The 71,730-nt window shown below is 42.5% G+C and overlaps 5 protein-coding genes and 1 long non-coding RNA gene across 6 annotated transcripts in view; 2 read left to right on the top strand and 4 right to left on the bottom strand.

Moving 5' to 3' along the window:
* Positions 1-21,927, top strand: part of plekhh2 (pleckstrin homology domain containing, family H (with MyTH4 domain) member 2) — a 62,031-nt gene extending 40,104 nt beyond the window's left edge. Inside the window, exons 12-30 of the mRNA XM_079511531.1 lie at positions 319-455; positions 1,164-1,277; positions 1,793-1,879; positions 4,445-4,603; positions 5,237-5,317; positions 7,572-7,754; positions 7,964-8,072; positions 9,060-9,172; positions 9,605-9,784; positions 11,080-11,177; positions 14,108-14,285; positions 14,679-14,834; positions 15,341-15,438; positions 16,678-16,819; positions 17,468-17,604; positions 18,041-18,170; positions 18,975-19,061; positions 19,968-20,126; positions 20,559-21,927. Coding sequence (XP_079367657.1) covers positions 319-455; positions 1,164-1,277; positions 1,793-1,879; positions 4,445-4,603; positions 5,237-5,317; positions 7,572-7,754; positions 7,964-8,072; positions 9,060-9,172; positions 9,605-9,784; positions 11,080-11,177; positions 14,108-14,285; positions 14,679-14,834; positions 15,341-15,438; positions 16,678-16,819; positions 17,468-17,604; positions 18,041-18,170; positions 18,975-19,061; positions 19,968-20,126; positions 20,559-20,744 — 2,534 coding nt within the window. The 3' untranslated portion in view covers positions 20,745-21,927. The remainder of the gene's footprint in view (positions 1-318; positions 456-1,163; positions 1,278-1,792; positions 1,880-4,444; positions 4,604-5,236; positions 5,318-7,571; positions 7,755-7,963; positions 8,073-9,059; positions 9,173-9,604; positions 9,785-11,079; positions 11,178-14,107; positions 14,286-14,678; positions 14,835-15,340; positions 15,439-16,677; positions 16,820-17,467; positions 17,605-18,040; positions 18,171-18,974; positions 19,062-19,967; positions 20,127-20,558) is intronic.
* An 18,579-nt stretch (positions 21,928-40,506) lies between these two features.
* Positions 40,507-48,056, bottom strand: LOC306930597 (enoyl-CoA hydratase, mitochondrial-like). Its single transcript, XM_079511650.1, has 8 exons — positions 47,891-48,056; positions 46,288-46,485; positions 44,836-44,963; positions 43,440-43,539; positions 42,948-43,052; positions 42,594-42,713; positions 41,722-41,789; positions 40,507-41,634 (listed from the first exon to the last, which is right to left on the bottom strand). The coding sequence occupies exons 1-8, from the start codon at positions 47,985-47,987 to the stop codon at positions 41,569-41,571; spliced, it is 882 nt and encodes a 293-aa protein (XP_079367776.1). The 5' UTR covers positions 47,988-48,056; the 3' UTR covers positions 40,507-41,568.
* A 734-nt stretch (positions 48,057-48,790) lies between these two features.
* On the top strand, positions 48,791-50,273 carry sprn (shadow of prion protein; the record flags this gene model as incomplete). The annotated part of the gene is made up of 2 exons (XM_079511945.1): positions 48,791-48,824; positions 49,788-50,273. The coding sequence occupies exon 2, from the start codon at positions 49,788-49,790 to the stop codon at positions 50,271-50,273; it is 486 nt and encodes a 161-aa protein (XP_079368071.1). The 5' UTR covers positions 48,791-48,824.
* A 1,752-nt stretch (positions 50,274-52,025) lies between these two features.
* mtg1 (mitochondrial ribosome-associated GTPase 1) lies at positions 52,026-61,847 on the bottom strand. Its single transcript, XM_079512467.1, has 11 exons — positions 61,572-61,847; positions 60,182-60,246; positions 59,498-59,602; positions 58,664-58,750; positions 58,090-58,146; positions 56,038-56,128; positions 55,865-55,926; positions 54,986-55,082; positions 54,218-54,299; positions 54,011-54,123; positions 52,026-53,352 (listed from the first exon to the last, which is right to left on the bottom strand). Exons 1-11 carry the CDS (start codon positions 61,672-61,674, stop codon positions 53,255-53,257), a joined length of 960 nt encoding a protein of 319 aa, XP_079368593.1. The 5' UTR covers positions 61,675-61,847; the 3' UTR covers positions 52,026-53,254.
* A 2,456-nt stretch (positions 61,848-64,303) lies between these two features.
* LOC306930848 (G2/mitotic-specific cyclin-B2-like) lies at positions 64,304-66,157 on the bottom strand (the record flags this gene model as incomplete). Its single annotated transcript, XM_079511944.1, has 3 exons — positions 65,918-66,157; positions 64,649-64,832; positions 64,304-64,386 (listed from the first exon to the last, which is right to left on the bottom strand). Exons 1-3 carry the CDS (start codon positions 66,110-66,112, stop codon positions 64,304-64,306), a joined length of 462 nt encoding a protein of 153 aa, XP_079368070.1. The 5' UTR covers positions 66,113-66,157.
* Positions 66,158-70,928: 4,771 nt separating this feature from the next.
* Positions 70,929-71,730, bottom strand: part of LOC306931060 — a 1,406-nt gene continuing 604 nt past the window's right edge. The window contains exons 3-4 of the long non-coding RNA XR_013790961.1: positions 71,500-71,621; positions 70,929-71,001 (exon numbers count right to left, since the gene is read on the bottom strand). This is a non-coding gene — a long non-coding RNA (uncharacterized lncRNA). The remainder of the gene's footprint in view (positions 71,002-71,499; positions 71,622-71,730) is intronic.

Below are 71,730 nucleotides of genomic sequence, written 5' to 3'. Positions count from 1 at the left end.
TTCGGGGACAGCCTTAGTGTGTGTGTGTGTGTGTGTGTGTTTGTGTGTGTGTGTGTGTGTGTGTGTTTCCCTAAACTTCTTTGCCTTTTTTACTATTTTGCAAAACATTTTTGAATAGTTCAACTAGCCAATCTACATTGACACGTTGTGAGCTTGTAGACTGGCCATTTTAACTATTCAAAAATGTTTAGCAAAATAGTAAAAAATAAAAAGGGAAAGAAGTTTAGGGATAAGGGGTTTAGCAGTGACGAAAATGGAGCCCATTACGTACAATGACTAACCAGTGTAACCACTCGTTTGCACCCCTCTCGCTGGCAGCTGTGTCCATGTCTTCGATGACATCAGAGAGTGACTACGCCATTCCTCCAGACGCCTACTCCACCGACACAGAGTGTTCTGAGCCTGAACAGAAACTCCCCAAGACCTGCTCCTTAAACAGCGACAACGGCAAGAGTGTAAGGAATGGCTTCACCCAGTACACAACTTGACAACTAAACTAAACTAAGAGAGAAACTAACATTATTGATGCATAAGTGGGTTAGAAAGAAAATGGACGCCCAGAACGTCCCCTTAGATTAACCCATTTTGGGCGGGAACCCCTTTTGGTGTTTTAAACATTGTTATAATTTAGCTATTGAAAAATAGCAGATCTACAAGCTCATAGCGCGCCACCGAGTGCCGCGCTACGAGCTTGTAGGTCTGCTATTTTTGAAAAATCGTGAAAAAATGGCACAAATCATTGAATATATATAATCTTTCAGAGCCAACGTTTTTAACTCAAATCTTTGCTTCTGAGGGGTTCCTGGAACAACATATTTTCAGATGGGGGTTGGTGGCCAATTACATATATCATTTTTGGGGTTCTTGACATTGACAATATTGACAATATTGACAATATTGAGCACCACTGATACAGAAACATCTTTCGGAAAACTGTCAGAATTTAGAAGACATTTTTTAAATAAATGGGTTAAGGTCTTATGCACTTTGTTGTACAAAATGAGAATGCAAATCTTATTTTAGTTTTGAGTTTGAGTTTGAGTTTTCACCAGAACTGTCATATTAAAAACATGTACAGTACAGCTGTAGCTGTATAAATCAGGCTTAAATGGCTACGTATTCACTATTCACCTGACACCTGATCTACCTATCGCATGATGTAGGAACCAATGGAGAAGTCTGGCTACTTGCTGAAGATGGTGAAGACCTGGAAGAAAACCTGGAAGAGACGCTGGTTTGTCCTTAAAGATGGAGAGCTGCTCTACTATAAGTCACCAGTGTGTTTATTTCATTGTTTTTTCCATGTCTGTTGTAGCCTATGTATCATAATTTTCTCTTTATCATATTGTTTGAAATTGACACAATACAATTGTGTATAGTCCATTTTTTTTGCACCCATTGGCTGCCGTTTCGTTGAAATGTTGCTTTGTATTGATATTCTGTGCGTTCAATTCTTATTTTAAACTTGGTGTCAGTAAAAAGGAACATCACAGGTGCAGCATGGTGACTGCACATATCGTTTGTTTTTAGCTTTTTCCCCCCAAAAATGATGTTTTAGCGAATTCAACATAAACAAGGCAGAACCAGGTCAGAACAGGGCAGAAAGAGCCTGCCGGTTAGCCAGTCAGGGACCATGAAGTGAAGCTTTGTAGGCTTATAGGGCTATATGTATATCGTGATTGATGCACTGCAAAAAAAACGGATTACGTATGCGTGCTTTTACTGCTGGTATGTCTTTGCCTGCCCTCTAAAACTAAAAAGTAACACTCTCCCTTTGATCTGGTCTCCCTAGAGTGACGTCATCAGAAGACCTCAGGGGCAGATTGAGGTCAACGCCACTAGCAGCATCACCCGTGGAGACGGCAAACAAGTTCTCCAGGTATTGTTTCCTGCTTGAGAGAAGCTCCTCAATTAAGTAAGCTCTGTTAAAACAATGTGACGTCACATAGACAACACAGTTGTTCAGTATTGAATATTGCTGCAGGCCATGAGCATGGTTGCTATGGTTAGTATGTGACGTTACTGACACGTCAGAGTGAATCAATCTCTATATAATCAATCTTTATAGTTATATATAAATAAATGTGTAGTTGCACCACTCAGTTCACACGGGTGTGATTTTTTATTTTAGAGTGGTGCAAACCACTCCAATAACCAGCTTTGTCTGTACCCGTGTACCTGTACGTGTGTACCAGGTGTGTACCTGTACGTGGGGCCATGTACAGGTGAGCATGGTTGCTATGGTTAGTGTGTGACGTCACTGCACCACTCAGTTCACACGGGTGTGATTTTTTGAGTGGTGTAAACCACTCCAACAACTGGCTTTGTACCCGTGTCTGTTCGTACCAATTTTTTTTTACCCGTGTCTGTTCGTACCAAAAAAATCACACCCGTGTGAACTGAGTGGTGTAAGGTTTTATATAGCATGATCAGCTGTGGTCTGACGTAATGTCTAAGGTATTATATAAGGTAAGGTATTATTTAGCCTCACACCCGGATGTGATTTCACAACTGGCTGTTTTTGTGCAGAAAAAATGACCATGGTTGCTACGGTCATCCAGTTCACCCGGGTGTGATTTAATTACGTCAGAAATTATTTTGAACATAGCAACCATGCTCATTTTTTTCTGCACACAAAAGCCAGTTGTAGGAGTGGTTTACACCACTCAAAAAGCCAGTTGTAGGAGTGGTTTACACCACTCAAAAATGAGCATGGTTGCTATGGTCACCCAGTTCACACGGGAGTGATTTCATTACGTCAGACATTACGTCAGACCACAGTTGATCAGTCTATATAAGACCTTACACCACTCAGTTCACACGGGTGTGATCTTTTACAAAAGCGTACCATTGTAGAGAATGGAGTCATATGTTTTCCGCTAATGCAATGACGCAATACATACGGTAGATAACACTTAGAGGCTATACTGTTCCACGCTGAATAGATAACATTGTGAAATGCAATGTTTACCCATGGAATGGCTGGAGGCGGAATTTTAAAACATTTCCAGCTAAATGTACCCTCGCCCTAGGCGCCAGATGGATATCAAATATGTCTTCTCTTGTCATGTCTGCCTTACAAATGCACAAAAATGAGGGTAGAGACTAGAGAGCAACACTGTAGCTCTGTGTACAATATATGTAGAGTATTATTATATTACATTACATTACATTACATTACATTACATTATACCAGTAAAAGCGACCTCACCCCAAGAACAGGTCTGGGAATGCCCATATATGGACCTTGATTTTATTTAATTTTGAGGGGCGCTAGCCCCTTCTATGGACCTTAATTGTATTTAATTTTGAGGGGCGCTAGCCCCTTCTATGGACCTTAATTGTATTTAATTTTGAGGGGCGCTAGCCCCTTCTATGGACCTTAATTGTATTTAATTTTGAGGGGCGCTAGCCCCTTCTATATAGAGCTTTAATGTTTGTGTTGTCTGAACAAACATTAAAATCACAGCAGTGTGAAGTAAGTGGTTGCAACTCAACTCTGTGGGGGTCCCCGGGACTTCCAGACCCGCAGGAACGCGCCCAGGGTGCTGGCCCGGTTCCGGCGAGCCGCCCTGCGTCCGAAGGGGGTCCCTGTACTGTACTGTACTGTACTGTACTGTACTGTACTGTACTGTACTGTACTGTACTGTACTGTACTGTACTGTACTGTACTGATACACCTGAAATCATCATACCGGTATATACAGTTAATATGTATGTGTGTTAGGCTGCACAACAGTGACACTTGGTTTTGAAAACCAACCAAATGCTATTTTCGTGCTCGTACACAGCCAGCCAGCCAGCCAGCCAGCCAGCCAGCCAGCCAGCCAGGGACAGACCCAGCCAGGCAGCCAGGCAGAGGCAGAGACACACAAAGCTCCTTAATGAAATGGTTGCACCACTTAAAAATGCCATTGACAATGAACGGAGAATCTACGTAATATGTGTCTGAGCAAATCGGCATATGTATGTCGGTGGGAACCCAGCTTGGCCAATAAGGGACCACCATTCTTGATGATGATGTACGATGATTAGAGCACCCCTCACTAGGGTGTAAAATGTGTGCTAATTAGTAAGTCCAGGCGGGGCCTCGGGCCAGCCCAGTTAGGGCCCAGGTACGGCCCAGTTATAAAGCCCAGTTAGGGCCCGGGGCCTTAATTTTCGGGTCTGTTGAGAACTCTACTTTTCGCTGGCTGCCGGCAGCACTAATAACTTTGGGACAGGCCCGTCTAGAGAATGGACTGGGTATCAGTCAAAAGGGAGACGTCAACATCGAATAAGAGGAAGGACGGGTGGGGTATAGGATCAACATATGGAGTGTCACCAGTAGTCTACTTAATTAATTTAAAAACACCCGCACTTCATTTCAAAACAAGACTTGTGTGCGTGCGCGTGCGCGTGTGCGTGCGTGTGTGTGTGTGTGTGTGTGTGCGTGTGTGTGTAGATAGTGACAGGGAAGCGTGTGTACTACCTGAAGGCAGACTCTCCCAACCTGCTGGAGGAGTGGCTGAGGGTCCTACAGAGCGTGCTGAGGGTCAAGGCCGCCAGCCCTCTCTTCACCCAGCCCGACATCCGTCCAGCCATGAAGGGACTGCTCATCAAGGTTCTGGAACTTTTGGATTGCCAACTAAACCCGTCCCTTGAAATACAGAACCGTCCATTATTAGCCCATTTAGACCCGAGTTAAAAACATTCACTTTGAAAGAATATATGTTCAGAGATTTGCGCCGCATTTTTACGATTTAAAAAAAATAGCAGATCTACAAGCTCGTAGCGCGCCACTCGGTGGCGCGCTATGAGCTTGTAGATCTGCTATTTTTCAATAGCTAAATTATAACATAATGTTTAAAACACCAAGAGGGGTTCCCGCCCAAAATGGGTTAATAAACTAAAAGACCCAATTATCCCTTATTGAACTGATTTGTTTCCTTATGTTTGGGGATCAATGAATGACACACATCTTACAAGTTTAAACAGCTTATACAGTATATACTAATAATACAGGTTGTTAAAACATATATACAGTGAGTGAGTTTTGGAAATAAGAGACTCTCAGCCAGGCCGTCCCTCATTTGAATTAAATACCATACCAGTATTCAGTATTCAACACATTTAATACTGGTTTATATTTAGTTATCGTGCACTGAAAATAGCTTCGACTGTACATGCTTTATTGCTCACAATATGTTGCATGACATGCTGTGAGCTTAATTAATGTATTTTGTCTCTTTACCAGGTGAAGCATGGCTACTCTAAGCGAGTGTGGTGTGCCCTAATCGGTAAAACGCTGTACTACTTCCGCAGCCAAGAGGACAAGGTAATATAAACCACCACACCAAATATCTCTGGCTTCATATAACGTCATTCATTTAATGTGATTTGCCATTTGTCACGGACAAATTCACGGACAGTGAATCATTATCAGTCTTTTCTAGGCTTTTGGCTAAATATTGCACTCAGCGGTGAAGCACATCAGATACAGTTAATTATATCGAATGCATAAGTGGGCAAAATACCTGACGCCTAAACTCAGGCGTCCGTCACCCTTATTTTATCATATTTCCAAACACCCAAACCGGGAGCATTAAATTAATGTGCCAAATTCATGCACGCACAGCCATTTTCATCAGGGTTGGAGACAATTATTTTCGCTTTAAGTACACCTAATGACTACACCTTCCAAAATAACAGAACATCCTGATAAACGTTTATGTAAAGCGGTAAGCGCTGAAAACAACTATTATTATTGTGGTGAAAACTTATTTTAGTGTTTCACAGATATTTTTTGTTACTTGGGGACACCCAACCCGGGACAGTCCAGACAAGCTTGGGATGTCTAGTCACACGCGCGTTAATTCCATAGAACAGGAAAAAGGGTCTGACTCTGTATGCAATCCTCAATCCAGCAGCCTCAAACACATCCTGTGGTTTCGTTTGCCCACTAACCGGTCGACCAGCTGCCTTCAATTCCCTTGATTAGCCCTCATAGCCCTTTATTAGCACTTTCCCATGATGTCAGTCATGCATCCCAGGTAGCTCACATGACCTGGTCTGATACACCAACCATGATGTCAGTCATGCATCCCAGGTAGCTCACATGACCTGGTCTGATACACCAACCATGATGTCAGTCATGCATCCCAGGTAGCTCACATGACCTGGTCTGATACACCAATTAACCACCGAAGGGAAGACTCTAATTTACCGTGACATAATTCAATATTTCCTATAAACCTGTAGTGACACACGGATTACAACATCACACCAATAAAGACCAATAATCACAATAGACATTTTTTTAAGTGGTGCAACCACTTTCTTAAGTAGCTTTGTGTGTGCCTGGGTAAATGGGTGGGTGCGTCTGAGCACGAAAACAGCATGGTTGTTTTTCACCACCTGTGCGCAACCCAACACACACACACAAACACACACGCACATATTAACTGTATATATGGTGATTTCGGGTGTGCCAGTACAGTACAGTACAGTACAGTACAGTACAGTACAGGGTACAGTAGAGGGACCGCCACACGGTAACTCTGTCATTTCTCAACCGTTTCGGACGCGGGCGGGCACCCCGGGTGCGTTCCTGTGGGTCTGGAACCTCACTTTATTTGACTGTCATAAAACATATACGGGACAATATGCGTGTTAATTTATCCATTTGTAACTTGGAAGGCACAGTCAGGAAGTGCCAGTTCATATTAGTCCGGCTGCATCACAATGTTTTCATACTGAGCATGCGTAATGTTTTTTTTTATTAGTGCATATATTTTCATGTTGCGTGTGTGCATTCCAAACAGCACTATAGTCAAACGAACTACACGTGTGTTGGCAGCACTGCCCACAGCCCTGGAAGATAACACGATGAAATGAAAGTAAATGGATCGACTTGCTTTTAGATGTGCTATTCTGACGCTTAAATGTCTGACCATACCTTGAGTAACCTCGCGTCACCAGGCTTACCACCACAGAGGAATGCCTGGTTTTCATTCCAAAACTGAGTTAGCATAAAAGTTAGCATAAAATATAGATATAGCAAACAAGGGAACTAAACGATTGTGCCAAACTAAACACATTTTAACCCATTTAGGCCTGACGGCAAAATTAAAAAAAATGTCTTCTAAATTCTGAAATACCTCATGTTTCTGTATCAGTGGTGCTCAATATTTCATGTCAAGGACCCCAAAAATGATATGTAATTGGCCTCCGACCCCCATCTAAAAATATGTTGTTCCAGGGACCCCCCAGAAGCAAAGATTTGAGTTAAAAACGTTGTTCTGAAAAAATATATATTCCAAATTTGCAACACATTTTCACGACTTTCACGGCGGTGGCGCGCTATGAGCTTGTAGATCTGCTGTTTTTCAATAGCTAAATTATAACAATGTTTAAAACACCAAAAGGGGTTCCCGCCCAAAATGGGTTAAACTAGACAAATCGTTTTGGAGGTTCCGGGCCGCCTGATGATGACTAGGAGTAATTTCCTGCTCTCTCCAGACCAGATTAGACAAACCGAAAATGGTATTGATGATCCCATGGCTGACACTGAGTGTGTTTTTACTGTGCAGTTCCCGCTCGGTCAGATCAAGCTGTGGGAGGCACGGGTGGAGGAGGTGGACAGGTCGCGTGACTCCGACGAGGACCTGAAAGCGTGTGGGCAGCAAGGCTTACAGTCCACGTCCTTCACCATCGCCATCCACCCGCAGGAGCAAGGCCCCACCTACCTGCTCATCGAATCACGGCACGAAAAGGTCAGTGGGGGCATCAAAACCCCCAACAGCACACATCTATTAGTATTAATAACTAAAAGATTTCAACCTACTGTCAATTATGACACGATGCACACTTGTAGTACATATAGCTAGATTTAAAAAATCATCAGAAATGTAACCAAATGGACCCACAAGTTACTAATTGTGTGAGCTTTTCATTTGACCCTCCCATCCTGATGGGTCTGTAGGAGTCCTGGCTGTACCATCTAGCTGTGGCAGCGGGCACCACGGTGGGGAAAGTCGGTACAGAGTTTGAACGACTGGTGGGAAAACTGTTTCAACTGGACGGGGAGCCAAGTGAGTATCCATTGGAAAGATAACCCCCCCCCCCCCTCTCCGTCTGTCCGTGGGGTTCATACTTAGTTTAGACTATAGTCATTGGTTAGACATGGGTTAAGGTTATAGGTTTAGGTGTGCTGCCCCGTGGGAGGTTAGGTTTAGGGTGAGGGTTTGAGATAGGTTGTAGTTGTAGGACTAATGACTGGTCTAACCAATGACTAGTCTAAACCAAAAACTGTCTAAACTAAGTACTGCACCCCTGTCCGTCTGTCTTACAGTAATACTAACAATCATTTCTTTAAATGTTTTTTTTGTGGCTTTCGCCTTTATTTTATATTTTTTATGGAGGGACAGACAGTAGGCTGACAGGAAATGGGGAGAGAGATGGGGGGGATGACATGCAGTGAAGGCCGTCGGGATCGGGAGTCGAACCCGCGGCACACTGCCAGACTGGATTACCAGCCAAGGTGCCTGGACCGCTGAGCCATGGCCCAGGCCACAAACAATCATTTCAATGAAACACAAATAGTTGCCTAAAGGACAACTTTTTTCAACTTTTTGTTCTAGGTTCTTATTAGAGAAAGTAAAAGTTGAGTGTTGTTGTTTTTTGTTTTTTTTTCATTTACTGCTTTCTTTGGTTTTAGCGATTTTCGTGATTTTTGGACAGGGGGTCAGGGCAGGGGCATTCTAACAGGAGACTAGTAAATATGTATTTTTTTCCCCGACATTTTACGCCGATTCTTAACCCATTCTGGGCGGGAAGCCGGGAACCCCTTTTGGTGTTTTAACTAAGCATTATGTTCTACTTTAGCTATTGAAAAATAGCAGATCTCCAAGCTCATAGCGCGCCACCGAGTGGTGCGCTACGAGCTTGTAGGTCTGCTATTCTTGAAAAATCATAAAAAAGCGGCACAAATCTTTGAATATATATTCTTTCAGAGCGAACATTTTTCAGGCTAGCAAATTAGATTCTTTACAGATTTCTTCTCTCCCTCTCTCTCACAGACTCTCAGATCTGGAGGCATCCAGTGCTGTGCTTCAGTAAAGATGCTCTGTCCTCCCCTCTCACCACGTTGCCCTCACAGGCCCTGCAGACGGAGGCTGTGAAACTCTTCAAGGTGTCTTAATTCAATGTGACCACCCATTGCATGACATCAGTCCTTTGGTGTTTTAAACATTATGTTATAATTTAGCTATTGAAAAATAGCAGATCTACAAGCTCGTAGCGCGCCACCGAGTGGCGCGCTACGAGCTTGTAGGTCTGCTATTTTTGAAAAATCGTGAAAATGTGGCACAAATTCTGAATATATATTCTTTCCGAGCGAACATTTTTAACTCAAATCTTTGCTTCTGGGGAGTCCCTGGAACTGTGGAACAACATATTTTCAGATGGGGGTCGGCAATTTTATAACATTTCTGGGGTCCTTGACATGAAACTGTTTGAGAACCACTGACATAGAAACATATACAACAGAAAACCGTCAGCAACGTTACCTCCCTTTGTATTAATCTCCGTCCCGCCGCCTGCCTGTCATCATCTCTCTCTGCAGACGTGTCAGCTCTTCATAAACGTGGCCATCGACGCTCCGGCCATCGACTACCACGTGTCCCTGGCCCAGAGTGCCTTGCAGGTGTGCCTGACCCACCCCGAGCTCCAGAACGAGTTCTTCTGCCAGCTCATCAAACAGACACGCAAGAGGCAGCCCCAAGGGCAGCCTGGGCCCCTGCAGGTACACACTTCCACCCCTAGGTGGCAACAGACAGACTACTACGTGTTATTATTATGGCATGGCAGCATTGCATGGAGCTTCTCTGTCATTTGAGCAGGAGTAGTTTATTTCATATATTAGCAGTCTTGTTACGGCCCTATAGAAATACAAAAGTAAACGCGCGCATAGCTGGACTCTCATATAGAAACATGGACATTAATGACTTACAGCTAGTAGTCATTGCACACTGAACTTACTTTGACAAACCCATTTTGGGCGGGAACCCCTTTTGGTGTTAGCATTATGTTATGCTTTAGCTATTGAAAAAATCTACAAGCTTGTAGGTCTGCTATTTTTGAAAAATCGAAGAACGACTGACATAGAAACATAGCTTTTTCAGAAAACTGTCAGGATGTAGAAGACATTTTTAGAATCTGATCTCAGGTCAAAATGGGTTAACTTTATAGACTAATTCACATTTATTTTCTATAGAGGTATGGCTGCCTAATACGGTCAATACAGAAGTGAATCAGCGGTAGGGATGGAGCTCGATAACCGATACCAGAAAACAAGCTTATTGAGTACCCGCTATCAATAAGCTTTGGGCTTATCAAGCCTGTTATCAAGCATAGCAGCCCATGACATCATGTTTAAACAATCAAGACAAGAGGCGATCAAGATAATTGCCCACGCTGGCACAAACACATCTAAAAGTGTATTGATACCTGCCAACCAGCACAGTTATTATACCAGTTGTACCAGTCAATTGCCTTCCGTTTGTTAGAAAAGTACTGTAGTTGAAGGCCATAGTAAAATATACTGGTTCTGTTCAGAATTAATTATCTCCCATCTTTCCACAAAATAATACAAAATAGTGGGCTCGATAAGGACCCGGCTCGATAAGCCTGATCGATAAGGTGATCGTTATCAATAAAAAGTAACGAGTTCCATCCCTAATCAGCGGTGTGTGTCTGTTGACTTTGGACAGTGGCGTGCACAGATAGACACTAGGGGTGCTAGAGCACCCCCTGCCCTTTTGGCAATGTGCCCTTTTGAAAAAAAAGGGGAAAAAAAACATTGTTTTTTTTTGTTTGTTTTTTAGCTCATAGCGCGCCACTCGGTGGCGCGCTATGAGCTTGTAGATCTGCTATTTTTCAATAGCTAAAGCATAACATAATGCTAACACCAAAAGGGGTTCCCGCCCACAATGGATTAAGGCAACCGGCCGGTTCCACGCGCTGCACAAGGTGCCCTTTTTTAACTTGAGCACCTGCCCCTCTAAATGTCTGTGCACGCCACTGACTTTGGACCTGTAGGGCTGGCAGTTCCTGGCCTTGTGCGTGGGGCTGTTCCTCCCCCAGCACCCCTTCTTATGGCTGCTGCAGGGACACCTCAAAAGGCACGGAGACTCCAGGTGAGCATACAGCAAGTTTGCATTGTTTCATTACTATATTGTAATATCAGCATATTGTTTCTTTCATTTTTAATTTAGTCATACTATTATTTGATTTGAAAAAACCTCTACGAGAGTCTAAATGTTTGGGCTAAATATTATGTATGCCTAAGCCCTCATAATGTGGATGCATAATGTCACTTCTGTCCATGTGCAGCACACGATCAATAAGCAATATAATAACCGATCAAAGCTTGACCTTACATCGCTTTAAAACACATCCACACATCTTACAAGCCTCGGCTACTGCAGTTTTCTCTCACGCAAATTTAAACTATTTGAGAGTGATCAGCACCACATTGCACGGCTGGCCCACTTCGACAAACTGAAATGTTTATAAGAATTGACAGTTACAAGTACTCACTATACTATCACTATACTACTATTTAAGGGCATGCTAACATCACATTCTTGCAGGCAGTGACACTAACAGTACTGTACTGTAGCCTACCTACCTGTTAATGTTTTTTTGGGGCAGCTTGTCGTTGATGATTTTACCAGTGTGAGCCAGCATGAGACTTATCTACCGGTATCTAATAATTTAGCGATCGCTCGCCCGCTGTCTATTTTGCTCGTCGCTGTCTGTCTGTCCACTTCCGGGTCACCAGTGAAATGCATGTTGGGACGGCTTCCGGGTCACCAGTGAAATGCATGTTGGGACGGACACAGATTAATACTGGGACACACTTTTCCACGTAACTTGAGTTGTTTCGCCCGCTAAATCGCAAAATAGACAGCGGGCGAGCGATCGCTAAATTATTAGATAGATTACCCACACTGAACATCATTTTCTGTTCATATATTCAGAACCGGGTAAGGGTAAGGACTAGTACAATGAACTACTCACCTAATGCCGTGGAGGATCCATGTACTTCCAAAGTGTGTACATTGTTTAAGTAGATGCATGGTTTTCATATGGTAAATATATGAACATTGGCTATAAGCTTGTGTTTAATCCACTGGGTTCGTGTTTATTACTTTGGTTAGACTTTCCAGCATCATAACAAGTTGTCATGGCAGCTTGGCTACAACCAAAACAGACTTCCTCTTCCTCTTCAAAATAAGAGCCACTTATAATGATTAGTCAACACTAGTTTTATTTCTAAGTCTACTTAGAGGACGTAGAATTCAGGGGTGCCCCAAAAGGTAGATCATGATCGGCCTGGGCCGTGGCTCAGCGGTCCAGGCACCTTGGCCGGTAGCCCAAGTCTGGTAGTGTGCCGCGGGCTCGACTCCCGGTCCCGACGGCCCCCACTGTATGTCACTCCCCCGTCTCTCTCCCCCATTTCCTGTCGGCCTACTGTCTGTCCCTCTATAAAAAATATTAAATAAAGACAAGGCAAAACAAAAGGTAGATCATGATCTACCAGTAGATCACAAAGGCTGTGGAGGTAGATCACATGACCCTAAAAATATAATAATAAAATAAATATACAGTAATGTATATTCTTTGGCATCTAGCTGCCACTTGAATTAAGGTGCCACTTGATTGATTGACATGCATCGCAAAGGGCCTGTCAGCTCAAACCCACAATGTAATAGTACAGACATTATAGCATGTAGCATTATAAAGTTATATATATATATATAAAAAAACCTACCAATTCCATTTCCTCCCGTTTATTCCTCAAGAGGAACATTTTGAAACAACTTTCATGATAATACGTTTTTGGTGTAATCTTGTTGAGCTGGTCATTTTTCCAAGTAGCTCGCAAGTCCAAAAAGTGTGGTCACCCCTGACGTAGATAGACATTTATAGCACCCTGATGAGATAACATTGGTGGAAAAAGTACTCAATTGTTTTACTTAAGTAAAAGTACCAATACTGCAATTTAGAACTACTTCGTTACAAGTAAAAGTACGGAATTGAGTAAAAGTACAAAAGTATCGCCATCAAAATGTACTTAAAGTACTAAAAGTAAAAAGTATTCATATTGCAGAATGTCCCATTTCACAAGTTCAAACTGTGTACACAATCTTTTGAAAATAGCAGATCTACAAGCTCACAATGCACCGCGTTGCGACGCATTGTGAGCTTGTAGATCGGCTATTTTCAAATGGCCGAAATGTATAGGGTTGAAGTGGTTCATGTATTGTTTTCTAATCAAAATTTAAATCGCCAAAGTAACTAGTAACTAAAGTTTTCAAATAATTGTAGTGAAGTAAAAGTAAAAAAATTGGCTCTGATATGTAGTGGAGTAGAAGTAAAAGTACTGGAAATTGGAAGTACTCAAGTAAAGTACAAATACCTCAAAATTGTACTTAAGTACAGTACTTAAGTAAAAGTACTTAGTTACTTTCCACCACTGTGAGATAATGCCCTGAGGAAGAGGGGGACGGGGGTTAGGAGAGTGTATGTACAGTATGTTTGTTGTTAAAGGACCACTTCACCACTTTTCAACTTCTCTTCCTATAATTGGTCCTAACTAATGTTCACGATAAAATACCACAATTCTTTCCTACTCAGTCTGTGTCTCATAGGAAGGCTGTGGGCAGTTCAGAAACCCGTCCACCAGTGACATCATCGATGGTGAATCCAAGCTAATAGAAACGGCAGGCTTTCTTTTCCTGAACAGTTGCAATGCAAAAGTTGAAGCCATCGTTCTCACGATAATAAAAATCTAAATATATTTTAAAACAAATCTTGTTTAAAAAATAAACTGCCTAATGATGATGTCACTGGTGGACGGGTGTCCGAACTTCCCAAAGCCCTCCTATGAGACACAGACTGAGTAGGAAAAAATTGTGGTGTTTTATCATGAACATTAGTGAGGACCAATTATATGAAGAGATGTTGAAAAGTGGTGAAGTGGTCCTTTAAGAAAGGGAAAAGATGACGTGACGTGACATGACCTGTGTGTGCCATGGCTCTCCTCCTCGCTGCCATTCAGGACAGAGGTGGGGAAGTACGCCATCTACTGCCAGCGCTCGCTGGAGAGGACGCAGCAGAAAGGGGAGCGCCAGGCCAGGACGTCCCGTATGGAGATCCTGTCCATTCTGCTGAGGAACCCCTGCCACCACTCTCTGCCGTTCAGTGTGCCCGTGCACTTCCTCAATAACACCTACCAGGTCATTAACCCATTTAGACCTGATGACGATTCTACAAATGTCTTCTAAATCCTGACAGTTTTCTGAAAAACCTCATGTTTCTATGTCAGTGATTCTCAGACTATTTCATGTCAAGGACCCCCGAAAATATATGTATTTTGCCGCCGACTGAAAATATGTTGTTAGTACAGTACAGTACAGTACAGTACAGTACAGTACAGGTACACTGTCATTGCTGCAGCTCTCAGAGTTACAAACGGCTAAATTAACACAGGTTATTTACTGTTTATCTTACATATTTATGTATTTATGTGGAATGATGTCCTGTTTTGGTCCTTGGGTGTCTTTGGGTTTTTGGAATTTATCAAATCCCCCCCCCCCCCCCCCCCCCAATTATTGATTGTCTTTCCACAGGTGGTGAGCTTTGATGCCTCCACCACAGTGGAGGAGTTCCAGTGTCGTCTCAACCAGGACACCGGCATAAGGAAAACCGGCCAATCAGGATTCAGTTTGTACACCGACGACCCAACGGGACGCGATCTGGAACACTGCCTGCAGGGACGCATCAAGGTACATTTGTAACCCTGATACAGTAGCGTACCGATGTAAACCAAATGGACCGTTACGGGTCAATTTCATTATACTAGCCCTTACCCGTTGTGAGATATTCCCCCCCCCCCCCCTCACTAATAAATTCATTATTAATTTATAATTTGTTAAATTGGAAAAAAGGGCTTCGTTAAGACCTCCATATTATTATGGTCAATGCCTGTGTGAAAAGTGGGAGCGGTTGGTGCAGGCGGTGAGGAGATACGGCGGTGTTTCTGACAGACAGACACACATTCAGACAGACATTGACTGAATTATAGTATGATATGATGATTATAGTATGATGATGATGATGATGATGATGATGATGATGATGATTAATGTACATTCTCAGAGTTAAACTAACTTTTTTTCACAGGACATGCACTTACGTACATCACGCTTTCTCTGTTTTATGAATTCCCAGCATGCAGTGAACGCTGAACACCACTTCCTTGTTTTGTTTTATGCGTGTGTCATCCACACAGATCTGTGACATCATTTCCAAGTGGGAGCAAGCTTCTAAGGAACAGCAGACGGGCAAGTCTGAGCATACGAGGACCGTCCGACTGACCTACCAGAACAGGTAGAGGGTGGCAGATTGGAGTGTTATTTAACCCATTTTGGGCGGGAACCCCTTTTGGTGTTTTAAACATTATGCTATAATTTAGCTATTGAAAAATAGCAGATCTACAAGCTCATAGGTCTTGTAGGTCTGCTAGAGCTTGTAGGTCTGCTATTTTTTGAAAAATCGTGAAAATGTGGCGCAAATTTGGAATATATATTTTTTACGTTTTTAACTCATATCTTTGCTTCTGGGAGGTCCCTGGAACAACATATTTTCAGATGGGGGTCGGCGGCCAAATACAGATCATTCTGGGGGTCCTTGACATGAAATTGTTGAGCGCCACTGACATAGAAACATGAGGTTTTTCAGAAAACTGTCATAATTTAGAAGACATTTGTAGAATCGTTCCCAGGTCAAAATGGGTTAAGCCATGTCAACTAGTAGTTACTTATCAAGCCCGCCCATTTAACACAACGGATGCGCCAGCATATTTCAAAATATAGGCGCTAGAGTGCCAGCAGATATGTCAGATTTTACTCTGAAAAGCCCCCCCTTCCGTTCCCCCCAAAACCAGGAGACATAATCTTCCATTCTTACCTCGCGCTGGTCACACTAAAGTCTCTCTAGAAGGGTTCATATTCCAAACGAGAGGCTTGTTGAAGTCAGAAATGAAGACAGAACATATTGCCCATCTGGTCAAAACCAAGGAGAGTTCCCTAGGAGATAGGAGCCATTCTTTTAGAGCCGCAAACAAGAACGTGAACGGCAGTGTGCTGCGCGCTCGAGCGAATCAACAAGGAGTACATTGCAGAAGGAGAGGCCAAAAAATCTTTCTTTCAGAGCCAACGTTTTTAACTCAAATCTTTGCTTCTGGGGGGTTCCTGGAATAACATATTTTCAGATGGGGGTCGGTGGCCAATTACATATCATTTTTGGGGTCCTTGACATGAAATATTGAGCACCACTGATACAGAAACATGAGGTATTTCAGAAAACATTTTTTTAAATTTCGACGTCGGGCGGCGGGCCTAAATGGGTTAATGAGCCGACTTGCTCCATTACATGGCCTTGATGAGTAACCTACTTGTGATTATGGGTTGATAGCATTCGAAAGCGGGTGTAGGGGGAGCCCTCCTCTGACACACGCCACATCAATGGTATTTTCATTACTTGTCCCCCCCCCCCCTCCTCTCATCAGTTACGTAATAATTCTTCCATCCATCCCTCCCCTCCTGTCCCGTCTTTCTGTGCCCACAGGCTGTACTTCTCTCTCCAGGTGAGGGGGGAGTCAGAGAGGGAGAGGCTGCTGCTAGGCTACCAGACCAACGAGGCCATCGTGGCGGGTCATTTCCCCGTAAACAAAGAGCTGGCACTGGAGATGGCAGCCCTGCTGGCACAGGTCTGTATCCCATGAACAAAGACTCGTCCAAATTCTGCTCTGACCACTGGGTGGAGAGAGCGTGGTGTTGACACTCTCAGGCACACAGGATTAATTTCTCTGTGTGACATTATGGTGCATGCTGGGTAGGGTTTCCTTTTCCCCCGTGTAGCTCAAAGGGCACTTCTCTATCAGAGTAATTATTTAGCATGTCTATGATACAATAAAATATGACATTGGACCACAATCATTTGCGACACATGCTGTGTTTTCTTATTCTTTTTTGAGTGGTGCAACCACTCCAAGGAACAGCAATGTCTGTGTTAACCTATGTGACTATGTGACTATGAGTAGCAGTAGGGGCAAAAGTGGCGCTGTTGTGCCAGAAACAGAGAGAGAGAGATAGTGCTGCACTGTTGCCTGCTAATGAGAGACAGAGAGAGAGAGAGAGAGACAGAGGGGGGGGTGGGGGGGGGGAGTTGCACTGCTCAGTTCACACGGGTGTGATTTTTTTTATTACATTGAATGATCATGCAACTAAAGGGTGTCACTTGTAAGGCTATAATACTGTACTTTGAATAACCAAATACAGTGACGACATCGCTGTTCTTGGAACCCAACAGGATCCGATGGTCAGGAATAAAAGTCCTTTTTTATCTCTGCGTTCAGGTAGAGTTTGGAGATTTCGAGCGGCCGTTCTCTGCTCCTGGATTGGCCCAGACCAAGTCCAGCCAGACCCTTAAACAGGTTCTGGAGAGGTTCTATCCCAGACACTACCGCAAGTCTGCATCAGAGGATCAACTCAGGTATATGTTTTGTTTTATTTTAACCCATTTTGACCTGAGATCAGATTCTAAAAATGTCTTCTACATCCTGACAGTTTTCTGTTTCTATGTCAGTCGTTCTTCGATTTTTCAAAAATAGCAGACCTACAAGCTCGTAGCACGCCACTCGGTGGCGCGCTATGAGCTTGTAGATCTGCTATTTTTCAATAGCTAAAGCATAACATAATGCTAACACCAAAAGGGGTTCCTGCCCAAAATGGGTTGAAATGGCCATGAATCCCATAATAGGTTTTTGTGTATGTTGTACGTGTTATATCTTTTAACCACTGCACGGAATAAGTGCCGAAAGGAAAATAGAGTACACTTTGAAGTTGATGTTTTTAATAACGGTGCTCTCTTTTCTTTCTTTCACGCACGCACGCACGCACACACACACACACACGCGCGCACACCCCAGGCAACTGCTCCAGCGTCTGTCTGCGCGTTGGGCCTCCCTCAGGGGTCGGAGTTCATCAGAGTGTGTCAGGATCTACCTGACCGTAGCCAGGAAGTGGCCCTTCTTTGGTGCCAAACTATTCGAAGCCGAGGTGAGCATGTGCATGTGTGCATAGATATATATAAACTCTAGATAGCTCACCCAAAATGTTGGCCAATGGAGAGCGACGTCGTTACGTGGCGGCCATCTTACCTCGGGACACATAACATTGTGTCTATGGGGCATGTACTCTTAAATGACCATAACTTGCTCAATTTTCAACCGATTTTCAAACGGTTTGGTTTGTTATAAACGTCAGAGACGTCCGCATACGTATATGATTTTATACGACGTTCATATAAAAAACATAAATTAAGCCGATAAGCGTCCTGAATCATAGCCACGTTGACAACGTTTGTAATAAACCAACCCGTTTGTAAATCCGTCAAGATTTGAGCGAGTTATGACTGTTTCTGTTTGAGCTGCCATTGAACATACTGTACTGTAGCCCCGAAGTAAGATGGCTGCCGGGTGAACGACGTCAGAAACTCCGCCTTGAGCCATCTAGTGTTTATATATATCTATGCATGTGTGTACCAGGTATGTTTGTGTCCATCTGTGTGCGTCCGTGCGAGAGAGGGGGGGGGCTTTCTCAAAAAGCTGTTTAATTTATCAACTTCACAAAGATAAACAAGGGGGGTGTTACGTGTATACCTGCTTTGTCAAATTAATAACTACAAATGATAATAGTTTAATACAGTCATTTACATACCTCCTTAAACCAAACAGCTAATATAGAATAGAATGCCAATATGTATTGGTGGTAACATCAATTTCATATCATAGTAAACAATGTCTCTCTCTTGTTCTCTCTCTCTCTCTCTCTCTCTCTCTCTGTGTGTGTGTGGTCGGTTAGTCCATCACACCCTCTCCAGAGCAGGGTGTACATCTGTGGCTGGCAGTCCATGAAAACGGTATAAGCGTCCTGGAGCACAATTCTATTGTGAGTACTATATTATATATATACTTTACCTCAGTCTCTGCCTCCTCATAGACTCCTCCTGTCTCAAGCTTGATTTATACTTCATTGTATACCGGTGCGCACGTCAAAAATAGAAGATCTACAAGCTGTTGCTGTAGATGTAGTTGCTTGTAGTGTTGTGAGCTTTCTTTTGTATAGGAAGAATACATTAAACATCAGTGTCCATGTTCAGGTGTCCTGCCAGTGTTTAATTTCGTTGACTATTTAATCGACTAAAACTAAACAATTTCAGATGACTAGATAAGGACTAAAACTAATGAACACTGGACATGCTGTGTTTATAAGTCATAGAAGCAGTCTGCCTCGAACATTCCAGATGACTGTGTATTGGCACCCGTTTCAACTGGTATCAATGGACAAGACCGCAGTTATCAGTTAGGATCAGCACGACTTTTTCGGACGAGTATGGGCATGCCTGCCGACTGAGAAAAAAAAAACGACAGGATTAAGGTTGGCGAACATGCGTCAATATTAGGACCGCGCTGCGACATGCTTGCGGTTAAGTTTAGGGGAGGTTATGAGGAGGCTTGTCGTTTTTAGTAGGCAGTAGACCAAAACGACAGGATTAAGGTTGGCGAACATGCGTTAATATTAGGACCGCGCTGCGACATGCTTGCGGTTAAGTTTAGGGGAGGGTATGAGGAGGCTTGTCATTTTCAGTAGGCTCAGTAGACCTGAATAGACCGATAAGACCGGTTAACGTGTCATCAACGCCAATCGCAGCCAGTAGGCTCCAGACGAGCCGATCGGCTAGATAAGATCGGTGTAATAAGTAACCTACTGGGAATTATCGGTTGATTTCCGGTCGAATCGGCTAGTATTGGGCCGTTACATTCATTCATTCATCAAGTCATGTTGTCTGTTCAGAAGCCGCTGGTGTCCCACCCCTACAAGAACCTGATGACGTTCGGTGGCTGCAAGCAGGACTTCATGCTGGTGGTGGCCCTGGTGGGCCAGAGCATTGGTTCAAACACTGCCAAAGACAAGCCCACGGAGAAGCATCTTTTTGCCATGGCCGCCTCAAAGGTTGGTGAGAGTGCCAGACATTTTATCAAACTATAGATTAAAATGTTAATTAACAAATGTCGGATCACCCGGACAGTGTGTTTTACTGATGCAGTAAACACACTTTTCTGGTGCTCCATTGACAGTTAACCCATTTTGAGCGGGAACCCCTTTTGGTGTTACATACATTGTTATAATTTAGCTATTGAAAAATAGCAGATCTACAAGCTCATAGCGCGGCACCGAGTGCCGCGCTATGAACTTGTAGGTCTGCTATATTTGAAAAATCGTTAAAATTAGTTCATTAGTTCATTATTCTCTTTCTATCACTTCAATGACAAAGAAAGCATTTTTTAATACGTGGTAGTAGACCTAAAACGTACACATGCAGCATACAGACACACACGCACATAATTCAGACACTAAAAAAACACTGTTTTGTTCGATTGACAGATCAGGGAGATAACCCTCCTCATCTCCAGTTACATCAACAGTGCCCATCAACAGAAGGCCGCCGCCCACCACCTCTCTGCCCCCGCCCTGATGGTGGCTCAACCTATCAATCTGAAGAGCAAAGAAATGAGGAGCAAATCACCGCCCGCTGTGGGCAGGCCTAGCAAGACACCTACACTGCTGTGAACGCCGGATCGTAGTGAGCTAGAACTATGCTGTGCTATAGCACCATATAGCATTATGCTTAATTGACCTATACAGAGCACAGACTATGGGGGAAATTAAGCTCTGTCTTTGAGGGATATGAGTGATATTTACTTACACTCTTAAGTAACATCCCAGAGTGTAAAATCTTGAGTGTAAAAATGAGCCCAGCTGAGCTCAATGAATGCTCCGGAATTTATATCCGGGCATGTGGAATCAAATACCATGCCTGAGAAGAGAAGTTTAAAGGGACACTTCACCCTTTTTGCAAAAAAATATATGTTACTGACGTTTAGAAGCTTTCGAACGCTTTCCTGGGGGTCTTTATGTGTGTACTAGTGGTTTTAGATATTTTAGATTATAGCAGTGAGCCCGGTGTCTCTGATGTCATGGACACTGGCCTCACTTCCTTCCTGGACTACAATTCCCATAATTCTTTGGTGCACTGCTCCTCCTTGTGTATAGGGGTAGGGCTGTCTTACTGAGACAACATGTAGTCCAGGAAGGAAGTGAGCCCAGTGTCCATGACATCAGAGACACCGGGCTCACTGCTACAATCTAAAATATCTAAAACCACATATTACACACATAAAGACCCCCAGGAAAGTGTTCTAAAGCTTCTAAACGTCATTAACATATTTTTTTGCAAAAAGGGTGAAGTGTCCCTTTAAGTGAAGCCTATATACTGGTTTTATAACGGTACAACAGTAGCAAAAACTGCTTCAGGAGTCAGGACAATGTCCTTCTTTATATACTCTGTGTGTGAGTGTGCGTGTGCGTGCGTGCGTGTGTGTGTGTAACGTATGTGTGTTACACACAGACTCAGTTTAATCTGTGCTGGGTGTGGGAGGTTGAATTTCTTTCTGTCGAGTATCTTTTGATTCTGCTTTTTTTTTTTTTTCAAGCGCCATACATGTGAGTCATGCATTTTTAGTAAAGAGACAGTCAGTATTTATTAACAGAGAGGGGATTTCTTGTTGTTCATTCTTTCCCATATGGGACCCAGCATATGAAGCAGAGTGAAGAAATGCTTATTATTTTATTATGATGACGGCAGTGATGATGATGATGGCGACTGAAGGCAGAATGCATGAACGCTTTGTTTACCGTTAATGACGTAACTAGATTAACAGAAGTTGAAAAACATTTCCTCACTGTGCCTTAATAAAAGTATAAAAACACATGTACTATATAAAATGTGAATTCGTATTTTCAATCCTCAGTGGATGAAATTATAAGAGACTGCAGGGCCCTATTTTTGCGTGTCTTAAGTACCAGGTCTTATGACTTAACTTAAGACCTGGAGGTGTTGACCACTCAAAATAGCCACGTCAATGTTGACAATGTTCTGACAAACGGCAGAACAGGTCAGCTCCATATATGGAGATCTAAGGGTTTGAGGTGAGATGTAGAGTTGCTGGCCAATATTGAGGACATCAGGGATCTCCATATAGGCTTAATATCGATGACATCACGTGATGGGATATGCACGATTTTTCATAGTTAACTGCGAATTGTGGTCGCAATTAACAGTATTAAAAAGTATTACGGTGGTTGACGGTTGTTGTCATTGTCCCACAAAGCCCTCCACCATGGAATTGTTAATCCTGGCTATCATTCATAATGGAGCTGACAATGGCAGTACCATTGGAGATGTAAACAGGAAGGGTGAAACATGGTAAATGCTAAATGCCTAAATTGTACCAACACAGCCAGGTATTTGCACTGAAACACATCTAGTTGCGAGTGGTGAGGATACGAGTTTGAATGCTACTCTCGTCAGCTCTCATACCTATCCGTTCTTCCTGACCTCCTGTTTCCTGTCTCTACACTCTGTCCTATATTAACCCATTTTGGTGTTAGCGTTATGTTATGCTTTAGCTGTTGAAAAATAGCAAATCTATAAGCTCATAGCGCGCCAACCCATTTTGATCTCAGGTCAAAATGGGTTAAAAATCACACTCGTGTGAAGTGACGGGCGCCTTTGGGGGCAGCGCACAAACATGATGTCACAGGGGGCATGCACAAAAGCAAACGTAAAAATTCCATAGACTTGGCTGCCACATGAGGTCACAGGGGGCATACTTCAAGCAGACGTAAAATGTCCATAGACCTGGCTGCCACATGAGGTCACAGGGGGCATACTTCAAGCAGACGTAAAATGTCCATAGACCTGGCTGCCACATGAGGTCACAGGGGGCATACTTCAAGCAGACGTAAAATGTCCATAGACCTGGCTGCCACATGAGGTCACAGGGGGTATACTTCAAGCAGACGTAAAATGTCCATAGACCTGGCTGCCACATGAGGTCACAGGGGGTATACTTCAAGCAGACGTAAAATGTCCATAGACCTGGCTGCCACATGACACCACGGGGGCACACACAAAGCCAGGCGGCTGCGTTGGAGGGGCTGGTGCCCTTCAAAAATCACACCCATGTGAAGTGAGTGGTGCCGCAGCCTTTGTACATCAAACTGCTACCGACAAATAGACACACAAAGTCACATGTTGGAGCGGTTAGCAAAAACTCCTAATGGGTTGATGGTGGACATAACATCTGCATATCCGAGGAGCACCGTTACTCCAATCCGCATCAGACCTGGCAGAAACACTGTCCAGGGGTCTGCCATGAGAACAGTCCCAGGGCCCCCCATTCGACCGGTATCTCTGTATTGAATAGGCAAAATCATCCGTTATTGAGCACCTTCGAATAGGGCCAATATGGCCATACTGGCACACTCACTGTTTCAGTATGTCATCACCTATTGTGACGGGTGATAATGTCACTGATGTCCTGACGGAGGTGCGCCGTGTCTGGTGGCTTTGAGCCACGTGAGGCACCGCCGAGCGAGGCGCTAGCCGAGCGAGTCGCCGTGCCGAGCGTTGTGACGGCCACCAGACCCGACCAGGCATTAACAATACTAGAAAGGTGCAATTCTGGGAAATGGCAACTGTGGTTGCCTCGATCTGACCCACATGACATCACAGGGGGCGGAATAATAAAACCAAAACTTTTATAAATAATAAAGCTAGGCAATTACTATAGTCCCATCCCATCAGATGAAATGGAATAAGATCAGAGATGAGAAAGCTGCTGACTGTTGTTGATGTAAGCCTGACGAGCCATGTGGCCCATAGGAGCGGGCATCTATCTCCTGTTTCTGTAGCGTGAGACATTTTGATGTACACCCCCCTGGCCCTGGACATGAGGCTAGTACATCACAGGGACTTCCAACCCTTGATGCCAAGTACCAAGCAGGGAGTCATTGGGTCCCAGGTTTGTGGTCTTTGGTATGACCTGGCCGGGGATCGAACCCCAACCTCGCAATCTCAAGTCTCTTAACCACAAGGCCACTGAGCTGGTTTAGCTGTTGATGGTGATGGGCATATCGATCCCTTTGCCTGAAGTTCAGGATTTCTCCAATCCGCACCAAACTTGGTCCACACAGTCATACCGTCAAGGGGCCGTAGGCACTGTTTGTCCAATCGGTACCAAACCTGGCAAAAACACTGTTCAGGGGTCTGTCATGAGAATAGTCCCACCAACAAAAAACTAAATTGCACATATACAGTATGGGGCACTACAGCTTTTACAGCAGTGAGATATGACCATTTGAGGCCATATCTCTGTGACCATCGCTCTGATCAGCACAAAGAAAAGGCATAAAAAGATGTATCTAGCTAAATGTTTTGCTGTGTTGTATAATATAAGTTATTCTGTGACTCTCCAGTTTCAGAACAGTGGTCCGGCTTGGCTTCCAATTTGCTGCAGCAGGTCCTGAGTCTTGTCCTCGCCTCTTTCTCTCCTTCCTTCAGAAATGGGATTTCTGATCCCATTATATGTAAAAAATGATTCAAGCTTTGCTATCTTCTAAACTTTACCTTTCAGAAAAAAAACAACCAAATGGAACAAAGTAATGGACTGTGGACCAATCTACCACACAAACTGCCAATAAAAAAAACTAAACTAAAAACTAAACTAATAATCCAAGGGTTTAAGGTTTTATTGGTCATATACATGATCCCCATGAATGCCATTTCAGTGAGATAAAATGTCCCATTATGCATCTTTATCAATCCACACGATGGGAGGAAAAAAGACAACAGATACAAAGATACTAATAATACACCAGTGCGTCCACATGTAGAGACAACTCCAGGTCATCAGAGAGGACGAATCTGAAGCCGTTGGACTTGTTCAATAGCAGCCCTGTTGTTGATGTAATAATGGGCATATATGCACCGCTTTGCCTGAAGTTCAGTATCAATTCTCACACTGAGCAGCGCCACCACGGTGGTATCGTTGGTAATCAAGCCCCAATACCCCAATAGTGTCATAGATTGAAATCAACCAATCCAATCTGGCCGGGGCACTCTGACTCTGCTGGACTTGGAAGAGGGACTCGGAGCGGGATCTACCATGCTGTCGTCGTACCGGCAGAGGGACTGGGTTCCTGGGTAGGATGCCAGGCGTTGGTAGTTCTTAAGCTGCTGTGAGCGTCTTATGTCGGGTGTGGACTTAGCGGACTCCACCCTCTTCAAGACGTGAAGGTTCTCTGTGTCGATGCGCTGATGTGCCCACTTTCGGTTGCGACCGCTGTGGTAGGGCCTGAGTATTGGCTTTGTTTTAATATCGTAAGTAGCGTTCCTATACGCTGAGGGGCCTGGTCTGGGCATATCATTTTTGCGCGAGATCTCTCGAAGCAGCCGCATGTTTTCTTGGTTTATACGACAGACGTCATCATTAGGAAAAGAGTAGTTCTTCCCATTCTTCAGGCCTAAAGTATATATATCAAGAACTGATTGTTGGTCTTCTTCGTATTCTCCATATTCGTCATCAGGTGTGCCAAGTGCACTGTATGAAACGTCCCCTCGCTTGACCATTGACCTCTGGGTCATGTCAGATGATTTATCAAACTCTGGCTGCTGCTTCTGGAGATCATCTTCCTCCTGGACCTTTGATCCCTCGGTCACGTCTGTGGAGCTAACCGTGTCTCCTATAGGTGTGTCGTCTGAACTTCCACCTTTAAACCAATCCACCATGTCGCGAAACTTCTCCTTCACAAATTCAATAAATCCACCTGTATTTTCGCTGCCATCGGTAGTTCCATCTTCCTCCGTAAATGTTCCATCCCCCGTCCGCTTCGCGAATAGCTTCTTATTCTGCTCGTGGAGACGTTTATTCTCTGCCTCCTTGGCTTCAATAAGCCCGCTGCGAGCCAATGACTTGCGTTCAGAAGGATCCCTGTTGGCAAGGGATGCTATCCTCCGACTGGTGTTTCTGCTGCTCTCTGGGAGCTTGTATTTAGCGAGTGAAGGAGTTCCTGGGTAAGCAGCTAGGCGTTGGTAGTCCTCAAGCTGGTCTGAGCACTTTACGAAGCGTGAGGACTTAACGGTCTCCAATCTCTTCAAGGTTTTCAGGTTCTCCGTCTCGATGCGCTGGTTCGCCCGGTGTCTGTTAAGCCCACTGTGGTACAAACCGAGCACTCGAGGTGGTTTACCTGCATGGGCTTAATATCGATGACATCACGTGATGTCACGAGGTATGACGTGTGACCATATATGGGGCTTGACCAACTGACGGGATATGCATGATTTCATAGTTAACTGCGAAGTGTGGTCGCAATTAACAGTATTAAAAAGTATTACGGTGGTTGACGGTTGTTGTCATTGTCCCACAAAGCCCTCCACCAGGGAATTGTTAATCCTGGTTATCATTCATAATGGAGCTGACAATGGCAGTACCATTGGAGAACTTCAGAAGAATACACACTTCTGAGTTGAAGCAGAAGTTGGAGATGTAAACAGGAAGGGTGACAGCATGGTAAATGCTAAATGCCTAAATTGTACCAACACAGGCAGGTATTTGCCCTGAAACACATCTAGTTGCGAGTGGTGAGGATTCGAGTTTGAATGCTACTCTCATCAGCACTCAAATCTATCCGTTCTTCCTGACCTCCTGTTTCCTGTCTCTACACTCTGTCCTATATTAAAAATCACACTCGTAGGAAGTGACGGGCGCCTTTGGGGGCAGCGCACAAACATGATGTCACAGGGGGCATGCACAAAAGCAAACGTAAAGAGTCCATAGACTTGTCTGCCACATGAGGTCACAGGGGGTGTCATGTTATTTATGGATGTGCGAGATGTATTCTCAGAAAATATATTGGATTATGGGGTCTAAGTGTATTTCCAAAGAAGAGAGAATTACTGCTCATTTGTGGGGTAAGGAGAGCCTGGGAGGTCATGAATGCCAGGCCACTTCCTTGCTGGGGGTTGGCTGCTTTATCAGCATTCCAGCTGTGAAAGGTCTATAGTTTATGACACCTTCCAGAGGCGAGTCAACTCACTACTTTAAAGGACATGCAAATGTTAGGATGAAGTAACCAATCTTTAATTCCTCTTCAATTGTGTAATGTGTTCTAATAACCCATCATAAAAAGGGAAAAAGCCTAAATGATAAATATCTGTAATAATCTAACAGTTTAAAACAGCCTAAGGTCAGCAGTGCAGGCAGGAAGCTGACTGCATTAACAAACTGCCTCTCTCAGAGAGAAAGGCAGGAAGCATGGTCTGGGTTCTGATTGGCTGTAAGTGTTAGCATGGAGGTGTGACTTCAGTCAGAGCCTACTGTAACTATTCTGTATGGCCTGGTATCAAGCAGATTCACAAATACCATCGAACATGAAACATGAAGCAGGCAGATGCCAGCGGTGCGTATAAATGCTATATATAATTGTGCATTATTCATAATTTATGTAATATGATGTTTAGATTGTAACCAAGTGTTATTGTGTTTCTTGTCTCCCGATCAATTGATTAATAACAATTAATTAATGATAACGTAGATTTAAAACCACTTAGTGATACACATATCACTGAACTAAGTCTGCATTACAACAAGGAAGCTAAGCTTTACCAAGATCTGATAGTTCCGAGACGGGGCTGATTCTGGGACGGCTTAGAGTGTTTAATAGTAGCTATAATTCCTAACCATCAGAGCAGGGTAGAACCAGACCAATAGGACAAGCTCCAGGGTACTGAATTCATCTTGTGTTGGGGGAAGTGTGAACAGAACGTGTGAATGTATGTTATATGTGTTTGATTAATAATGAATTAATAAAAACCCTATAAAAAGCACGTTTGAGTTCGTCATAGATAAGCTATTATTGGGACATTTAGTTCACAACTGTGCGTATTAGTCTCTAACAATCTGCATGCATCTTAGGCCGGTCGGGGCTCGGCTCAGGGGGTATACTTCAAGCAGACGTAAAATGTCCATAGACCTGGCTGCCACATGACACCACGGGGGCACACACAAAGCCAGGCGGCTGCATTGGAGGGGCTGCTGCCCTTCAAAAATCACACCCATGTGAAGTGAGTGGTGCCTTTGTACATCAAACTGCTACCTACAAATAGACACCCAAACACACAAAGTCACATGTTGGAGCGGTTAGCAAAAACTCCTAATGGGTTGATGGTGGACATAACATCCGCATATCCGAGGAGGAGCACCGTTACTCCAATTGGCATCGAACCTGGCAGAAACACTGTCCTGGGGTCTGCCATGAGAATAGTCCCAGGGCCCCCACCAGGCAGAAACACTGTCCTGGGGTCTGCCATGAGAATAGTCCCAGGGCCCCCACCAGGCAGAAACACTGTCCAGGGGACTGCCATGAGAATAGTCCCAGGGCCCCCACCAGGCAGTGACACTGTCCAGGGGTCTGCCATGAGAATAGTCCCAGGGCCCCCACCTGGCAGAAACACTGTCCAGGGGTCTGTCGTGAGAATAGTCCCAGGGCCCCCACCTGGCAGAAACACTGTCCAGGGGTCTGCCGTGAGAATAGTCCCTGGGCCCCCACCAGGCAGTAACAATGCTAAAAAGGTGCAATTCTGGTTGCCTCGATCTGACCCACATGACATCACAGGGGGCGGAATAATAAAACCAAAACTTGTTGCTCTTTTATAAATAATAAAGCTAGGCAATTACTATAGTCTGCTTGCCCTTAGGGCAACCAGACCCATCCCATCAGATGAAATGGAATAAGATCAGAGATGAGGAATCTCGAATCTGAAGCTGCTGACTTGTTCAATAGCGGTCCTGTTGTTGATGTAATAATGGGCATATATGCACCGCTTTGCCTGAAGTTCAGTATCAATTCAAGTATTCAAGTATCAACCCTGTTGTTGATGTAAGCCTGACGAGCCATGTGGCCCATAGGAGCGGGCATCTATCTCCTGTTTCTGTAGCGTGAGACATTTTGATGTACACCCCCCTGGCCCTGGACATGAGGCTAGTACATCACAGGGACTTCCAACCCTTGATGCCGAGTACCAAGCAGGGAGTCATTGGGTCCCAGGTTTGTGGTCTTTGGTATGACCTGGCCGGGGATCGAACCCCAACCTCACAATCTCAAGTCTCTTAACCACAAGGCCACTGAGCTGGTTTAGCTGTCGATGGTGATGGGCATATCGATCCCTTTGCCTGAAGTTCAGGATTTCTCCAATCCGCACCAAACTTGGTCACCTTGAGTCAATAGTCATACCGTCAAGGGGCCGTAGGGCCATGGGCACTGTGGCACTGCTTGTCCAATCTGTACCAAACCTGGCAAAAACACTGTTCAGGGGTCTGTCATGAGAATAGTCCCCACCAACAAAAAACTAAATTGCACATATACAGTATGGGGCACTACAGCTTTTACAGCAGTGAGATATGGCCATTTGAGGCCATATCTCTGTGACCATCGCTCTGATCAGCACAAAAAAAAGGCATAAAAAGATGTATCTAGCTAAATGTTTTGCTGTGTTGTATAATATAAGTTATTCTGTGACTCTCCAGTTTCAGAACAGTGGTCCGGCTTGGCTTCCAATTGGCTGCAGGTCCTGAGTCTTGTCCTCGCCTCTTTCTCTCCTTCCTTCAGAAATGGGATTTCTGATCCCATTATATATAACATACCAACAAATTATTCAAGCTTTGCTTATCTTCTAAACTTTACCTTTCAGAAAAAAACAGCCAAATGGAACAAAGTAATGGACTGTGGACCAATCTACCACACAAACTGCCAATAAAAAAAACTAAAAAACTAAAAACTAAACTAATAATCCAAGGGTTTAAGGTTGTATTGGTCATATACATGATCCCCATGAATGCCATTTCAGTGAGATAAAATGTCCCATTATGCATCTCTATCAATCCTCACGATAAACATGGGGGAAAAACAGATACATAGATACAAATACCGATAATACACCAGTGCGTCCACATGTAGAGACAACTCCAGGTCATCAGAGAGGACAAATCTGAAGCTGTTGACTTGTTCGATAGCAGCCCTGTTGTTGATGTAATAATGGGCATATATGCACCGCTTTGCCTGAAGTTCAGTATCAATTCTCACACTGAGCAGCGCCACCACCTGCACCGACGTAGACTGCGGTGGTATCGTTGGTAATCAAGCCCCAATACCCCAATAGTGTCATAGATTGAAATCAACCGATCCAATCTGGCCGGGGCACTCTGACTCTGCTGGACTTGGAAGAAGGACTCGGAGCGGGATCTACCATGCTGTCGTCGTACCGGCAGAGGGACTGGGTTCCTGGGTAGGATGCCAGGCGTTGGTAGTTCTTAAGCTGCTGTGAGCGTCTTATGTCGGGTGTGGACTTAGCAGACTCCACCCTCTTCAAGACGTGAAGGTTCTCTGTGTCGATGCGCTGATGTGCCCACTTTCGGTTGCGACCGCTGTGGTAGGGCCTGAGTATTGGCTTTGTTTTAATATCGTAAGTAGCGTTCCTATACGCTGAGGGGCCTGGTCTGGGCATATAATTTGTGCGCGAGATCTCTCGAAGCAGCCGCATGTTTTCTTGGTTTATACGACAGACGTCATCATTAGGAAAAGAGTAGTTCTTCCCATTCTTCAGGCCTAAAGTATATATATCAAGAACTGATTGTTGGTCTTCTTCGTATTCTCCATATTCGTCATCAGGTGTGCCAAGTGCACTGTATGAAACGTCCCCTCGCTTGACCATTGACCTCTGGGTCATGTCAGATGATTTATCAAACTCTGGCTGCTGCTTCTGGAGATCATCTTCCTCCTGGACCTTTGATCCCTCGGTCACGTCTGTGGAGCTAACCGTGTCTCCTGTAGGTGTGTCGTCTGAACTTCCACCTTTAAACCAATCCACCATGTCGCGAAACTTCTCCTTCACAAATTCAATAAATCCACCTGTATTTTCGCTGCCATCGGTAATTCCATCTTCCTCCGTAAATGTTTCAGGTCCGCCGATCTGCTGTCCCGTCCGCTTCGCGAATACCTTCTTATTCTGCTCGTGGAGACGTTTATTCTCTGCCTCCTTGGCTTCAATAAGCCAGCGAGCCAATGACTTGCGTTCAGAAGGATCCCTGCTGGCAAGGGATGCTATCCTCCTGGTGTTTCTGCTGCTCTCTGGGAGCTTGTATTTAGCGAGTGAAGGAGTTCCTGGGTAAGCAGCTAGGCGTTGGTAGTCCACAAGCTGGTCCTGGCACTTTACGAAGCGTGAGGACTTAACGGTCTCCAATCTCTTCAAGGTTTTCAGGTTCTCCGTCTCGATGCGCTGATTCGCCCGGTGTCTGTTAAGCCCACTGTGGTACAAATTGAGCACTCGAGGTGGTTTACCTGCATGGTTCGACCCACAAGCGCGCCACAACTGTCCAAGTAGCCGTTGGTTCTCGCGGTCTATAGTAGAGACGTGATCATTATGAAAGGAGAAGTTTTTCCTGCTCCTCCAACCAGGACATTTGAAGAACTTATCCCGCGGCTTACTCTCCACACCTAGATAATATGAGGCTAGATCTTCACTATCCACAGTTGTTCTAGTGACAGTGGATGACACGTCGTCTTCTGACTGTGGATTCTGTTCCTCGTGAAGACCTGCCTCCTCTCCCTCAGTCATATCTGAAGCTCCGGTATTTGTATTGCGTTGTTCACGCTTACAAACTGGCGTCCTATACCGACTAGGTACCAAAGTACAGTAGAGCACTATTAAAAATAGTGTGTGGAAAATGATTGAATGAAATTGATGTGCTTATATAGCCTTGGGCTTATAGTGTTGGGCATGTCGTAACAGACACGACACTTCCAACTAAGCAGACTTCCCTGTCTTGTTATTAAACTGTTAGTAAGAGAAATCTATGAAAATCTGGGAACTAAATCGTTACCAAGAAATGTCTTCACCAATGTGTTTCTAAAGGTGTCTCATAACATGTACTAAAAGTTTGAAATTCAACTCCCGTGGGAAATTGAGTTATTAGCATAATATGTGACCATACCCATAACATCCTATATAAGGCAAAAAAGTCCAAATTTCATCATTCTTTAAGTAGCATGTGACATATGAAACTAGGGGGTTTTCATGATTCTGAATCCATTCCAAGCATTAGTTTTGCACAAAAAACACTCCTTGGGAGGAAAACGGCCTCACAAACGTGATGAGGTCAGCACATTTGGCCAAGTGGATATGGCCTAATTTAGCCCAAGGAGTGTTTTTTGTGCAAAACTAATGCTTGGAATGGATTCAGAATCATGAAAACCCCCTAGTTTCATATGTCACATGCTACTTAAAGAATGATGAAATTTTGACTTTTTTGCCTTATATAGGATGTTGTGGGTATGGTCACATATTATGCTAATAACTCAATTTCCCACGGGAGTTGAATTTCAAACTTTTAGTATATGTTATTAGACACCTTTAGAAACACATTGGTGAAGAAATTTCTTGGTAACGATTTAGTTCCCAGATTGGTCAAATACCTGATAAAATGCCCTTACTATGTGTAGTAGGCCTACTGTGTAGCGTGTACATTTTCCAAACAGACAAAACCTCTGTTTTTGAGGGACGCTAGCCCTCCAACTTTTGGCTTTTACTCGTGACGTCATGTGGCAGTCAAGTCTATATGGACGTTTAATGTTTGCTTGAATGCTTTACTACTTTGTTTTGATTGAATTGAATGATTACATTTCTTGTTACGAGTTTAGCGCCCTTTAACTAAGTTATTCATGTTGCTTTAATAAACCCTTAAAACACATTTGTTTGGATCCAGCAAATCATTTTGTTTGCGAAGCGCATGCAGACAATATGCAATGGCCCATCTCAGAAGTTTGTCCAAAAATCCGCATTGAGGCAACTCTTTACGATAAACGTGTGTTACGTCACCCCCATAGGCATATATAATGGCATTCAGCAGAGGAAGAAGCATATATAATGAGGTCCAGCATAGGTAGAATCAGTTGTCCATGAGGCCTTATCAGTATTATCCATTTGGGGATACACAGTATTATTCAACAACAGATTGGTCGGACACTGGCTATTCTGCCACTTTTAGACGGAAATTGAAAACCTTCAAGTTTGAAATGTTTAGGTTTCTAAGGCGGATAAAGAGAAGAACACTCGGAAGTCAGCAGCAGTCAGAGAATGACTCCATCTCAGAACTATCGGATATGACCCTGGAACTAAAAGTTAAGGAGGCAGAGGTATCATCCAGTGTAATTAGAATACCTCAGGAAGACAAACATCAGGAAAATAAAGTCTCGGTTATTATGACCCAGGGATCGAAAGTCAAGGAATTTGAGAAAAAAGGTCTTCCAAAGCAGCAGAGGCAGCAACCACACCATGTGCCATTACGTGCCACTAGCAGACCTAAGGAAGCTGAAGGAGCCTCGGATAAGACCCAGGGATCACAAGTCAAGGAGGCAGAGAACAGAGGTTTCCAAAAGCTACAGAAGCAAGAGCCAGAGCATGTACCACCAAGTGCCATTAGTAGACGCGAGCATGATGAAAAGCCCATGACACAGGGATCAAAAGCCAAGGAGGAATATAAGGAAGGTCCCCAAGAGCAACAGAAGCCAGAGTATTTGACATACAGGGAAAGGCCCATGACACTGGGATCAAAAGCCAAGGAGAAATATAAGGAGACCCAAGAGCAACAGAAGCCACAGTATTTGGCATACAGGGAAAAGCCCATGACACTGGGATCAAAAGCCAAGGAGAAATACAAGGAAGGTCCCCAAGAGCAACAGAAGCCAGAGTGTTTGACATACAGGGAAAAGCCCATGACACTGGGATCAAAAGCCAAGGAGGAATATAAGGAAGGTCCCCAAGAGCAACAGAAGCCAGAGTATTTGACATGCATGGTCATTAGCAGACCTGAGGAAGATGAGGATCAAGCCTCCGATATGAACCAGGGATCAAACCAAGAGCCGGAGGAACAGGAGCCCGCGGTTTCGCCATACAGTGACTTGAGCAATTCTGAGGAAGTTGAAGACGTGGAGAGTCAAGTGAAGTCATGTCACGTTGGAACTAGGCTGAGGAAGAACTTCTCCTTTAAAAGAGAGGAAGTCCGTATTATGGAACGTGAAAACATGCGGATGCTTAAAGAGTTGGCACGCAAGCCCAGACAAGATGTCCCAGGGGGTGGGGGGAAGACCGGTAAAGTAGTTCACTCACAAAAAAAAAGTGTCAATTGCCACAGTGCAAAAAACCGACATATGGAGCAGCAGCGTATCCACTGGGACAACGTGGCTTTCCTGAAGCGGTTGGACTCTGTTAAGCCCACACAGTCCGTAAGGCGATCAGAGCAGCTTGAAGACTTCAAACGCCAAGGTAGTTACCCACTCTCCATCAATAGATCCAACACAAAAAAACAATCCTCCAACAAGGTTTGTCCAAGTACCGGTAATGTTTTCAGCTACAACACAGCTGCAGCCTATACCTCAGGTGACCCTACTCTCAGTCCCAAGTCCAGGATCAAACCAGCTTGGATTGATTAAATTAGATTATGTTTTTTTTATTATTATTAATTAGATTATTTCTGGGTTTTTATTTTATTGCCTGTATTTAATGGTTAATGTGGGGGGAGGAGATAGAATGGTCTTCCAAAGGGTAAAGTTTGTGAGGTGGAATCATTTTTGTTACATACAATATAATGGGATCAGATAACGGGGGAAGGGGAGACAAATGTAAGAAATGGAGAGTCACAATAAGGGCAGGATTATAAAACAGCAAAATGTTAAGCTTTTTTGACATGATGGGGAAGTAGGATTCAAACTGGTTCAGTGCAATACCTGGTTGCCAGTGTGTGCGTGTGTGTGTGTGTTGTGCTGGGCCGATCAGCATCAAATGTTTGGTGCCTATAGTTACATTTTAGCCAATAACTCTCAAAACTCTTGATTCCTTGGATCATGACGCAAACCCCCCCATAAAAGCCATGTCCATTATAAGTAGATGATCTGTTATTTAGCGTTTTCTTCAAACCAGTTATGCTACTCCTACAGCTTTTGTCCAAAAGTAAATCACATGGCTACACTTTATTTATGGAGTAGTCATGAGACTAGATCTAGTCACTAGATAATGTGGACCACCATTGGTGATAGTCTGTGTTTGTGAGATTAGCCATGGACAAAACAGACAAACAGATACAAGACTAGACGTTTTTTTGAAAACTTTGAGCTCATAAACCAACGACATGTTGGTGTGGCGTGTTCCGTGAACAACAGCAATACAAGTCTTAAGATAATAGAGGTAACAATGGATCGTAATGAAATAATAACAATAACAGTAAGATAAAGATCAAATGAGTACAGGAAAGACACACTGACCATAGAAATATATATTCATAGTTAGTAGACAGTTATATTTGTCTACTTATTTAACAAAACGTTTTCACACTTTTTGGTACTACAGATTTTGTCAGAACTCACCCAAAATCGTTCCCCATATCTCTGTAGTAATGTGATCAAGAAGTATCTGTCAGATTCTTCAGACGCCATTCTAATTGGCTATGATTGCTTTTCAAGGTTTGTGGGAGGGGCCCGTATTGCACAAAGTGCCAAAAGTCATGAACATAATGAACACAATTCAAGTAGTAGGCCAACCCCAAATGTTTCATATTGGCCCCATGGAGGCGTTATAACAGGTCACAGCACAGCATTGGGTAGGCAACCCAGCCTGGCGGGGATCTGCACTCCGAAGCAGCACACTTTTTGGATGATGTTTTTTTTGCTGTTTTGTTTTTGTTTGTTTTGTTCTCGTCTTCATTCAGGGCTCTGACAGTCTCAGGGGAAATACAAATGAACTCTTATCCTGGAGCCTGAAGATGCTTGCCACTGCCAGTCCACATCGTCAGTCACAAACGGTCTGATTGTTGTTTGCACCACTCAGCACTATCGCTGGCCCTTGTAATCCGTGATCTCTCTTAACCTGTTAAACCACAGCGGGAAAATCCCCAGAATCAACATTGCAATTGCAGATTGCAATTGCAATGTTGGTCTGATTAGATGGTCTAATTGGTCTGATTAGATTTATTGAGTGCTGTTCAGAGGTAAATAGCCATCGCCGACGGGGGCAATGGGGCTTGATTGATTGATTGATTGATTTAACAGTTTGCAGAATTACAGTACATTTCAAGTACAACTCAATACAAAAACTGTTAACAGTGAGTGGACGACACCATAAAGCATTACACTTGTTTACAATAGGGCCCACCATTTTCAATTCATCAAAACATTTAGAGACGTACGAATATACACAACTATATAGTCAAAAAGAAATCATCATAGGAGGTTAAAAGGGAAAAGAAATATATACAGTGAGGGGAAACAGGGGTGGGTGGGGGCCAGTTTCGAAGAATACGAGACATCTCACCCCGGTGAGTTGTCTTCACTTTTTGACATGTCGGGGTGAGTTGTCCGGACAGCTCACCCCGGACAGCTCACCCCGGAAAGTGAAGACAGCTCACCCCGGAAAGTGAAGACATCTCACCCCGGTGAGATGTCTTTACTTTCCGGGGTGAGCTGTCTTCACTTTCTGACATTGCGGGGTGAGTTGTCTGTACTTTCCGTGGCACCCATTACAGTAGGCATAATTCAATTTCGGATCTAACTATCGGTTCCTACAGACGTGCGCAGTCACGGCTAATTATTTATTTATTTAACAGTAAAATCCGGTGAAACACTTGTAAGGAGTAGAGCGTCTCTCTCTCTCTCTCTCTCTCTCTATGCAGCATTGAGGGGGGGGGGGGGGGGGGTCGTTTGTGGATAATGTTTGCGCTTCAAAGGCAGAGTCTGACGGCTGTACAAAGTTGCTAATTAGGTCACATTCTCACCTAATACTTCGGTAGACTCAAATGCGTATGGGCGGAGAATTTGGATTCTTGCATATTTAATTTGATGCGGTTTGCCTTCACACTGGCTGTGTCAGGCGCAGCAAGGAAACGTAGCAGGGAATTTGATCAATGTGTTCAGAAGCCGAAAATAGACTTTTCACGTAAAGTGAGAGTAACGGATGCAGTGTGTCGTCGAAGACTTACTGTGTGTGTGTGTGTGTGTGTGTGTGTGCGCGCGCCACTGTTCTTTTTTTTGGGCACATGAACGAGGCACAGCGGAGACGGGAGCGCAAAATGATCCGAAGTTTACAATAGTATAGATAGCCTACTCCCAGAGTCCCATTGATGATCCGATCACAATTATTATGCATATTCCATGTTAGCTATACAGTTTATAGATCATGCTGAGCTAAACATGTGTTTTAATTTTGAAGTATTTATATTTAAACAAGATGAAGAAAGTCTCCACTCGGATCCCCACACAGTGACAGACAGACACGCACGACAGACAGACAGAATATTCTGTACACTGCAGTGTTTTTTATGTGTTTCCTTAAGCAATAGATTAATGTGCTCGTCCTCATATTTCGATGAGGGCTTAATTCGGTCTCCTTATTTGACCACGTCACATGATAACGGGACATCTTTGCACTGCGTAAAATGAATATCCCTTCTCCGTCTCCAACTGTGTTTAGCTCCTTATCCGCCACATGATAGTTTGCTTCATTTCCTTTATTTGCTACGGATTGCATTCCCACCTGCACCGAATCGAAATCAAGTGCGCTTGGAAGCGAAGTGAAACCCCCGTTTTTGGGAGGAGTAGAATGCGGTTCTTTGCTGCGCATTAGGATTCGAATGAGCCTTCACACCTATGGTGTCAGAGAACAAGCTACGCCGCTACCAGCGAAAGCAGACCAAGGCTACACAGGGCAATCTGGCCCAGTTGTGGAAGGACTTGGAAAGGAACGATCTGACCATCATGGACATGCTAACTCTCGCTTCTGAAGTGAATGCCCCAGTGTGGAGATGAGCACACTGCACTGCACAACTTTTGACCAAAATTTTGACCACATTTTTTTTATTTTTATGACAACTTTTTACTATATTTTTTAGTTTACATTTTTTCTATACTTAACTTTTTTCTATATTTTTTTGTACAAACTGATGTTTTTCTAAACTTTTGATGTTTACCTTTTTTTATATTTTTTGTACAAACTGCTGTTTGAACTTTGTTTACAATGTTTCTATATTTAAATAAACTACATTACATTTGACCGTACATTTGACTCTTGTGTTATATTCTTGTGAAATATTCAGTAAAGTATAGCTCAAAGGCTACATATTCAGTCAGACTTTTGGTGAGTTGTCCTGACAACTCACCCCTAAACGTGAAGACATCTCACCCCGAAAGTGGCCAAAAGTGAAGACATCTCACCCCGGAAAGTGAAGACATCTCACCCCTAAAAAAGCAGGGGTGAGATGTCTTCACGTTTAGGGGTGAGTTGTCTAGACAACTCACCAAAAGTGGCTTTAGGGGTGAGTTGTCTTGTTACCGTTTCGAATTGCAGCCGTCCGTAGGTGCCTTTTGAGAGCCTTAAAAAAGCAGGGGTGAGATGTCTTCACGTTTAGGGGTGAGTTGTCTGGACAACTCACCAAAAGTGGCTTTAGGGGTGAGTTGTCTTGTTACCGTTTCGAATTGCAGCCGTCCGTAGGTGCCTTTTGAGAGCAGTTTTGAAGGAGTCAAGGGATTCGCATGTCTTAATGACTGTTGGTAGGGCGTTCCAAATTTTGGTGGCATAGGAGCGAAATGAATTTAATCCCTTGTTTGTACCGAATCTGGGTTGCACATGGTTTAGTATTTAGACAGGTACATGGGTATCTTGGTGGTGTAGCGAATCTTGTGGACCAGACCCATTGCAAGGTGCTGTACTCTGTCGTCAACCCTAAGCCATTCCAGCCTGTCAAAGTGGGCAGGGGTGAGGTGGGTTCGGGGAGTGAGGCCAAGTAGTAGCCTGACCACTTTGTTTTTGGAAGTCTGGAGCCTTGTTTTCAGGGCCTTAGAGGTGCTGTGGTACCAGGAGGTGCAAGCGTAGTCGAAGAAACCTTGTACGAGGGCTCCTGTTAGGGTCTTCAAGGTGTTTTTGTTGACCAGTGAGGAGATCCTGTATAGGAATCTTGTTATTTGGTTGACTTTTTTGATTACGTTGGTGGCCATTTTATCACCGGAAAGATTTGCCTCCAGGATGGAACCTAGGTAGGTAATTTCATCTTTTCGTGTGATAATATTGTCACCCACTCTAACCAAGAAGCCATCTGCCTTGCTGAGATTACTATTTGATCCAAATAGAATGGATTCAGTTTTTCCCAGGTGTAAAGATAGTTTATCAGCGAGCCAGGTGCAGATTCTACCAAGTTCAGGGCCCACCCTGATACAGACCATGTGTCTCACACTACTGAAACTGAGCTTTCACTTTGTCCAATTTGTCTTCCTTGCGTCTTATATTGTCAGTGTCAGACCTTTACAGCCACTTTATTGCCTTAAATGGTAAATGGTGCATTTATATAGCACCTTTATCCAAGGCGCTTTACATAGATTGTGCATTACATTCACCCATCCACACACATTCATACACCGATGGCGGCGGAAACCATGCAAGGCACCAACCAGCACATCAGGAGCAATTAGTGGTTCAGTCTTGCTCAAGGACACTTTCACACCAACTCTGGGGGAGCCCGGGTTCGAACTGGCAACCTTGCGGTTGCCATCCGGCCACTCTACCCGACTAGTGTCTACTTTCTATATAGCAGTGCACTGCCATCTAGTGGTGTTGACTGATGGCAAAAAATAAATATCCATGTGACAGGCTAATAATTTCAGGATTTCCGAATGCACACTGGGCTGGATATAGTTCCAAGTTGTATGATACTGTTCAATCTAAACTGAATTTGAAAACCCAACTTGCAGGGAACAAATATCACCAAGAATCAAGCTATTCCAGAATCTTAAACCAGTTAATGACTGACATAGCATCACGTATTGTACATCCAATGCAGAACCACCAATTGAGAAAAATGTATACCATGAACTACTGAAGCCATATCACCTACTGAAGCCATATTCATGGGTAGGAACAGCTTATTGTGGACCTGTACATTAGTCTTGTGCTGTGGTGTAAAATAGCCGATCACAATAGCATTGTGAACTTGTAGATCTGTTATTTTCAAAATATTTTTTTACACATTTGAAACTTGAAACGGGGCATTCTGCATAATAGGTACTTTAAGTACATTTTGATACCAATACTTTTACTCAAGTACATTTTGAATTAGTGAGTAGTTATTGCAGTGAGTAGTTATTGCAGTATTGATACTTTTATTTAAGTAAAACATGCGAGTACTTTTTCCACCACTGGTCTTGTGCAAAATGTGCTGCTCTAGGTCTAGCAGTTTGCAAGATTATAGCTCCGATGATACACATACAAACACAAATGGACAGACCCTCTTACAGACAAACAGCTAGCCTCCAACAAAGCCACACGTTAAAAGACAACTGCATTACCCCTCAGGGATTAGACATTCCTTCCTATAACTTCAATTAATTGTCCACTCAGTTACTCAAAACCACGACAAGATTTATTAGCAAAAATGTACATACTGTAGGAAAAGGTATTTGCCTACAATGTAGGCATCAATGTGACAGTGAAAACAAAAGGCAAAAATCACTCGTCGTCATCATGAGCCAATAGCTCCAGTTCTACCACCAGCTATGACAAATATTGCAAACAGTTTGTTAAAGATGGAGTGCCACAATTTTTGTATTTTTCCAGTTTTTCAGGTGTCTATATGAGGTGACAGTACTTCATTAGACACCCTGGAGTCGTTTTTATGTGCAATGGTGTATTAACTTTGTATTTAGGGTTTCTTCCTGGAGGCTGTTTATTTCATTGGCCCGTTTGACTGTCAAGGGACAGTCTAACGGGCCAATGAAATAAACAGTAATATAGTGACATCACACTATCAGCCCCTCCCCTAACCCCTCCCCCTTTATCATACAACTACAGCTGTGGGTGCGGCTTCAGTCCAGGTGGATCACCACCCATCACCGCAAACCAGGCATACTTAATGAACCGGTGGGCGTGTCCACATAAAAGCATGATTTTAACAAATACTGTACACTTTTTGGAAAAAGTTCTTCCTCCTTATATTATAATAATACCTGATGATCATGTCTTAGGGTGGAAAAAAATCGTGGCACTCCATCTTTAAGTAGAAACACAATGTATGCAGACGGCAACTGATCTTTTAGGGTACAAATGCGGGTAGTCTCTTAAGGAGTAGTTCACCGCAAAAATGACGTACTTTCTATCAATTACACACCCCATGAAGCCTTGGAGCCATGGAGATCTTTTTGTTTTTGTCTCTTTCCTATACCACCAATAATTTGATGACCGGGTGTTAGGTCAATAGGGGACTCGGCGAGTCGGCGGGCATCAAATTATTGGTTTAGGAATGTGACAAAAAAAAAAAAAAAAAAAACATGAATTCAAGGCTTCATGCAGGGGTGTGTAATTGATAGGAATTCTAGCCTAATTTAGTTGTATGATTTTAGCAGCATTCAAGTTCAGATGAGACAGAAGAGATTTCAGAGAATTGATTCGAGATCAAGCATGAATCTACTTGTCCTGGAAGATGGCCTTTCTCTTCTCCACGAAGGCAGTCATGCCTTCCTTACGATCGTCCTGGTGGGGGGAAAACACAAAGGTCAAACTTAAACCTGCTCCGGTCTGTGTCGTTCGTGCAAAGTCAGATGTCACATGTCTACTAACCGTGGCGAAGGTCGAATGGAACAACCGCTTCTCCAGCCGATTCCCCTCAGCCAACGTCAGCTCATAAGCTGCAAACGGACACCGATCAATTAGTGATAGGAATACATATACACAACAAGGTCAGTTAACGCATTAACACATCCGTGTCGTTTTAGATTGAACTATATATGTTTTTCAGAAAACTGTTGAAATAATGTTGAATAATTTAATTAATTTCTTTTACACAAATCTTCTTTTCTGGGGCACAAACCATATTCAGATGGGGGTCCACAAACACCAAATACATATAATTTTGCAGGTCCTCGGCACGGAAAGATTTGACGATTACGCCAAAACGCTTCATAACCCGTCAGATGACGGGTTAAGATTTTACCCCAAGGTCGCCATACCCATCATACTGTATGGCAGGTTGTAAGGTTTATATCAATTCCAAGCAGCCAAAGCTCAACACTAACCTTTCGTGCTGTGCAGGCTGCTAGACAGCACCTACGTTCTTCCCATCATGAGGATCAATGCACGCCCACCCCATAAGGATCCACTCTTTGTCGTTTCTTTTCTCAGAAAAATACTCCAAAGTTGTTGTTTTTGTGCAATCCGCCCGACGTTCAGATGTAAATAGTGATTTTTTATCGCATCGCGCCCGCCATATTACCACGGTGAAAACTAAGACATGTCAGCTGCTGCTCGTACAACTTTTTGCTCCTCCTCTCGCTGTATTGAGCCGTGTGCCCCGGAAGTAGTTGGCGCAAATTCACAGATATTGCCTGGCTGCCTGCGGTAATTTCACATGAACGCCAGGGAGCGATGAAAGTGTTAATGGGTTAAAAGTTGTTTGGTTTTGAGATCGCCAGGTTCAGTAAAAGTCCACATACCTGCATTGACAGCCTCCTTTGCCATCACTGAAATTAGCTTGGAGTTGCCTGCAATTTTCTCCCCGCATTTTATGGCTTCTGACACCAGCTGGTCTACTGGAACCACTTTACTCACCAGACCTGAAGAACAGAAATGTTGTTTTAATCCGTGTGTGCACTGTGCAGGTATGGGTGGAACAGGCCTAATTCAGTCTTCTAAACTTGGATTTGACAACACAAAGCTAAGCAAATTATAACGGCTGACAAGTTCCATTAGTTAGTTGAACAAGTAATTTAATCCCCATGCCTCTCAGTCAGTATGAGACTATGGACTACCATGGTCAGAAAAGTAATTATGAAATGAGGCTGAGTTACCCGCCTGCTTGGCATCCTGTGCATTAATCTTATCTCCCGTCAGCACCATCTCCATAGCCAGTGATTTACCCACAGCGCGGGTGAGTCGCTGAGTACCACCAGCTCCTGCAGTCACACAAAAGCACAAAACCATGTCAAGGGTTACCTGACCCAAGGGTATAAATGTCTCCAACCACTGTGGCTGCAGATGTACTACTAGTAATATTGTATTGACATACAGTATACTACCATACAGATTGCTTACAATGTTTTATTCATTACCCTCTTCACTGTATGATGAATGAATACAAAACAATAGCTAATCTAAAAGCTCACAACACGTCACATTGCGACATCTTGTGAGCTTGCCATTTTGGAAAATTCTGATAATCTTTCATAACGTTTGCTTGTAATGATATGCCCCCAAAAAAAAGGGACAACAGCATTAAAGTGCGTGGTTGAAATAAGTTCCGGATTGCAGGTTTTAACACGAAAGATAGCAACATTTCTTACCAGGAATGGTACCCAACAGAATTTCTGGTTGTCCAAACTGAGCCTTCTCTCCAGCATAAATGATATCGCACATCATGGCCAGCTCACATCCACCACCCAGCTAAAAGCACAAAAACAATTAGAGAATGAGAGAGAAACCTTCCAATTGATTTTCTGCCAGTGTGAAAGATTTCTCCTGTGAAACCTTAAGAGTCTAACTTGATTATGAAATGCTTATCAAGCTCCTGATAGGCATTTCTGTTCATTGTTTATGGCTAGCGTAGTAGTCTATATCAGTGGTTCTCAACCTTTTCAGGCTGCGGCCCCTGACCCTCCAAAATCATATTTGAACTGGGACCCCCCCCCCCCCCCACCCTGACAAGCCCTTGGAATTGTTTGACGCGGTTCCACAGATACACTTTGTGAAAAGAGCAGATCTACAAGCTTGTACAGTAGATCGTCTATTTTCACATTTGACCAAAGTTTGAATAGTAGCTTGTTGATTACTTTTGGTGCAGTAATGCTCCTTTTTCTTTTCTTGCCTGGGGACCCCCCAAAACTCACAGGTTGAGAATCACTATAAATCAACAATAATATATGTATACTATCCATGAAGCCATTCTCTGCATTCAGACTATTCCAATGATGCATTTTGTAGGAAAGCATCAGACTGGCATGCCATTCATATGTTCAAGATCTCTATTTTGCCATAAACACAGCTAACAAGGACATGTTGGACACTGAGTGTATAGAGTTTCGCAGTCCCGCCCCCTACCATGGACCAGGAAATTAATTCCAATGCATTTTTCCCATAGACATTTCAAAAAGTATTTATTTAAAGACTGTTACGCTGCGGACAAAGCCAACTCGAGTCGTGACAACTCATGACAACACAAACAATATTTTGGACCAAACAAATAATTACAAAGAAGAAAAACAACAAAAAAAGTGTTGTAACCTGCCGTTTTTTTCTTCTTTCTAATTATTTGTTCGGCCCCAAAAATTGTGTTTGTTGTCATGATTTGTCACGACTCGAGTTGGCTTTGTCCGCGGCGTAAATGTCTTCTGAAATGTCTATGAGGAAAATGAACGGAGAATAATTTCCTGGTCCATGGTAGGGGGCGGGACTGCGACGCTCTATAGTGGCTTAAAAACAGTGTTGTAACTTTTCAGCAAAACATCCTAACAGAAAAATCACCTCTACAACAAATATAATAGAGATAATGATGAAACAATAGTGTTCCTACGAAGTCTACTCTAAAGTCCTTTAGAGTTGATTGTGCCATGATTTGGGAGAATATAGAGTAGAATATTTTATTGGCAGTTTAAAAAAGAAAATCAATGTCACTACTAGAAAAACGCCAATGTGGATTATACACAAAAAAGCCAACGCTTGTTTGTGATTTGGGAGACTCACAGCAAATCCATTGACAGCAGCTATCACTGGCTTCCTGGAGGTAGACACTCTGTTCCAGTGAGCCAGGAAGTTCCCACCATAACACTCCTGGAAGGTTCGGTTCTGCATTTCTTTTATGTCGGCACCCGCTGATCAATACAGAAATTAAACACATTAGCCATGACATTCCTGTTCATTATCCTTAAAAGGCAAAAAATCTTGCGCTATTTTACAAAAATATGTGATCTGCAAGCTTGATCGGCTAGGTTAGTGTAAAAATAGGGCTTAAAAATTACTTATTTTCTATCAATTACACACCCAATGTAGCCTTGAATTCATGGAGATTTATTTTATTTTGTCGCATTCCTAATCCATTAATTTGATGACCGGCAGAGTCTTTGAGTATCCTGGGTCTCTCAATCAAAATTCTATCAAATTAAAGGACCACTTCACCACTTTTCAACCCATCTTCATATAATTGGTCCTCACTAATAATCATGATAAAATGGCACCATCTACTCAGTCTGATTCTCATAGGAGGACTGTGGGCAGTTCAGAAACCCGTCCACCAAAAATGTTTATATTTGTATTATCGTGAGAACGATGGCTTCCATTTTCGCATTGCAACTTTTCAGGACTAGAAAGCCTGCAGTTTCTAATAGCTTGGATTCCCCATCGATGATGTCACTGGTGGACAGGTTTCTGAACTGCCCACAGTCCTCCTATGAGACACAGACTGAGTAGAAAAAAATGGTAGCCATTTTATCATGATTATTAGTGAGGACTAGTATATGAAGATAGGTTGAAAAGTGGTGAAGTGGTCCTTTAATGGCTTAGGAATGAGACAAAAACAAAACAATCTTCATGAATTCAAGGCTTCATGGGGTGTGTAATTGATAGAAAATAATTCGTTTTTTTGGTTGAACTGCTCCTTTAAGTAGTTAAATGGACTATTTTATCTCCATATTTACAAATTTAATGGATTAGATAATATGTCTAAGACATATGATAATTTGATAACATATGGGGTATTTGAAAGTGTGTCCATTGTGTAGTATCCCTGTCTCGGGAAGAGCGTGTGTTACCAAGAGTGTGCAAACTCTATATTTCAATTTAAAAATGTGTGTGTGTGTGTGTTACCAAGAGTGTGCAAACTCTATATTTCAATTTTAAAATGTGTTCTTGTCCAGCACCTGGGATTTTATCATTTGGATGTGTCCCCTTTGTGAACATTCTTCTTAGATATAAGATGACAACGTCTCTGTCGGGTGGGAACCTCATATGTCCAAAACTTCCAAAACAGCAAAAGTAGCAGACGAACAAGGTCAAGCTTGTAGATGTGCTACTTTTGATAAGCATTCATTTAGGAAACAACACAACAAGTTTAAATATGGAGATAAGAGGTTTCTGCCCGGCAACAATGAAATGATATAACAGATATAAGATTGTGCAAATGATACCAAACCAGCTTACCAGCAAAGGCCCTCTCACTGCCGGTGAGAACGATGGCTCCGATGCTTCCGTCTGCTTCAAAGTCATCGAGAGCCCGACCCACCTCTAGCATCAATCCGTCACACAGGGCGTTGAGAGCTTTGGGCCGGTTCAGTTGGATGAAACCCACATTCTGCTTCTCCCCACGCTTCTCCACAATGATGTACTCATATGGACTACCTAGGTATACACACAGAACAATCAGCCCTATTATCTGTCTATTATCTGGCTCCACATCCACGATGACAGGAAAATGAGGTAGTCACTGAGGAAAATGCATTATAAAAAGGTCATTATGAATGTTGTTTGGGTCCTCAGTGCTTCACAGTAGGACTGGGCAATATATTGTTACGATGTCAATATCGTGTGACTAGATATCTGGGATTTATTTGGGACATTGTAATATGGCATACACGTTTTCTTCCTTATTTTAAGGGCTGCAGTACATTAAAGTGAGTGTATTTTTCTGAACTTACCCGACTGTTCTAGCTGTTCTATTATTTGTCTTTTCCAACTTGGGCATTACTTATTTCTTTGTATTATTGTTCTTTATTTTCCCAGGGTAGTAGCTGAGCACAAGTGCTCATTTACAGCAACTCCCTGCACATGTAGACACACATTAAAACCTGGGAGCTGACCAGTACAACCACAGTCTTATACTGTCCTTATTCACACACTGGATGTCATGTTTCTATAGAGTAAGGCACTTGTTGTGCAACAAACAAACAAACAAACAAAATAAATATGAATTCCTGTCACACACTCGTGAGTGGACCCAAAGTGGTCCGAGCTGATCCGACCTATGCCTATAACAACCCAGGTAATAAACAAGACATAATGACAAGAAGAATGGATTTAAGTCTTCTTGGTTAATCATTCAAGTAGGACCCTTATGTCAAGGCCTGTTAAAGACCATGTGCCACTGATAGGCCTAGTCTAGTGGATCAAAGGCCACCACAACTACTGAACTACTACTCAACCAGCAAAGCTAGAACCAATCTGTATGGTACTTAATTCAACTAGAATATTTGCAGTAGTTGGAGGTGCTCTTCCATTGTTTGAGACATTTAGACCCTGGTTGGTTTGTACTAGTACTGCCTTAAGCTCATAAGGGACTGCCTCTTGAATGAGCAGCAGAAATCATGTCTGTTGTGCAGGATATAATGGTTATGGACTGGCCTGCAGCTTTAAAAGTGTAGGCGAATATTATGGTATGACATTATAGTGGTAGTGCAGATTAATCAGTATCGAGGTCAGAGTTGACACAAAGTCACAGAGCCAGTGAAAAGCCTACATGCGACTGACTAAACTGATGCGGAACCCAGGCTACAGCACAGGTGTCAGCTATTGTTCACAATAAGGTTTGTGGACAATGTTCAGTGACATGTTTTGTATTTGCATAATGTAGTTTTAACACAAGGTAAGACTTTGCAGCTATGCTTTGCAGACTGCTGCTTGTTGCCCATATGCGTCGCACATGAATGACGCTATACTTTTGTGACATTGTGACATAATTGTACATAAAAGATGAATGAAGCATCATGATGGTGTTCTGCATGTGTAAACAACACGTCACATAGCCTACCTGTAGTGTAGTGCCGTGCAGCAACAGAGGCGCTGACAGGCAGTGTTCTGGTAGCGGACTGCAGGAGCACAGCAGCGGTTCTGCACAACAGAGACATCTTGTTGTCAATGAACTTGCTTCTTCGTGACTTCGTCCTCTCCTTCTTCTTCTTCTTGTGAAATGTGGACTTTTCTTTCTTCTTCTTGTGTTTTTTTTAGGTTAATAAAAACGCAATATCGCCACCTAATGTTCAGTTCAGTTTCAGTTTATTTTGGTCATAGAATGAACATTGAATGCTTTCATTTCATTTGATCATAACTTTCATTTGCACTAAGACAAAAAAGGTTTGGGATGAAGCCAGTGCCTTATTTCGCCTATCCAAATAAGCCTAAACCTTGTTGGTAATGCATTCGGAAGGCAGACGAGATAATGCTCGTATGCATGGACGTCATCTAGCCATAATGTCTTCACTGTTGATTGCAAATTAATTGCAGATCTACAAGCTCCCTCACACTGTCACACCACGTCACAAAGAGCTTGCAGATCGTCTATATTCAGTGGCTATTTGGTGTACAGGCCGAGGGAAAAGGCGGGTGACCCACTCAGCCCGGGCCCCAATAAATAAATTAGGTTTAAAGGAAAACAATAGTCAAATACCATATTATTGTTCACTTTATTGTATCATAATATAGTGTCATATAGCCCTATAGTATTTGATTGTATTTGATAATTCTACATAATGATGATAAAATAGTGCGACTGGGACGCGCGGCGCGCTCAAGACAGCTGTGCGCGCGAGCCCTGCATGGTCTTCCGTGATTATTATTTCATATCCTCCTCCATCATCCTACTATTTACTGCCGCACGAATGACAAAACATATAAATGCAATTACAGTGAGGTGAGGGGAAAACACCACAAATAGGCTATACAGACATTTTGCGTGGTGCTTTAAGGTAGGCACGGTCTACTCTCTTCTTGGTGAATGCTGTGGTTAGAGATATGAATAAATGAGGCTAGTTTTGCTGTGGCGTTTGATGATTCCTTATGATTCTACTGTAAAAGAACAGAAAGGACATGCTCCTTTCTGTTTGTTTGTTTTTTTCCTCGTATGGTATAGGCCTACACAGTAGGCTAACCGTTGAATTTCCATGGAAAATAAATACCAGTGCATCATGTGAACAGCTATGTGGAATTGATGTGCACGGATCAGTGAAAATAAACAATATCTAGGGTAGGCTACTGTTCAATGCACCTCCTCTGTTCACATCCTATCGGCTAAACTCAAGTGGCCTAATCATATAAAGCGCGAGATGATTTCATTCCGTTTATATAACTGGGAGTCAAATGAAACGTTCATCACATGAATTTGATCATAATAATAATACTAATAATCCATATATTTTGTTTGCATGTGCAAAAGGAGGTGGGGGGAAAAACCCCTCGGCATTTGAGCGAGGTCTTTATTTTTAACTGACCTACTTTGATAGAGCAGCTGCTACTACAACATCATTCCATCATCTTTATGAAGAGGCCATATGCTACCAAGGAATCAAACACTTGAGTGGGTCTGGGTCATAATGTTCCTTTATATAATAATGTTAATAACATAATGTTCTATTATGTGGGGATGTCATATACCTAGTCATACACTTTCTGTATAAACAATATTTTGTTTTGAAATATTGACCAATGACCATTGACCATTAAAGATTTATCACATAGACATATACCCGTTTATAAGTTAACCTTTTAATGTGTTCTGTTGTGACTCAAACAAAAACGTCTAGTATTTTCACTCCATTCGCTTGAGTCATTTCGTCAAGCGCGTCGTCGCGTCGTACCTGCACAGAGCATATCAATTTATCGGGTTAATTAATCCCATTTGTCCTCGTGTCGTTCCCACACACTTCCACCAGATGGCGGCGATGAGCCAGGCTGTGGCGACGTGCTGGACGTGTCTCCTCCTGTCGGCGTTCCTGCTGTGTGAACCGGTGCTGTCCAAGGGGGGCGGCCGCGGGGGGGCGCGCGGCTCCGCCCGGGGCACGTCGTCCTCCTCCTCCCGCGCCTCGACGGCCGGGGGTCATCATTTTCGGGGAGGCCACGCTGGGACGACGCGCTCGCGCTTCAGGGGGCCGGGGCGCTCAGGCGCGACGCGCGTGGCCGGCGCGGCCGCGGCGGGCGCCGTAGTGGCGCTGGCGGCGGACGGCTGGTACGCGTCCGCGTACCGGCGCAGCAGCGCGGGCAGCTCGGACGACGACATGGATTTCTACAACAGGACCAGTTACTATGAGCCCCTGATGTCAGGCTCTGCTCGGGACCTGCCTTCACTCACTCAGATCATCTCCATCATTGTTGCGACCTTCTCGCCAAAAATTGGATACTTGTTGGACAGTATATTGTAGGCCTAGTAGACATATGGATATGGCACACACTGTTTCTCAATGTTTTTATAGGGGGACCCGCCAGGGGCCCAAATGGACCCTTATGGGTCTGTAACTCTGAGCGTGCAAAATAGAAACAATCTGGTGTACATAACTACAAAGTTGTACACTCTCAGAGTTACGGACCCTTAAGAGTCCATTAGGACCCCTTGGTGGTCCCCTGACCCAATGCTGAGAAACCGTGGTCTACTGTAACAATAACATGCAGCAAAGCTCTCATTGATTCTATCTGGGATGGAAGGTGTAGGCTACTGTTCTGCATTTGGGATTATAATCTGCAGGACTGTGTGCAACAGTGGTTGGTTGTCAAGGAGTGTCCCGAAGAGCCCCAGCCATGATTGATAGTTAATCTTCAACATTACCAATATAATATGTACAATACGAATAGAGTACAAGAATGGCAAGAGTTTCACCGCTCTCTATACCTGCAGTGCATACTGTAAAATAAGACAGACCATGTCAGACCATGTGCATGTTAGGGCATTCACTTCTAGTCATTTTTACTAGTTGACTAGTTGCCTATAGTTTACTAGTCGACTAGTTGTTTATTATGTAAAAAAAATATATGTACATTTAAAAACTGTGTACATTGGTGACTATAACTATAATCTACCTGATCTTGAGGCCTACAATATTTTTCTTATCAACTAGTCAACTAGTACCAACAAGGTCGACTAGTGGATTTACTAGTCAACTAGTCGACTAGTTGCTTAATGCCCTAGTGTGTGTGTGCGCACGTGTGCCCTTTCTGACAGACCATGTCAGACCAAATCATGTTTTAACGATTACAAATTTGATATTTGATTGGGGTACTAGAGATTAAGGGGTAAGGGCCCTATTTCCACAGTGCCCTACCCCTTATCCCTAAACTTCTTTGCCTTTTTTACTATTTCGAAAAACGTTTTGAAATGTTTCAACTAGCCAATCTACATCAACATGTTGTTTAAGGGATAAGGAGGGATAAGGTGTAAGGTACTGGCGAAAATAGGGCCCAAATATTCATATCAAATTGAGGTCCTAATGCTAAAAAGGTCCTAAGGTTAAAAATCAATGGTGAATGGTCTTCCAGTAGAGGCCAAGAGATTCTTTTCACAGTGACAATTTTGAGGTCACAATAGTGTTAAATATATAGTGGCAGTGTTTCTGCAGTTTCATTAGGTTACTGTGCCAACATGCACAGCTCCAGCTCCTGTACAGTTAGCGTCATGCTAGCACACTGAAACACCTACATGAATGAAACACATCTACATCTACAATGAATTACCTGTCGAAATGGTCACTGTGGAAAAAGAGTAATTAGTGGCGGAATGAAAAACAATCACAACTTAAAACACTTCCATGTAGGTTTGCACACATATATAGAACACTTCATGTATGACTACTGCGAAATGTGCATTATCAACAGATTTATTTTTGTTTCAAATTAATCAGGAAACCTTAATTCTTTAGAATAGAAGTTGGAACCATATACGTGTTGCTGTAACATTGAAATCACGGACCCAGCTGAGATCCATCAGCTAGCTATCAGATTTCACAACAGGCAGATGTTGGTACCTGCAGGGCATTTCTGCCTGACGCACCATCTGAGATGAATAGGCTATAACCAGATTTAACAGAAGTATAACTCTGCCATTAATACTGTAAGTTATCCCACACAGCAGTCCATATTTACATTTATAAGTAATAACCTCTGGCTTTCAATCTTCTGTTATAAAAAAAAGAAGCTTTATTTTCATAATATAGAAAAAACATTTGTACTGCTACAGTAGCATCACTACTCACTGTTACTGATGTAAATTTCTAACTTGTACATAGTTTGACATTTTAATGCTTCGGTCTAGAAGCAGAGAGGGTGTCATGTCTTTGTTTACGCACTATATACAAATGTAAAATCATTTCCACAGCCGACTATTTATCTCCATAGTTTTGATAAGACTTTATAAGGCATTTGTAACACCAGTCTGGTGCACTGAGAAAACTGTTGCGCCTAGCTTCGTCCTTTTTTTCTTTCCAAACTTGACTACGGAAGTGGTGGTCTCAAAAACATAAGGGAAACTTTGACAGTTTTTTTTTATTTTATCATGCTCATAAAGTGCTCTGTGCTCAAAGTGCAATTAAAAAGCAAACGTTTCGGTCCTAGGACCTTCGTCAGTGCTATATAGATATAGCACGTTTATGAGCATGATAAAATAAAAAAAGTCTCAGTTTAAGGAGTTTTACTTCTATTTTCTATACGGTCAAAGTAACACCAGTCTGGTATCATAAGTCAGCAACACTAGTAGTAGTACTGGGTCTCTTGAAATACACAAACTTGTAAAGCCTAATTTATCCCCAGTAGTACGATGCTGCCACTTTTCTGACACATTTGAAAAGACAAGTAAGCACTGTGGTAATCCCAAGTGAGCACATCACCACATCACATGTACATTTCATAGAAACACCTACTGTATCTCTGCTTTGTGGTCATAATTTAAGCATATCTGGTCCAAAGGAGATTCATGTCAGAAGCAGGGATAGGAAGTGGTTACGGAAGTGGTTCTCAAAGAGGGGGCCGGGGGCACCCAGGGGTCCTTGATTGGGGGTTCCCCTGCGAAATTAGTTAATATATAACACTAAAATCAGTGCTCCCTGACATGAAAATGTATGAGAATCACTGGTGTAGGGACTCTGAGTCAGTTCACCATCACAGACACTCAGGAGCTACAGACTGTTTCTTCTCCTTATGTACGTTCTATATGCTAGACAACACTGTAGTGACAACGAGACACTACATTATAAATATAGATTTGATTACCAATGTCTTTATGCTAATAAATAAACACAAAACCCATTGTGTACAGTACACTGTGTCCAATGTTTGCTTCATCCATTTCTTGTGTTTTATCTATGATTTTATGGACAAACGGCTATACCAGTGTTTAATCATGTCAGTTAAACATGGCTCAGTCCAGCATGACCTTTCCCAGCTCTCCTTTCCTGAAGGCTCTGATGAAATCATACGCTGCTGCCGAGTAGTTTGGAACTGTGATTGTTATGTTTCCTGAGGGAGAGGAGAAACCAGGTTTTATTCCAATTTAGGACAGGCCAACATTTATTACAGTGAATGCCTTAATAATCATGTTGTCCTCTGGGTTACTGAATGTTCACAGTGTAACATCTGCATTATGCATTATGGTGGAATACTAGAATACTGGTAAACCGGTCACATGAATTCCCATTATCATGTGTGTTCTGCAGACCGGTCTGGCCCCAAGCACTGGGTGGGTGTTTTCCACAAACCAAAAAGTGGAAGAGCCAATCAGCATCTGCACTCAGGGCCCTATGATTGAGATTGACAGACAGAGGCCTGATTGGCTCTTCCAAATTTTGGTTTCTGCAAAACGCCTGCTACTTTGGAAACCAATCGTATCACTATACCAATATGAAGTACCACCTAAAACATTATTTTTTTAAATTCTCAAATTGTTTCCACCCAGTTTTAGCCTTGATATTGACTTTATATGTCAGGCTTTTGGTCTTCAGGCAGAGGCTCTGAGCCACTCTTTCAAAAATAATAGGGACCAAAGTTCAAAAGTTGTTCAAATACTTAATTAAACATGTCTCTAAAAGAGGGAGTAGAACACCACGACAGATTTAAAAAATGTTACCAGTTGGAACTATTTGTAGCAGAAATCATGTTTGGAGTCGCAGTTTCTTACCTACTCCAGTGAAAGCTGTGACCTGCTGTGTCTTGCGTAGGTTGACAGCAATTCGTTTGAGAACATTCTGGATGTCATCACAAGGTTCTCCAAGGTCATATTTCTGAACATAACTACACAAGTATACACATAGAAAGACAGTAAGTTCACTGACAGTATTAAAGTGCATTGCACTAACCCTTGATGTAAAGCTGAGGAAATTCTCACCTGAACTGCTCTAGTTTGTTCAGAGAAAACAATAAGTAGTCAGCGATAATGTCTTCACCAACTAAATGGTCCAGTATAGTTCCTGAACAAGAAAAACATGAGAGAAACAAACAAACAAATCAACTGTGGAAAAAGTATTTGAAATACAACATACTACAACACACATTGACATTTCAAATAAGAAATTTGAATTCACAGAATCCATCAGGCGCTCGGGTGGCGCAGTCAGTGGTAAAGTCCCTGGCGACGACTAAATTAGGGAGAAAAAAGGGGCTAAAAGATAATTGCTACTCTAAATTGGGAATTTGAATTAATCTAATGCTTGTTTCCATTAGGTGTCCCTAAACTATCATAGCCAAAGAGCTAGTTCAGCCTCACTTTGTTTACCCCTTTTTGGGCGGGAACCCCTTTTGGTGTTTTAAAGCATTGTTATACTTTAGCTGTTGAAAGATAGCAGATCTGCGATTGTAGGTCTGCTATTTTTGAAAAATCGTGAAAATGTGGCCCGAATGTTTGAATATATTCTTTCAGAGCGAACGTTTTTAGCTCAAATCTTTGCTTCTGGGGGTGTCCCTGGAATGACATATTTTCAGATGGGGGGGTCGGCGGCCAATTACACATACTTTTTGGGGTTCTTGAAATGAAATATTGAGAACCACTGATATAGAAACATGAGGTTTTTCAGAAAAAAATACATTTAAAAAAAGACATTTTCTTTTTTTCGACGTCAGGCCTAAATGGGTTAATTAAACAAATTTAAAAACTCACCACATAAAGCTAGCTTCATGCCAGTCTCAACACTCTCAATTTTAGGAGGCAGGACTCCTGGTGTGTCCAAGAGGTGCACGATAGGTCTCTGACATACCTGAGAGAAATGAACACACAGCAATATTGATTTATTTTCTTATCTATAGAATAAATAGAATCATTTCTATCAATTGCTTTTTCAATTAACTATTGTTGTGTTGTAGCGATATTGGACTTTACTGTTTATGCTATTCAAAGACTATGTAGTTTGTAACTACAGTCTTTTAGGTCTGTGAATTGTGTGTATACTGTATATTCAACCGAACGTTATCTGTAGATATCAGCAAATACTAAAGCCTAAAAATAATGATGAATAATTTGACACAAAATAAAGTCCCCATGTTAATGACTGACTTCCACAGAGCTGAAGTGAAAAGCAACGGATACATTTAATAAGTCCTATTTTTTATTTTTTATATAAATAATTCAATATACAAATATATTCAAATCAATGATGTTTTATAATTGAATCCATCAGTTTGATTAATCCATTGAGACCTGGAACGCATCCATGTCACGTTAGCGTTTAACCACATTAACCATTAACCCATTTTGGGGCGGGAACCCCTTTTGGTGTTTTAAACATTGTTATAATTTAGCTATTGAAAAATAGCAGATCTACAAGCTCATAGCGCGCCACCGAGTGGCGCGCTATGAACTTGTAGGTCTGCTATTTTTGAAAAATCGTTAAAATGTGCCTCAAATCTTTCCGAAAATTGTCATGATTTAGAAAACTTTTTTTTTTAAATTTCGACGTCAGGCCTGAATGGGTTAACTGCTCCTAATACTCAGACATACCCAAAGCCACACAGAGGCAAATTAATTAAAAAAAACACCTGCCTGTATTCTGGTCAGGACAGCTCGGGTTATACCTGGTTCCCCGCCCACTTTGGATGCACGACCTGAAAAATGACAACAGATTATACTTGCTAGAGAACACATGCATGATCATACGGTATGAATCACAAGTTATTCTGATGTGCATCACAGCAGATTGTTATGATTGTGTGTACCTTTCTTTAAATATGTTCTTCTCAACGAGTTAATAAGAGATGACTTCCCCACGTTTGGTACACCAATCGCCATCAGGCAAAAACTTGTGTTCTGAAAAGTTGAAGATCACAGATAATATTGGTCCGGCTCCATGATGATGAAATCGTGATGAAATGAGTATGACCCTGTTACATCAAACTGAGTTAGATTTTAATCATTCCACATGTCACCCTCAAAATGGAGTTCCTGATAACATACCTCTAAAGCTTATAGAAATATGTTTTTTTAGGGCTGCACCGAAAGGGAAATTCTTGGCCGAAACCGAATACCAAATATAGGAAACAGTTGGCCGAAAACCGAATACCAAATATCCGAATATGATTAATATTATATATCTTTTTTCCTACCAATGCTGTCATGGCCGCACCTTAAATCTACCTGATTATGGCAAAATACATGATTATGGCAAAACCTAACTTAAATAATAATCAGTATTATGGGTCCATACAACATTTATTCAGCGCTTTTGAATGCATTAATTGCATACACTATTCAGTGATATATTTTCTGCCTAGTCGGGCCGAAATCGAATAGGCCGAAAATGCATTTTTAGCCATTTTCGGCCGAATATTTTCTGCAGCCGAATATTCGGTGCATCACTAGTTTTTCTTACTTTAATTAACACACCAAGAGTGGTCCCTGTGACATGCCTCCTATGCGCTTTTGTTTAGGAGATCTATATTCTGGCTCAACTCCTTGACAGATGAGACTGGTAAATTGTGTACTAAAATAAATATTGTATATGCCCACAGGAAGCGGCCATGGGTAGTTGGGTACCAACGACACCAGTCTAGTAATGCCACAAACAATGATTTGTTAAACTAACTAAATGATTGCCTTGAAGCCCACTAATTATATGAAAATGCATCTAGTATAATGATCTGTACATTGCGATAGCTACTGTAGATGATGTTGTGTAACAGTATACAGTTACAGTATACTACATAATTTAACAATTCAAAACAAGCGTTGTGTGTTGAGAGCATGTATATCCGCTATTTTCTCTAGTTTGGGTTCCAGGGAGACATAAATTGTCTCTTTTGGGTCTAGACTCTGATTTACACATTTTGGGAACCACTACTGCACTAAGCTATGGTCGCCACTACCATAACCACTACTGCACTAAGCTATGGTCGCCACTACCATAACCACTACTGCACTAAGCTATGGTCGCCACTACCATAACCACTACTGCACTAAGCTATGGTCGCCACTACCATAACCACTACTGCACTAAGCTATGGTCGCCCCACAACTATTTCCTTGTCTTTAAACCTGCTTCCCTAGAAATAACTTGGTTAGTTATGTTATAAACCATTATTACATGGCTTGGTTGAATGCTTGATTCTGATTGGTCAATCGCTGAATTCAGAGGTCTGTTATGTCTTGATAATGACCGCTCCGCTCCTAATCAAACCCTCTGAGCACCAGCTGCGCCCCGCTTGATTTAGCCTACTGCTGTTTCCAACATGGCAGCCGTGTAAACACACACACACACACACACACACACACACACACACACACACACACACACACACACACACACACACACACACACACACACACACACACACACACACACACACACACACACACACACACACATTTACAGCTAAACATTGCTCTCAAAAATGTTTTTGAAAACATTTGAGCGAGAAATAGACAAAGCAGTACCCGAAAATAGATTCTATTTGATCAACTCACTTCCTTGTATTCCGACATGACAGTGCTCCAGCCCTGCAGCTGGGCAGACGCAGCCAGCACAAACTTACGGAATACTTTTTTTGTTGTGTTTTGGGTCAATTTATTAATTTATGTTAGGTAGCCATGTAATAAACCATGTAATAAGGGTGATTAAACTTCGCCTCGGTGGTTAAACTCTGTCGGTGAATTATCTCTCGACAATGACCACCTAGCCAGATATTATCCCTTACCTATAAACCAAAAGCTTTTTTTTCTCAGGTACAAATTTAAAAATGAAATGACCATATTGTAGTGTGTTGGTAGTGCACCTCTTCTCTGTTGAAACGGGGATGTCCCTCAATCAGCTCGGTCACCATGGGAATCAGCTACAGGAGAGACGATAACAGCATGCTAAAATTTACTTTTGCATTTAATCAATTCCATCTTTATCCATAGAGTACATACAAATCAAGGACATCACACATAACAAGACAAATACAAAAAAAAAACATGAAATCATAAATAGAAGCTGACTCCTTAGTGTTTACGTAGCCTGGACGAGTGCCGGAGACAGCTCTTCCCAGGATTGACGTGTGTGCACGCACACGCACAAAATATGAAATCATAAATAGAAGCATGCACGCGCGCACAAAATATGAAATCATAAATAGACGGACGGACGGACGGACGCACGCACGCACGCGCACACACACACACACACACACACACACACACACACACACACACACACACACACACACACACACACACACACACACACACACACACACACACACACACACACACACACACACACACACACACACTAAATAAAAATAAAACAATCAACAGACATTTACGCAGTTGCTGAAAATCTTTGTTGCTGAAGAAGATGGCTCTTACGTTTCTGACGCTTTTATCTTGCTGACGGAGACAGTCTGTAAAGAGAACATTCCTTACGCCGCTCCTCTCAAGCTTCGTCAGGATTCGCTGCAGAGAAAGAGAAAGAGAGAGAAAGAGAAAATTATAATTGTTTATTAAAAAAATAGAAAGAAAAAAGGTTGTATATTCCAATAGTAATCATCATTGCTAAAGTATATTGTTCAGTAACAAGGGTCTTCCCATTTCTCCAGCTCTTTATTAAACAGAAAATAAGATTTTCAAGTTAAGATACCAATTTTATTCACTCAGGAGAACTCCACTTATTTCTGCCTTTACTGATAGATACAGTAGTCTGACAGGACATGACATGCAGCAAAGGTCAAAAATATGCATAAAAAGAACGTATGTATACTACAAACTCAATTATCACAGCAAGCCCCCAAAGCAGTGGTTCCCAAACTTTTTCATGTCAAGGACCCCCAAATTGACACTAATTAGCCCACGGAGCCTCATTTGAAGAGGTATCCCAGGGACCCCCAGAAGAGAAGATTTGTACGGCTCTAGCAGTGATTCTCAACCCGTTTAATTTCAAGGACCCCCAGTTTGACATGCATTAGTCTACGGACCCCCCATTTAATGTCATTTCTATCTCTGGGACCCCCAATTCATATTGTAAAATCAATGTCAATTTAACTCTGAGAGTTACAGACCCATAAGGGTCCATTTGGTTCCAAACTATCATTTAGCTGGGGACCCCCTGGAAAGGACCCCTGGGGTGTCCCCGGACCCCACTTTGGGAACCACTGCCCCAAAGGAGTGATCAGCAGAAAGAGATTACCAGTACACTTTTAGCACCTGTTTTCCAGACAGATCAGCCAGGTCCATCTTGTTCAGAACAAGCACATGAGGTCTGACATCTAAACTCTCCTGAAACAGAGGGTTTCTCCCAGAGAAGGGAATGTGCTACAGTTAAAGAAAAGCATGTTATAAAGTTAGTGATAGTAAATGTCCTCCTCAAGGACAATAGTCGCTACAATTTCCTACCTCCAGTTGACTGAACCGAGCGATGGATACTGGAATCTAGCTTTACACCAGTGATCCGTAACGTTTGTGTACTACCTGGGATTCAAACCTTGGTCTCCCAAGTGAGACCACAGTTCTACCACTCAGAATCCCTGCTTTAACCGCTCAGAATTCATGGTTCTCAGAAGGAAACCGGTGGATTGTGCAGTCCAGGTAGGGAATGAGGCATTACCCCAGGTGAAGGAGTTAAAGTATCTCAGGGTCTTGTTCACGAGTGAGGGGAGGACGGTGAAGGAGATCAGCCGAAGAGTCGGAGCGGCAGGGGCAAAGTCAAAGTCGTACGATTAGTCACACACGTTACCGCAGTGACATTTGTATTAACACACTCTTAGGCCACACAGATTAAAATAAGACGGGTTAAAAATAACGTATTCGTTAAAACACGTTACAGACTTGCACTGCAGCTTTAAAGAATTGTCAAGTGGTTAAATCATTCTATTGATATTGAAAGGATATTCTGGCATCGTGGATCTCTATAATGCAGTCCACATTCTTCAGGTTGTACTTCATCTGCTGGAGACCTGCAGTGGATCACAGAAGAGCACGGTTACTATCAATGGCAAGGCTACATCTGTGATTCTCCACCTTTCAATGTCAAAGAACCCCAGTTTGATATGCATTAGGACACTCTACAGACAGACACCCAATTGATATGCCGGTAAATGAAGAGTGGGTGGCTTATTTTCTGTATTTCCAATGTTCACTAATTTCACTTCTACTCTACTACTACAACTATCTGCAAACTTTTGTTACTACTATAGTTACTTTCTAGATTTTGATTATTATTAAGAAACATAGCCACATTACCCACTTCAGCCCTAAATATATTTCGGCCATTTGAAAATTCAAGAGCTTTATACTTTTAAAAAAACTTGGACATTGTGCATATAAGCGAGTACTTTTCCTTTTGGTACTTTAAGTACATTTTGATAATTCATAACAATACTTTTGTACTCTTTCAGAAAGGACATTTTGAATGTAACAGCGTATTTCTACATTGCCGTATTGATACTTTTACTACCATCAGCTCCTGTACTTACAGTACAGCACAAGCCGTGCTACTCGTACTGTTGGCATTTCCCAGGCTTGAACCCATTACCGTAGCCCTGATCCAGTGCTTACAGCGAGTATCTCACTATACCTATACCGTGTGTGTGTCAGTGTGTTATTTATTTATCCAGACATTAGGTTTAGGTTTATTTATTTAGCACGTAGTACAAAATATAGACAATAACATATCAAAGAACAAAAATACAATGCAAGGAAAGGAAGAAGCCAGCTGGCTTATTTGGAATCCTTTCCTGTATGGAAGAGGTCATTGATTTAAAACATTCACTGAAGGTCTGTTCTAACTATGCATTCATTCATACAGTATATTGACACTGTACACAATCATGCATTCATAAGAGTTGTTAATAGACTCAGACGTCTATATTAATCCATGTATCACTGTTGATACTGTACATATCAGAATAATATTACCAATACCGGTATCCAGTCATATATTCTGTGCAAAGATATATTTGTTAAACACACGGTGGACATGATGTAACGTTAATGTACGTGTACGACGTTACAGTATCGGTAAAAAAGTGTGTGTTCAGTCACAATTGCATTACACCTTTTCCATTTGAATGAATGGGTTTATTTCGAACATAAATTAAAAACAAATACAATTCAAACGAGCATATAAATAGCGATCATCTTTCAGATTCGGAACGAGACAAAACAAGAAGCTTTAAGTCCACTGTTGTGTTCAGTTTTTCCTCCGAGGTGTTCAGCTTATCAACTGAACCAAGTAATTCCGCAAATAATCACAGTTTCTAAAAACAAATGTATGTCCCACCTTTTGCCATATGTCCAGGAAACCAATGCGCCACTTCACGTTCACCAAAAGCAAACACGGTTCTAAATGCCCCCGTATTGCAGAGCGCATTATAAAGTTTCATATTTGTTGTTGTTGTAAATAGCCTAAAGCAGTTAAAAGATCCTCAGTACTTGAATATTGACCTCATCTCTCTGCACGCCGCCATGTTCAAGTTAGTGCATCACTGTTTACAGACCGACCTGAAACGGGGCAAGAAATACCGTTCCGCAGTGTACTGTTCTTGAAACCAATGTCCCCCTTGGCACACCCAGCAAATACAAACACAATGCCGAAGCTTCTAATACCTTCTTTTATATGGTTAATTAGATGCGTGTCATGATGTCACCCGTGTATATCCATATTTGGGGTTTCTACATTAGTCTGATGTCACTGTCAGCGCTGGATATCGCTGTTGCGGCTGTTTGATGAATTGAACAAGGTGGACCCTCTTGTAAACAAGTGTAATGCTTTATTGGGTCGTCCACTCACAGTTAACAGTCTTTGTATTGAGTTGTGCTTGAATTGTACTGTAATTCTGCAAACTGTTAATACATATTTCAATCAATCAATCAATCCGCTGTTGTCTCCATACATGGGGCTATAGATCATGTAATCATGTAACAATAAATGTCCATTTGTAGTAGTCAAGGTCAGAGCATTCTTCTGGTAGTCTCATGTCATTGGTTAGTTGCAACCATTGCAACCCACCACTCCACTAGGTCCACTCCAGATTTTGACAGCCCCTAATTTGTACATTTCTTTAGTTTAGAGTGTTGGTACAGTACTAAGATATTAACATTTTAAAGGGCATCATCACTGCATGTCAGGCAGTCAGGACAGTTAGAAAATCATAAACTATTCCTAAAAAACCCCAAATTGTTTTCAGTAGCGTGTTGTTTTGGTGCCATCTACTGGCTGAGAGCAGATAAGGATTTGCCTAAATGTACATTTGGCATTTTCCAGGATTCTCAGAAAGTGGTTCTCAAACTTATGGTTCCATTTGTACACTCAAGAGTTACATCCTCAGGAACCCGGATTCCACTTTGAGAACCACTGATCTTCTAAAACAGCATCTAAATATGGCATCATGCTATCTTTTGTCCTGTCAGTTCTCTGCTGATTGGATAAACTTGGTATCCCAGCCTGAAAATTAATGCCCTTTCCTTTTACTAAAGAGCTGGAGAGAGGTCTCCCCATTACTGAACTAACATGCTCTGACAGATAAATTAGTTTACAACACCTGCCAGAGATGACTGGATTAATTTATAGTCCTGCTCCACTACATGCTCAGAGGAAAATATTGTACTACAATTGACAGGTTACTTTGCAGATTCAGATTATTACTCATTAAGATTGATTTGATCACAAGCTCACAATGTGTCGCTTACCTTAATTATTTAAGTCACTCTGGAAAAGAGTGACTGCAAAAATCATATTTCCGTAATGAGACCTTTGCTAGCTTTCTGCTTACATTGTCTGAGCACCTGGCAATTATCTCTGGTTGTCTACCCCAATTAAAAAACTTTACACTAGCTTTGACCTCTGAGCAAAATGCCTTTAAACAAATGAGCAGAAACCTGTAGTAATAAAAAGATACAAATATTTGTATTATTTGCCCTTCAATCTCAGACGTACGCAAGTCTATGGTTTTAGATTATTTATACTTCAGGCATTAAGCCATATTTAGAGAGAAGTGCAAGAACTGCTGAAACCCCTGGTCAAACATTAAAAGGCTGCAAATACAATAACAAACAATTTTAATGGGAATATAAAACAATGATTTACACACACACACACGTTAACAGGAATTTACAAAATTTAAGCATTATGTTAGACCTACTTTAGCCATTTAAAAAATATATCATGAATATATGGCACAAATCTTTGAATATATATTCTTTCACAGCAAATGTTTTTAACTCATATCTTTGCATCTGGGGGGCCTGGAACAACATATGTTCAGATGGGGGTCCGCGGCCAAATACAGATAATTCCAGGGGTCCTTGACATGGAAAAGGTTGAGAACGACTGACATAGGTTTTTCAGAAAACCGTTCGGCCTAAATGGGTTAAATGGATATTTACAAAATGTGGTCACATTATAAAGCATATATCTAAATGACGGAGCGGTTGCGCATAGACCCGCCTGGCAGCAGTTTAATGCAATTTATTTGTGCGAGTTATAAGTATTTTTTGTTGAATTACTCATGACAAAGTTGAAAAGTCAACAGTATGCATTTCCATAACATAAACAAGCAGCACGCTAGCAAACAATTCACTAGTTCTTTGTTTCAATCATTTTGTTATGATGATTTTTCCTGATCATCTTCTTAAATACACTAGTTTGAAACTATACCGTCATATGCATACATACATCTGTCACGTGAAGCATCAAAACATTAGGAAAGTAGGCTAGCCAGATTGTGAAAATATAATAAAATTATTGAAAGAAAGAACTAGTGTATTGTCTGCGCATGCTGCTTGCTTATTTTATGGACATACATACTGTTGACTTTAACAACTTTGTCATGACTAATAAAAAATAATAATAGGTATAACTCACACAAATAAATTGCATTAAACAGTGCTGCCAGGCGGGTCTTTGCTCAACCGCTCCGTCATTTAGATACAGTATATGCCATTATAAAGGGGCGATCATGGAAGATGTCCAGTAGATGAGCAGCCAGGCTCTTCACTTCAGGCTTGTACAGTTCAAGAGGGCAAGAGCAGAGGCGGGAGCGACGGACAGAGCATCCTCTTCTGTGTTTGACACGACAGGCTCCAATCATTAGAAGCTGCAGGAGGATGGAGGGGCGACATGAGGCCGAACCACAGGATTTTGTTTTAGCTCAGCTCCTGCAACCGTTCATAAAGTACTCTAACCAAGAAGGACCCGTCGTTTCTTTGTAAGCTTTGACGGGAGGCATACTATGGTCCGACGGAGCATTGGTTCAAGGTGCGTTGGGGGTCGGGAGAGGGTTGGGGTTAGGTTTAGGTGTGCTGCCCCGGGGGAGGTTAGGGTTAGTGTTAGGGTTTGAGGTAGGTTGTCGTTCGGACCAATGCTCCGTCGGACCAAACACATGAACCCGGGCAGATCTTCCACTCCCATGAAGTCGTAGGAATCCACTTCATAGACGGTGTCCAGCAGAGGAGCAGCCAGGCTCTTCAGTACAGGCGACTGCAGCTCGGGGAGAAGGGCGATCTCCATCTGCAGGCTCTGCGAGTACTTGCTCCTGACAGCCTAGGTGGAGAGAGGGTACATTTACATTAGTATACATCTACAGCAGGGGTCTTCCAACATTTTTCAGTTGCAGATTAAACTTTCATAGATTTCAGTGTTGTAAATACTTGGGTTTGTCATCTTCACGTTTACTTGTGGATTTGACCACTTATACCCTCAATACTTGGGAAAAAATAGCAGATAAAGTTCAGAGCCAATGTCAAGTTTTCCCTCTACACAAAGCCTTTGCCGATCCACAAGCTAGCAACGCCTCGCAGTGGGAGGCTTTGTGAGCTTGTAGCTTAGTTTTGTCCCCTTCAAAATAGGAAGGCTAGGAAAGAAGAGTTTTTTTTTAATGTTGAAAGTTCCTATCCAAGAAATATTTGATCTACAAGGATGTAATCATCCCCATGGTGCTCCATTAACTTGGTACTTTTCGCCAACTCACCTGGAACTCCGTTCTCCCCTCGTTGGCGACAACCACATTCACCTCAGTCATTCTAGCCATCTGTAGCCTACTATTATAAGCGAAAATCCATGTCCCCACATCAGTTCAGTCTATTAAACTCACCCATGGCAGGCCATCCAGCAGACTCTGGGAGAGGCAGAGGGAAGCAGCAGAGATCTCAGAGGGCCGGTACTACCGGTAGTGAACCATCTTGTAGTCTAAGAGTGTCAACAAAACACTATTGAAAAGCCCAACACAGTATTGACATATCAGATTAGAAATTAGAATTGTTTTTTTTATAAATCAGAAAACGATTTTTGCCAATCAAATATGAACCACATTCCTAGGTGAATTGAAAAGCAATTTCTGAAGCCTGATGTGACCGATTAACACTTTAAAGGTGAGGTCTATAATGCATCAAAATTGCATTTATAATCCACGTATAAGGCTTCATAACACTAGTTATAAATGCTAGTCATGCAGGACAACTTCTAGAAGTTCTAAAACATGTTCCAAGTGCTGGTGATAATGCAGTAAAGACTTTTACCAATCTGCTGTTCCGCCGAGCTTATAATGCATTATGACCAGAACTTGTTACATAGTTTCCCTACATTGCGGCATTGCTACTTTTACTATGACTATGTGAACAGAAACTCACGGTTGCAGCCTTGGAAGCTCTGCTGAGGAAGTGCAACGGCAGTGGGCTCCCCAGCTCAAAGTTGAGGCCCCTCAGCATCACCTGCTCCATCTGTCTAATCTGAGCGGGTGTGAAGGCGTCGTCTGTGAGCCGGGCAAAGTCCTGGACCTTTGGGGCGCCTCTTCTCATCGACTCGTACTTTGAGGCCAGCAGCATGGCAGTGACACCAACAAGCTGCAGCTTTGTTTGTGAAACCGGCTGAATCTGTAATAAATACAAAACAACAAATTTAAAAAAAATCTAATTGCAAAACACAAGCAGATAAAATATGCAATATACAATTGTGTAAATTGCCCTTACCTGCAGAAAACGATCCAAGATGGCAACTGTTAGATACAGTGTCTCCTGCAGAAGCTGCAACACTGAATGAACCTGGATCAGCACAGTCGATTAGGCGAGCTCGCATGCGTGCCGTTATGTCGTAGCCCTTCATGTAACCGGGTCGCACAGCCCGACGTACCTGTACAAACAAAATATGTCATTACACTCCTGCAAGACACCAGGTCACATCGTGGAATAAAACAACTCACCCCAAAACATGCTCACCCGGGGTAAAATCGGGCAAACTCACCACCAGGTATTCCTAAACATTAACCTCAGTAAAACTATACCTAAAACCAACATTATTCCAAAACCGTAACCTCAGTAAAACTATGCCGTCCCTAAACGTATTCGTAGCCTTAACCTCAGTAAAACTAATACAAGAACCACTGGGGGAGAGCGGTCCGGAGGAAAATGGGGCGAGCATTCCGGGTACCACATCATGAAGTAAAAAAAGAAAAGTGTCTCTGGCACCACGTACCTCTAGACCCATTAGGTATGCATATATGTCTTTTACATAATCAGAACATAGCTCGGGCATGTCTGAGTCCCCTGCATCAATGACCATCACCCATGTCTGCTGATCATTTTCATTTTTCGTGCAGACGAAATGAAAGCCTGGGTATCGAGGCTAGCTGATCATCAACATGTGCAGGTTCTGGAACAGGAGAGGGAGCAACTTGAGGAAGTGGCTGTGCTGGCTTAACAGCTACTTTGGAGTGACCAAGCCTTTGAAGAAGAAACCCATTCTTCTGAGAAGGACAAAGAATATATAAGAGATTAAAAAACGTCAGGGTTAAACTGTAAACATATTTAAAGTGATTGATTTGTATATTTAAGTGATTTGTCGTAATATGCCCAGTGCATAATATGTTCATTTCATTCACATGTTCCAGTGTTCAATGCCAATAACACAATTGCATTGTTAATCCGATTATTTGTATTGACTCTTGATCATCACCTACAGTAAAACTACCAGGAGTGCAAAAGGACCCTTTACAGTAGGTGTGTAACTAGTGTACATGCAATGCAGTGCAGACAAGCCAAAACTCACCCGTATAGGCACTCCAGGGTCGCAGCCCTCGTTGAAGCCCTTGTCCACACCTTCCTATCCGGCATCAGCTCTGCAGTGTCACACTGCAGTGCGTCCCCCCCCCCACACACACACACACACACACACACACACACACACACACACACACACACACACACACACACACACACACACACACACACACACAGACAGACAGACAGACAGACAGACAGACAGACAGACAGACAGACAGACAGACAGACAGACAGACAGACAGACAGACAGACAGACAGACAGACAGACAGACAGACAGACAGACAGACAGACAGACAGACAGACAGACAGACAGACAGACAGACAGACAGACAGACAGACAGACAGACAGACAGACAGACAGACAGACAGACAGACAGACAGACAGACAGACAGACAGACAGACAGACAGACAGACAGACAGACAGACAGACAGACAGACAGACAGACAGACAGACAGACAGACAGACAGACAGACAGACAGACAGACAGACAGACAGACAGACAGACAGACAGACAGACAGACAGACAGACAGACAGACAGACAGACAGACAGACAGACAGACAGACAGACAGACAGACAGACAGACAGACAGACAGACAGACAGACAGACAGACAGACAGACAGACAGACAGACAGACAGACAGACAGACAGACAGACAGACAGACAGACAGACAGACAGACAGACAGACAGACAGACAGACAGACAGACAGACAGACAGACAGACAGACAGACAGACAGACAGACAGACAGACAGACAGACAGACAGACAGACAGACAGACAGACAGACAGACAGACAGACAGACAGACAGACAGACAGACAGACAGACAGACAGACAGACAGACAGACAGACACACAAAAAGTCAGTGTTCAAGGGCTAAATAAATGTGATGCTGCTTTCATTATTAATGCTTATTTTTCTTCATTAATGGTCATCTGAAACTGTCCAAGGCCCTTGTGAAGTTGTGAATATATCCTTTGAAAAGGCATGAATTAAATTAAAGCACACCTACACACACCTGTACACACAATATCAGTACACGTTGTCGCTGCCAGGTGGAACGTGAAACTATGTCAAAAACCATAACTTTTCAGGAAATTGAATGGACTTGGAAATGTTCCGAAATTCTGAAGAATGGCCGATCTAATTATGCATTATACTGTAGATCGGCTATTTCCACTACTTTTGCTTGACAATTATCTTGTATGACGAAGTAGGGCATTAAATGACAAAAAAAGAAAGTTGCAGTTTGGAGATACAAGGTTTCTGCCCAACAGTGACAGCATGCAACATGCTATGAAATGCAAGCTTGTGTACCTATACACATCACAACCCTCAAGCTGGAATTTGCTTTCGGTGTCGCACACTGTGACAATACACAACCTAATGTACTACAAGCCAATCTATGTCCCGGCTCACCCCCTCAGGTCACTCGTTACTGAACGGCTGATCGAAATTCCAACTAATGGCAAAAGACACGGCGAAGCTGCCTTTGCCAGCTACGTACCTAGGGTGTGGAACTCTCTTCCTCTCCATATCAGACTGGCAACCTCAGTTGATGACTTTAAGAAGCGGCTAAAAACCCACTACTATGACCTCGCCTTTAACTGATTCTGTTTCCTTCATGATTCCTTATCTTAAATTTACTCTTAATGTCAACGAATTCTACCGACCAGATTTAAAGCTATTACTTTTGTTTTTACCCTTGTTCTATTTTTTGCATTTATGTGAATTTTTCTTTTTATTGTATGTAAAGCACTTTGAACTACACTTGTGTCTGAAAGGTGCTCTATAAATAAAGATTATTATTATTATTATTACACAGGGTTTAAAGCCCCAAAAAATCCCAAGACTGAAAATGTTTTTTTGCAAATCTGCACTGATCTCATTAAATGACCCCTATGAAATCCTCAGGACTGAAATCCGTCCCCAGGACTGAGAATTTTAAGCCCTGTGTGTGCCCCAATTATACATAATCCTACACCTCCTGATGATCTTTCTGTATACAGAATATCCACCAATAGAACATTGCTCAGTAGGGGTGAATCGCCCATCGTCTCGTAGACGATTGTTTAGTGTAGGGAGTTAAGTTTAGCAAGTGTTTTGTAACAGGGGCAGCTACATGACATACACATTTGAGTCCCAGAATTGGCATCACAGTGGTGGAATGAACTTCCCACTGATGTTAGGACAGCAGAGTCACTGCCCATATTTCGCCGCAGGTTGAAAACCCACCTCTTCAGGAAACACTACCCTTCCTCTCTGCCTGACCTACTTGTTGTTAACTAGTTGTACGAACGCTTGTTTTCTATTGTTGTATTGTTTATTGGATCTTGTTTAGTCGATACACTTAATTGTTTTAGCTCATGCTCATTTGATTTAGCTATTTATCTTTTTATTTTTATATCTGTTTAAGGAAATAGGTAGCTGATATATTGCACTTTTACCTTAGCGCTAGGTATACTCTTGGTTGCTTGTTTTTGCAGAAAATGCACTAAAGACTTCTGGTGATTAGTAGTTTTTGTTCCCTACCTATGTTGAATACACTTATTGTAAGTCGCTTTGGATAAAAGCGTCTGCTAAATGACTGTAATGTAATGTAATGTAATGCATCAACTCAGCTACAGGGACAAGAGCGCCACAGTGTATACACACATTATGTCTATAGAGCATGAAGTTCACAGGTTCATGTACTTTTATAATCCCCTTAGGGGGATTTTGGATCACTGCATATCAGAACTGTGTTCTGATATTAAACAAATCATCCCAGCCGTTTCACTCGTATGGAAGAATCAACTGACTGAGAAAACGCTAATGTTACTGCTGTCAAATGAGTTATTTTCACTAGCAACAGACAAATATGTGAGTGAGACCGACTGTCATAAACGATAGAGACACATGACAATTTTGGACCATAATGCTTATGAGAAGATTTTAAAATGACCATGTTATTCTCCATAGAGAATAACTTCCAAACCCCTTGGAACCAGGGAGTGACATCAGGACTTCAGCGCTCTATACACAACACATTGATTCTCAACAGGTGGAAATTTTAAGTCACCTTGTTCGTTGTATGAGGGGGACACCATCAACACCCTCCATCTGTTCAGTGCAGCCTGTCCGCATACCTGGATTGAAGGCAAAGAAAGGAAACCTTAAACTCCAGTGACAAAAACACTGCCTTCAACTTCACACAAGTGCTGCAAAGTATATAAAGTATCAAATTTGCCCATGACGCAACTCAGTAGTCAGATCTGTAAGTTGTTCTCATCAATAGATGATCAGATTTGGGATAAAGACTCATCATTGTCAAGCAATAAACAGCCATCATCATGATACCCATTTGGGTGCGTTAAGGTCGTTAAATATCGAAGAGCACCACAGTTCAAAAAGCAAATGTCATGACAAACACCATTTGATATCCTTGCACATGAATCATATTGGTCAAGACAAGAACATTGGTAACGCTTATGCCTCAGATGGTAGTGCATGTTAGGTATTCTCATAGATAACGCCAATTAAATGTGTCAGTAAGCAGGTCAAACAGGATGCACCCTACAGTATTTTGAAAGTATTAATGCTACTAACATTTATTGCAGTAGAAGTTTCCAGAGATTTTCTTCCCCTCATCTCAGCACTACCACCTTGTGGCCTATAGGGAGGAAAGACAAACAAAACAAGTCTTAAAAACTCAATAGACAACATCATATTGACACTTATTGGCAACAGTCAGTCTCAGATGGTAGTGCATGTGAGTTTTTTCATGGTCGTTAAACTCAACCAAGGCGAGTAGTGTAATCATAGACAGACAATATAGCACAAGATATTCTAGAGATACTAGGCAAATTAGTTTATAGGAAATTGTTGGTGTTGTTAGTCACATAAGACAGTCGACAGAAACAGACCATTTTTCCTTTTTTACAGATTGAATTAGATGGAAAGATTCACCTAATTCAATCTGAGAATCCAACAGTTGGTCCTCCAGAAGATTTCACTATAGGAGCTCTGAAGTTTTTCTCATAAAGAGTTATCAGTTTTGGGATAAAGGACTCATCACTGTTAAGCAAGGACAATAGTCATGGCCATTGAATTGTTTAGAGGCCGTAACAGACAAGTAGAAGTTAATTTTATAACTTGTGGGCATTAGTACCTAGTCTGGTAAACCATCCTGGGCCAACAATTCACATTTCATGAGTCTACTGCAGACCGGTCTTGCCGCAAGCACTTGGGGCATTTTGCAGAAATCAAACGGTGGGATGACCAGTACGTTTCCTGTGAAAGAGGTCAACGATACAGGAGCCAATGGCAGATAAACTTCAGCACAAATGGCATGTCTCAGACAAGTGTATCATTTCAGAGTCAAGACTCAAACAAGGCATGG

The sequence above is a fragment of the Electrona antarctica genome, assembly GCF_951216825.1.
Source record: "Electrona antarctica genome assembly, chromosome: 10".
Classification (NCBI taxonomy): domain Eukaryota; kingdom Metazoa; phylum Chordata; class Actinopteri; order Myctophiformes; family Myctophidae; genus Electrona; species Electrona antarctica.
The sequence above is the reverse complement of the archived record's forward strand: the minus strand, read 5'-3'. Positions and strand labels throughout refer to the sequence as shown.

Coding starts and splice junctions, on each gene's coding strand:
- mtg1 (XM_079512467.1), bottom strand. CDS start 61,674: ATGAAACTTTATAATGCGCTCTGCAATACGGGGGCATTTAGAACCGTG. Junction 60,247..61,571: donor TCCTGGACATATGGCAAAAG/GTGGGACATACA, acceptor GATCCACTGCAG/GTCTCCAGCAGATGAAGTAC. Junction 55,083..55,864: donor CTGTCCTGACCAGAATACAG/GCAGGTGTTTTT, acceptor CATTTCTCTCAG/GTATGTCAGAGACCTATCGT.
- LOC306930597 (XM_079511650.1), bottom strand. CDS start 47,987: ATGTCTCTGTTGTGCAGAACCGCTGCTGTGCTCCTGCAGTCCGCTACC. Junction 46,486..47,890: donor TGCACGGCACTACACTACAG/GTAGGCTATGTG, acceptor GTGTATACCTAG/GTAGTCCATATGAGTACATC. Junction 44,964..46,287: donor CAGTGAGAGGGCCTTTGCTG/GTAAGCTGGTTT, acceptor TGTATTGATCAG/CGGGTGCCGACATAAAAGAA.